The sequence below is a fragment of the Chiloscyllium punctatum genome, chromosome 28 (assembly GCF_047496795.1).
Source record: "Chiloscyllium punctatum isolate Juve2018m chromosome 28, sChiPun1.3, whole genome shotgun sequence".
In the NCBI taxonomy this organism is placed as follows: Eukaryota; Metazoa; Chordata; class Chondrichthyes; order Orectolobiformes; family Hemiscylliidae; genus Chiloscyllium; species Chiloscyllium punctatum.
Window position 1 is genome coordinate 6260935 of NC_092766.1, and position 53779 is coordinate 6314713.

The window sequence follows — 53779 nt, forward strand, 5'->3', positions numbered from 1 at the left end:
TCTTCATCTTTATTGATGCAGACCTCCGTTTAAGACCATGCATTAATCCTAAAGATAACCAACTAGTAATGGCCTGCTATTTTGAAAATATCCTATTTATTTCAACTAATTTGCATTCCAAGCAAATACCCCCAATCTTGAGAGTGCTGAAGTCATCCTCATTAAATCCACTATGCACGCTGTTGGTTACAATTCTAGAACGTTTTCTCAGCAAATCCAGTTTCCCTTTAATGTAGTTATTTGTTTTAAGCACCCAGTTAAAACATCCTTGTTAATAAAATGCAAGGTCATCATAGTCTGACTAGACCTTAGAGCTGCTCTGTGGTGATCATATTCATCACACCTCAGTCAAGGGGAGAGCTCTTCATGGTAACCTCAGTGAGTGTAGGATTGAACCCACACTGTAGACATCACTCTGGAATTCAAAACTAGCTAACTAGCCCCCATCCTTGTTGATAGCAGCATTTATGCTAAGGTGAGGGTTCGTGCAACACAGTGGTAGTGTCTATTCTCTGAGCCAGGAGATCTGGGTTCAATTCCACCTGCTGAACATCCCTGATCAGGTTGATTTGAAAATACCTTTACCCTAACCGGCTCACCTCTTTACACTGTCCCACTGATGTAGAAGAGCAAGGTTACACTTGCTACAATTCAGAGGATCTAACTAGAATCCTAAAGATGTAACAGGACAAAAAAAAACACATTGGCAGCACGTCCTCAACAGAATCAGGCCTACAGGATGAAAAAAAAATGCAATCTTTGCAGAATTAAAGCTATATACTATTTGTCGATACGGAAAGAGCTGCTTCAGTACTGTAAAATCTCACCATTACCCTTCAAGCTCAAAAGGATCTGCCTCCAGCAGTGTGTTGAGAATGCATGTTGGATTTGAGTGGCTGCCTGGTCCTCGATCTTGTCACCTATTCAGTTGCAATATTCACAGTTGTAACAGATGTAAAGATCTTCCATTATCTATGATCCCAATGGACCCAATCCCTTTCCATTTACTCCCACTGTGCATAATCCTAATGGAATCCAAACCCCTTCTTTATTATTTCAAATTATACACAATCCCCGTATATTCAAACTCGTGACCGTTATAACCAAACCCCTCGCCATTCACTCCCACTGTACACAAACCGCAATGGATCAAATCCCTTCTGTTCACTTGACACGATCCGAGTGAACCAAAACTTTTTCCATTCATTCCCAATGTACATCATCCCAAAGCATCCAAACCCCTTCCCACTCACTCCCATTGTCCCATTTCCAGCTACTAGTTTCCTGGACAAGGGAGCACCTGGAACAAGGAAGGAGAGAGAGAGAGATACAGACCAAAAATATAAAAGACAAAACAGCCACAAGCCTAGTTCCTGGCTGTCTGCTGTCCCAGCCCACCATGGTCTTCCGTGTTACAAACACTGGCACAGAGAGACATCAGGCAGAAGTCCATAAACTGCAGTCATTAATAAACTGTAATTATCAGTTCAGAAAGATACACATCTTCACAAAACCAGCATACATTTTAAACAAAAAAAAAGATAAAAAGGTGCATGTGAAGATAGGGAAAAAATAAATTAAAAGTCCACATTGATACCTAGTTAGAGGTGAGGTGAGGGAAGGCCAAAAAAACTAGATGCAAAAATTGATCCAAATCTATTCAAAATCCAGTTTATATGAAGTGGATTTAAGAGTCTGCAGGAGCAGGATACCCAGTACACGGGGCCTGGCAAGAGAAAGGATTTGCAGTATTTGTCCATGTGTGTACAGATGTATACTTGTATATACAGGGTTTTATTTTATAATAAGTATATGATCCAAGGTTCCGGCTGAAGCCCATTCGTGTCTCAGGGGAAGAGGCAGCTATCGATAAGATGGAGTTTTCCCAATCGGTGCAGCTTAAGTTGGTCCTGAAGCATGTGGCACCTGGCAAGGCTAGCCATCCTCTTTGGGTGGGGTATACCAGCCTGCGGGTACAAAAGTCAGAGTGCTAGATAGTTCTGGAAGACACTGCCTTCTCTCATTCTTCATATCAAACAGTGATCATCTTCATATCAAACAGCAGCACTGCCATTGTACAAGATCCCCAAGGGTAAAGAATACATTTCTCTTCTATTGTCCATAATCTCAATGGACCCAAACCCCTTGTGGTTCATTCCCATTGTATACAACCCGAATGGATCAAACCACTTTCCATTCACCCTCTTTGTACACAATCCCAAATGGATACAAAGCTCTTCCCATTCACTCCCACAGGCATGGCTGGTGTACATTGATTGATAACGTGCAGCAGCTCTCTACAGACAAAGCAGCTGAACACCAAAGCTTAAAGCCTCCCGATGCTTTTATTTTCCAGAGCCCCAATACAAACAGAGGCTGTGCATCAAGACCAAAATACCAGCAATGAGCTAAGGTCACCCACACCGGTTTATTTTACAGCTAACAGATGAGAGATCTGGGCTGGAATCCTAGCGGGACACAGGTGAAAGTACACTGTACTAACTCAGTGTGCCACCCAGTCTCAGTAATACAAGCCATTGTGCTGTAAATCATACGAACAGCTAGCAAATAAAGTAGACATTATTGCTGTTATGAACAGTCAGATCATATAGTGACAGACCTGATTCCACAAGTACACTCAGTATTGTATAGCAATACTCCTGTCTCCACAGTGTGCCAAATACCAATATTGCAAGGCTAAAAATAGGCTCTCCTCAGACCTAATCTAGAAATGAAGCACAGTGCATTATATACACTAGAAATGGACACTTGTATAATATCTTATAACATTAACTTTGCACCTTATGTCAGCCGTGCCTCAAAGCACTTTGCACAGTTCATTGTTTGTTGGAGCACAGTGACAATGATGTGGGGAATTCCCACAACGAGAGGTGATTGACACTTGGCGAACTGTGTTTCAGCTACATGCCCCAACCCCAACCCCAACCAATTGAATTCCCACAGGACTTTGAACATCCAGAAGAGCCACTGGGAACGGTCACAGTGTCCAGCATCTCCTGTAGAAGAATGGTACACCTCTGACACTCTGCACACCTTCAGCTGTAATTTCACACCAAGACAATGAGTTCACAAGGCCCAAGTATTGGGTGAAGACAAACAGGCCTGGCAATGGTGTAGTGATATCGTTAGTGAATGAGTAATCCAAAGACCCAGGCAACGTTCTGGGGACCTGGGTTTAAAATCCCATAGTGGCAAAACAAAAGTCTGACAATGACCACAAAACTATTTTCATAAAAAACCTGCCTGGTATTAACACGCTTCAGGGAAAGCAATTTGCTGTCCTTATTTCATGACTTGTACGACCTAGCACAGGTTTGGTGGGCTGAAGGGCCTGTCCCTGTGCGGTGTTGTCCTTTGACTCCAGATGCACAGAAATGTGGATCTTCTGAAATGCAAACCGTCATCTCCCAGCCTGTACACAACCTCATCACCTCAGGGGATCTCCCACCCACAGCTTCCAACCTCAAAAATTCGAGAATCCCGCACTGCCCAGTTCTACCTCCTACCCAAGGTCCACAAGCCTAACCACCCCGGCCGACCTAATCACCTCAGCCTGCTCTTTCCCCACCGAATTCATCTCCACATACTTCGATACTGTCCTATCACCCCTGGTCCAGGAACGCCCTACACCACCTCCAAGATTTCTGTTTCCCTGGCACTCCCCCCCACCAATGCCTCATCTTCACTATGGACATCCAAATCCTATACACTTCCATCCACCTTGACCAGGGTCTCCAAGCCCTCTGTTTCTTCCTTTCTTGACATCCCTACCAGTACCCTTCCGCTGACATTTGTTTGACTGAACTGGTCCTCACCCTCAACAACTTCTCCTTCAAATCCTCCTCCAGACGAAAGGGATAGCCATGGGCACCCGCGTGGGCCCCAGTATGCCAGTCTCTTTGTCGGCTATGTGGAACAGTCTATCTTCCGCAGTTACACTAGCGCCACTCCCCAGTTTTTCCTCCGCTACATTGATAACTGCATCGGCACCACCTCACGCTCCCATGAGGAGGCTGAACAGTTCATCAATTTCACCAACACATTCCACCCCGACCACCTCTGACAGCTCTCTCCCCTTCCTGGACCTCTCCATCGCCAATGACGACCGACTCATTGACATTTTCTACAAAGCCACCGACTCCCACAGCTACTTGGATTACACCTCCTCCCACCCTGCCTCCTGCAAAATTGCTATCTCCTATTCCCGATTACTCCACCTCTGCTCCCAGGAGGACCAATTCCACTACAGAACACATCAGATAGCCTCCCTCTTTAAAGACTGCAATTTCCCCTCCCACGTGGTTGATGATGACCTTCAGCACATCTCATCCACTTCCCGCACCCCATCCCTCCAACCGCAACAAGAATAGACCCAAGTCCTCACCTTCCACCCCACCAAACTCCGCATAATCCCATCGTTCTCCACCATTTATGCCACCAGAGATACATTTCCCTCCCCAACTCTATTCGCTTTCTGTAAAAACCGTTCCCTTGCAACTAACTTGTCAACCACCCTCCCTCCCCTCCTGGCACCTTCCCCTGCCACCACAGGAATTGCAAAACCTGCACCTACACCTTCCCCCTCACCTCCATCCAAGGCCCCAAAGGAGCCTTCCACATCCAAAGTTTCACCCGCACTTCCACACATCATTTACTCTCCATTGCTCCCGATGCGGTCTCCTCTATGTTGCCTACTCGCAGAGTGCTTCAGAGAATATCTCCAGGACACCCACACCAACCAACCCCACTGCCCTGTGGCCGGACACTTCAACTCTCCCTCACGTTCTGCAGAGGACATGCAAGTTCTGGGCCTCCTCCATAGCCATTCCCTTACCACCCAACGCCTGGAGGAAGAACGCCTCATCTTCTGCCTCGGGACACTCCAACCCCATGGCATCAATGGGGACTTCATCAGTTTCCTTATTTCCCCTCCCCCACCTTATCCCAGTTCCAACCTTCCAGCTCAGCACTGTCCTCATCCATCCATCTTCCTTCCCACCTATCTGCACCCACACCTCCAACCTATCACCTTTAACCCCACCTCCATCCACCTCTTGCACTCTCAGCTAACTTCAGCCCCCCAGCCCTACCCCCCCTTGGCATTTATTGGTCCACCCAAGAGGCTCCCAGCCTCATTCCTGATGAAGGGCTTTTGCCCGAAATGTCAGTTTTCCTGCTCCTCGGATGCTGCCCTGACCTGCAGTGCTTTTCCAGCACCACTCTCTCGACTACCTTCTGAAATGGCCCAACAAGCATCAACTACTACAAAGTCAAACACAAAGGGTTGAAATTTTACAGAGCACTTGGCATTGACTGAGGCACCAATGACAACGGCCAGTTCAGCCCTTCAGGTCTTATTAACGTCCGGGAGCTGGTGCAAAACTGGAAGAACAGTCCGACACACCAATGAAACCCAACATGTCCAGTGTACACTTGATTATCAAAGTAAGGGGAGACGTCACCAGCAGTGCCATCAAGCAACACTGACTTGGCAATAACCTGCTCGTCGATTCCCAGTTTGGGTCTGTCAGGACCACTGAGCTCCTGACCTCATTACAGCCTCGGTTCAAAGATGGAGAAAAGAGTTGAATTCCAGAGGGGAGCCTGAAACCCATGGCATCAGATCTTACAACGTTCCAGCCATACTATCACTGTCCCTGGGTATCTGCTTCTTCACGTTGTTCATGTCAAATAATGCTTGGAGGAAGCATGGAGGGTCTCAAGGGCAAAGAACATACTGTGGGTGGGGGGGGGCCTCAGTGTCCACCATCAAGAGTGGCTCAGCAACAGCTGATACGCTGGGGGAACCAATAAAATGGAAAAACATTAACTGACCTCATTCTTGCTGAGCTGCTTCCTGCAGATACATCATTGGGGTGACCACTGCACGCTGCCATTGTGGAGACAAAGTTCATATTGAGAAAACCCTCCACGTGCAGCACCATCACCATCCTAAATGGCACAGATTTCCAACAGATGGAGCAGCTCCAGACTGGGATCCGCGCAGCAGTGCAGGGCCCTCAACAACTGGATTGTACTCCCAACATAATCTGCAATCTCACGACCTAGCGTATCCTCCACTCAGCCACCACCATCAAGCTGGGAAATTAACCCTGGTTCAGCGGGGAGTTCAGAGGACACATTGGGAACAGCAGCAGGCTGCGCCAAAAATGAAGTGTCAACCTGGTGGTGTTACAACACAGGGCGAAAGGCAGAAGCAGCAACTGTTAGTGAACAGAGCAATTCCACAAGCTGCAGATCAGATCCAAACTGCAGTCATTCACCAGTTGTGAATGCTGGTGAACAGTTAAACAACTCACTGCAGGAGGCAGTTCACAAGTACCTCTATGAGGGGAAGGCTAGCGCAATATTGCACAAGATAAGGCTGAAGCATTTGTACCAGTCGACAGCCAGAAGTGGCGAGTGGATGGTCCATCTCAGCCTCCTTCCAAAGTCCCTAGCATCACAGGTGCCAGCCTTCAGCCAATTGATATCAAGTAATGGCTGAAGACATCTGATAGGGCAAAGACTCTTCCAATAAGACTGAAGATTTGTGCACAAGAACTTGTCACACCCCTAGCCAAGCTGTTTCAGTACATCAACCACACTGCCATCTGCTTGAAATAGCAGATAGTTGCTTGGTATGTCCTGTACACACAAAAGGGCTTTTGCCCGAAACGTCGATTTCGAAGCTACTTGGATGCTGCCTGAACTGCTGTGCTCTTCCAGCACCACTAATCCAGAATCTGTACCCACAAAGCCAAGACAAATGCAACCTATCAATTACTGCCCCAGTCTACACTCGATTATCAAAGTCAGGGGAGGTGTCACCAGCAGTGCTATCAAACAGCATTGACTTAGCAATAGCCTGCTGATAGAATCCAAACTGGGAATCACCCAGGACCACTATTCTCCTGATTTCATGACAACCTTGGTTCAAAGATGAGGAGAGAGGAGAGTGACAGAGGTGAGGAGAGAGGAGAGTGACAGAGGTGAGGAGAGAGGAGAGTGACAGAGGTGAGGAGAGAGGAGAGTGACAGAGGTGAGGAGAGAGGAGAGTGACAGAGGTGAGGAGAGAGGAGAGTGACAGAGGTGAGGAGAGAGGAGAGTGACAGAGGTGAGGAGAGAGGAGAGTGACAGAGGTGAGGAGAGAGGAGAGTGACAGAGGTGAGGAGAGAGGAGAGTGACAGAGGTGAGGAGAGAGGAGAGTGACAGAGGTGAGGAGAGAGGAGAGTGACAGAGGTGAGGAGAGAGGAGAGTGACAGAGGTGAGGAGAGAGGAGAGTGACAGAGGTGAGGAGAGAGGAGAGTGACAGCCCTTGCATTCAACTGAGTGTGGCATCAAAGCTGCATTATCAAAACTGGGATCAATGAAAATCAGGGCATTCATTCCGAACAATAAAAGGGAGATGATTGCACTTGTTCGACATCAGTCATCTCAGCTCCAGGACATCTCTGCAAGAGTCCCTTGAAGTAGTGTCCTAAAACAAACCATCTTCACCTGTCTCAGCATCGACCTTTCCTCCTTCATAAGGTCAGGAGTGGGAGTGTTCATCATCATTCGCAACTTACTAGTTACTGAAGCAGTCCATGACCAAATGGAGCAGGAACCAGACAGTAACCAAGAAGATTCGCACCAGGGAAGTGCCAGATAATGATCAGCTCCAACAAGTGAGCACCTAACCATCACTCCTTGACAGTCACGTGAATTACCCCCTGAACCTCCCCACTATCAACATCTTGGAGATTACCATTGACTTAAACAGGACTGGCCATATAAATACAGTGGCTTCAAGAGCAGGTCAGAGATGGGAATACTGCAGCGAGTAACTCCCCTCCAGTCTCCCCAGATCCTGCCCACCTTTAACAAGGTACAATTTAAGGACAGCGGTGCCGAGCTTCAGGACAAAACAGCTTACTTGATTGGTATCCTAGTGTACCAGCTTGAACGTTCACTCCCTCCATTCAGTGCTCATTGGTAGTAGTGTGTACCATCTAAAGAGGCACTGCAGGAATTCACCATCTTCCAAACCCATGACTGCTAACCCCTAAAGGACAATGGCAGCAGATACACAGGAACATTCCCCTCGAGACTGATTACTAAACTGAGTGATCTCGGACTAAGCCCCACCCTCTGCAACTGGATCCTCAGTTTCCTGACCCACAGGCCACAATCAGTGAAGATTGGGGACAATATTTCATCCTCATTAACACACAACACTGGAACCCCCCCAGGAGTGTGTACTCAGCCCCCTACTGTACTCACTGTATACCCATGACTACGTTACCAAATACTAGACTAATGCCATTTACAAGTTCACTGATGACACCACCATTGTCAGTCGAATTTCAGATGGTGATGAAACAGACTACAGACAGGAGGTGGAAGACCTGGAAAAATGGGGTGCACTGAGAACAACCTAGCTCTCAATGCTGACAAAACCAAGGAACTCATTATTGACTTACGGCAGGATGTTACTCATGCCCCCCCTACACATTAACAGCACAGATGTGGAACGAGTGGAGAGTGTCAAGCTCCTGGGAGTGGTCATCTACAACAAGCTTTCTTGGATTCTTCATGTGGACGCACTGGTTACAACGGCCCAAAATCATCATTTCTTCCTTCGGCAGCTGAGGAAATTTGGCATGATGACGAATACCCTCGCCAACTTTTATAGGTGCGCCATTGAGAGCATTCTGTCTGGATGTATCACTACCTGGTTATGGCAACTGTCCCATTCAAGATCGGAGATGGTTACAGAGAGTGGTGAACTCGGCCCGGACAATCACAAAGGCCAACCTCCCATCTATAGAATCCATCTACTAGACCCACTGTCAAGGAAAGGCCGCCAGCATTCTCAAAGGTCCATCCCACCCTGGCAATGTTTTTCTACAACCTCTATCGTCGGGGAGAAGGTACAGAAACCTGAACACACGTACCAGCCAGTTTCGAAACAGTTTCTACCCTGCTGTTGTTAGAATACTGAATGGACTCACAAACTCTTCACATTCGCCTGTATCTGTTTTTGATTTTGCTGCTGGTGACCTATTATTTACTGTCTATGTGACTTATCTCTGTGATCTGCCTGTATTGCTCACAAGACAAAGCTTTTCACTGTGCCTCGGTACACGTTCAACTCAACTCAACAATCCTCCCCACCTCTAAAAATCCTCCTCCAAGCCAACCTTGACTTGGAAATATATTGCTGTTCCTTCCAGGTCCCAAACAGGACTGTGGGGGTGACGACAGCAGTTCAAGACAGCAGCTCACCACAACCACCTTCTCAATGGCAACTAGCAACGTGCAATAAATGCTGGCCCAGCGAGCAACACCCATATGGAGTTTTGTTTTTATTTAAGAGGTGCTGTGAAGTCTGCTCCAGTGAACTACACCCTCCCGATACAAAAGGTTTTCCTGGACTCTGAACTGTTAAGTTGGGGGAGGTATGGCCAGCTGTAGGACCAGTTATCTTTTTTTTACCCTCACTGGCTAGACCAGCATTTCCTGCTCATCCCTAATTGCCCAGAGGGCCGTTCAGAGTCAACCACGTTGCTGTGGGGCTGGAGTCACACGTAGGCCAGACCAGGTAAGGACAGCAGATTCCTTTCTCAAAAGGACATTAAGGGAACCAGGCTGGTTTTTCCGACAATCGACAATGGGTTGACGGTCATCATCAGACTCAATTCCAGATTTTTTTTTCGTTTTTCCAAAATTGAATTTAAATTCCGCCACGTACCAAGGTAAATTCAAACCCGGAACATTCTCGGGTCTCTGGATGTACAGTCTAGCGATAATACCGTCACCATCCCTTGCCGAAAAACGTACATGAGTACACAGAAACCTCAAAAAGGAAAAACAAAAATGAGGGGGGGGGTATGGAAAGGACAGAGTTTGAACTGCATAGACCTTGATTACAATTTGTCTGTAATTCATACCGTTTTTCTCGTGAATCTGAACCAGTGATTTGTAGGACTGCTGGGCCCGAGTGAGGCTATATTGCGACTAGAAAAAAAAAGCAGAGGTTATGGTTTGTTAAAAAAAAACAGACCTGCATTGCTGTAGCACCTTTCATAACCCTGGATATTCTATTGCACCCAAGAGCTAGCAAGGTTTTTTGTTTTGAAAAAAAAAGTAGTCACTGTCGAAGAGATAACTTTCACACAGCAAGATCCTGCACTGATAACGAGCTGGTAATCTGTTGGCGACATGGGGTTCAATACTGGTGCCAGGGAGAACCTAGCCTGCTCTTCAGAATATTGATGAGTGGCTCCTCAAAATCAACTCGAGGGCAGATGGTTTCAATTGTTCATCTGAAAGACCATCTTGTGCTGACATTTCGATGCCCTCTGGGTACTGCTGCCTGCTGAGTAACTTGTGGTTGCTGTAGTACTGAGACGATGATAACAGCCTGGGGTTTCCGAGGTCCCTGGCGCGAGTCCTGAAACTGGGGCCGATAGAGACTCCACGAGCAAGGAGAGCACACACATAATTAAACACACACACACACGGGGACTATGGAGGAAACATACTCCATGACACAGGAGTCTACAGCAGCTAGAAGCAGGAGTCACAGACTTGGGGCACAGTCGGCTGTTTAGGACGGAGATAAGAAAACACTTCTTCACTCATGGCGTAATTCTCTACCACAGAAGGCTGGATCATGGAGAATATTTTACAGAGTTAAAAATCACACAACCCCAGGTTTAATTGGAAGCACTAGCTTTCGGAGCGCTGCTCCTTCATTAGGTGGTTGGGATTATACCAAATAAACCTGTTGGACTAAAAACTGGTGTTGTGAGATTTTTAACTTTGTACACCCCAGTCCAACACTGGTATCTCCAAAATCAGTATTATATTAAAAAAATGATAAATCGCTTGCCTTCATTGGAAGGAGCATTGAGCATAAGGGTACACAAGTTATGCTGCAGCTTTATCGAACTTTAGATTAGATTACTTACAGTGTGGAAACAGGCCCTTCGGCCCAACAAGTCCACACCGCCCCGCTGAAGCGCAACCCACCCATACCCCTAACCTACACTACGGGCAATTTAACATGGTCAATTCACCTGACCTGCACATCTTTGGACTGTGGGAGGAAACCGGAGCACCCGGAGGAAACCCACGCAGTCACGGGGAGAACGTGCAAACTCCACACAGTCTTTAGTTAGACCACCCTTGGAATATTGCGTACAGTTCCAGAAGGAGGATGATGCTTTAGAGAGGGTACAGAAAAGGTTTACCGGGATGCTGCCTGGTAGGGGGGGGGGGGTGGATTTTAGCGATGAAGCGAGGTTGGATAGACTGGGTTTCACTGGAACACAGGAGGTTGAGGGGACGGCCTGATAGAAGTTTGAGAGATTGTGGACAGCAATGGATACAGTGGGAAGTATGAGGCTTTTCCCCATGGGTGGGGGGGTCAATGATGAGGGGAGACACAGGGTCGAGGTGCGGGGGAAGTGGTGGGAAGAGAGGGAGATGTGAGAGGCAAGTCTTTCACACAAAAGTGGGGGGGGGGGGTGAGTGCTTGGAACATGTTGCCAGAGGATGCAGACACAACAGCAGCGTTTAAAAAGGCATGAACAGGAAGGAAATAGGGGATACAGATCCTGTAGATGGAGGCAGTTTTAGTAGGGAAGAGATAAATGGGTCAGCGCAGGCTTGGAGGGCTGAAGGGCCTGTTCCTGCGTTGTATTGTTCTTATATGGGGTATGGAGGGAAAACAGGAATATGGCAGTGAGACAGAGGATCAGCCATGATCCTACTGAAGGGTAGTGGGGACTCAAAGGGCTGAATGGCCTATTCCCACTCCCCATTCCTATGGATGGTTAGCTGTTCAACTCACTTGAAGTGCCTGGATAGAGGGGGTAAATACCTTGTGATATGAAAGACATGGACTCTTAACATTCCTTATTACTGTGAAGACAGACACCCCTCCAAACACAATGGATGTCACCTGGCTTTCCCCCACCCCACTCCGAGCACAGCTCACCTTATTGGCTCCAAACTGAATTCTTGCTTTTCCTTTCACCAGCGTTGCACTAATCTGCATAATGACGGACTCGATAGAGTAAGCACTACTCCAGCCCTGGGGTGGGGAAGAGGGACCGTTGATAGGCAAAACAAAAACACAACGTAAGAGGTTAGTCTGGTGTAACTCAGACAGAGACACACGCACACACACAGTCTCTTGGAGAAGTGGGGAGGCAGAGACACAGTGGTTCCTGTGCTGTGGAACAAGATGATCACAGGACAGGGTAACTACTCTGCACGCAAGTTTGAGAGAACTGAACCTTACTCGGGATCTGGTAATAATCACGTGTGGGGCGGGGTCTCTTAGAATTCAGTTGTCCCTTGTAGAATAGGACAGGGCAGCAGATCACATCAAGCCCACATGACAGACTGAAGCTCCCAGCATAGTCCCACCCCCACCTTCAGATCAGGCAGATAAAGGATCAGGCTGAACGGTGATGCCTACCAAAGCCAAATACCCCTCAACCTGGCCAGGGCAGAGATGGTGCTGTTGGATCTAACCAGGCAGGAGCTATTGCCCTGCAGGATGCAGTACTCCGAGGTAGTAAAAAGGCAGTCGTGGTCATTCTAACTGGAGACACAACGCAGCGGGAGTTCAAATCCAAAAATGGCCAGTGGGATTGGATTTATTGATTCAAGTGAAAGTCATTAAAGAAAGCCTTTTAATTAAGGCATCGATATCCTCCAGAGCCAAATCTGCCCCTTTCAGTGCCCAAACTGCATGCTCAAGTTTCCTGCCAAAATCGCTTTGTTGGAACAAATTTACCTCTTAGTACAGGAACAGCACAGAAACTCTTATGAAGGAGTAATTGGATTGGTGGGTGGAGGTGTGCCTGATCGTACAAGATCGCAGCACTTTGTTTCAATTCAGAATGGTCACACAGGCCTGTACTGGCTCTCTGAACGAGCCCTGAGCAGGTTGAGTGGAACGGCAGAGACCTGACGGGGGCGAATTCTGAATCCCGCCAGAACCGGTTGGGACTCACAAAAGGGTTTCCCCAGTTGAACAGCCTCCATCTTGCTCACCTGTTTTGTCAGGAGCTCCATGCAAATTGCACCTCCTCCAAGGACGTAGCTGTGGAAAAAGAAAAAAAAAAGTCAGTGAGGGCTGAGATATTGTGCAGGGAAGCGCAGAATCAGAACTGGAAGGGGGGGGGTTGGTGAACCCTCAAGCCCAGCCCCTTGCTCGGCAGGATTGTGGTTGATCAGAGTGCGGCCTCTACTCCCAAGTAAGAAGATACTCATTAACCATTAACCGCCTTGAAGTTGACGTCCAAATTTAGGAGGTCAATCAGGCCCCGCCTCCTTACCTCCCCCTCTTAAAGGCTGTCCCATCACTTCCTTCAGAACTGTCTCCTGTGTACATTGTTTTTACAGAGTGTTTGGAAGCTTGCACAACAAGAATCCACAAATCTCCAAGGGTGGTCAGAGTGGGACTCATGTTCTTCTTCCTCCCTGTCTCTAACCAACACAGGATCCTCAAATCAGAGCTCCTCTCTCAACCCTTCTGTTAGGCCTGTGGGAAATTCAGTATCCATCTGAACAGGAATTTTAGTTCAACGCTTTAACTGAACATCATCCCCGACAATGCATGTGTAGCAACCAAAAAAAAACCCCAGAAATCACTAGAGAAACTCATCAGGTCTGGTAGCATCCGTGGAGAGAGAAAGCAGAGAGTCAACATTTCAAATCCAGTGATCCTTCATAAATTCCTGAGAAAACATACTGGGCTCCAAACATTAAACACTCTCTCTCTCTCCCCACAGATGCTGCCAGACCCACTGAGTTTCTCCAGCGATTTCTGGGGGTTTTCTTTTGGATTGTTTCAGATTTTCAGTATCCACAGTTCTTTGCTTGACTTTAAAGCTCTTGAATGAGTAAACTTTGGAGCAGTGGGATTGGATTTATTTACAATTCATATCAAATGATTTGGCCGATAAGATTAAATGCAATGTTTCCAAAGTTTGCAGAAGGCTCAAAGCTGGGCGGGAGTGAACTGTAAGGGGTTGCAAAGACACTGAGGAGATTTGGACAGGCTACGAGAGTAGACAAAAATTTGGCAGATGGAGCCATGGGAGACCATCCACTTTATTTGGAAAACAAAAGCATTTCTTAAGTAGAGGAAGGCTAGGAAGTACAGGACTTCAGAAGGAGCTGGGGTGCCCTTGTTCGGGAGCCACTGAAAAGGTAACTTACAGGCACAGCAAGTCACGAAGAAGGTAATAAAGGATAACATCCCATTTACAAGAGGATGTGAGGACAGGAGTGAATTAGTTAGAGCTATAGTTAGAGCCTTGGTGAGACCATACCTGGAGAACGGAGTACAGTTTTGGCTCATCGGGATATTTCCTTTGGTTTGTTTTATTTGGGGGCGGGGCGGTGCTCAGAATCAGGGACGGAGAAGAGTACGAATTTCTTCACTCAGGCCGTGGTGAGGAATTCTCTCTCCCAAGGGGCTGTGGAGGTTCAGTCAGTCATTGAAGATGATCAAAACATGGAGGTTAATGGATTTCTACATGTCAAAAATATGCAGGGATAGAGCAGGGGAACAAAAACAAAAATGTTGTTGAAATGAAAGATTGACTGGGATTTCCTCTACGGTTGTATCTCCTCTACGGTTTCGTTGGAAAGCTGCGCAGCTTGTGGTGCGTTTGAACTGGAGACTGGCAATTCCTCACAACGCAGGCCAGAGCAGCAGCAAAGTATCACGTGGCTTGTTTGCGGCCTCCATTTCCTGCTGGGACTATCGCTCATCAAAACACTCAATTTCTAACAGAGATTTACAGGAAAAACACAACAGCAACTGGCGTTACTCACCCTCCACTCAGAACTGGAGAAACGACTCTTACAAAGGGTGGGTCAAAAGGAAAATTATCCTAGGGGGCAAAAAAAAGGTAGTCGTCAGATACTGAGCCCATACTGCAATTTCAAAATAAGAATATTAAATTTCATAACTCCCAATTCCCACTCCTTCTCCCCCTTTACTGACTGTCTCCACCCACAACCCCATGTAGACCGTCTCTCACCCAACCCACAGCCCAGTGGACATTTCCCCCCCCCCACCCCTCAAAACCATGGACAAACCCACACCAATACCCTGTGTTGTCCCCCTCTCTGTGCCCTCCCCCCCACAGCACTCCCTAGTCCTGTCACAGCCTGCAAGCTCCCTCGCTAGCAGCCCCCTTCCCGGTACTCACTTTAAAAGAGAAATTTAACAAAATAAAGTCGATGCCTTCTTTCTCGTGAAGGATCTGGAGGTCATTATGCAAAGCGCTGTCTTGGTCAACTCTACGAGCAAAAACAGCAAAACGTTAGTCAAGGAGACTAGGAGGGCAACCTTTACAATCCTCAGTTGCTACCATAACGCCCATTCCCCAATACAGTTACAGCCTACCCAAGCTCACTCTGTCCTTTTGGACATACTGAGCCACTGCAGCCATCAGGGGTAGACAATTCCAAAAGATTCACCACCCTCCCAGTGAGGACATTCCTCCTTGTCTCAGTTGGGGATTACTCAGCCCCTTATCCTCCCGCAGGGAGGTGGATTGCTAACCAGCTCCTGGCTTCTGCGTCAAACACTTTCAGAATCTTGCACGTTTCCACGAGACCATCTCTCTCTTCCAAACTTAAAAAAAAGAGAATACAGGTCCACTCTAACAGGACAGCCCTCTCATTCTCGGGTGTCTCAACACAGCTTGACAAGATCTCTTTTGATCTTTACAGTGCGACCCCATACCATTTTCAGTTCACCCCCCCCGCCCCCTGTGGTCCCCAACATCCCAGCACTGGCCAATCTTGTTGAGCTTAACAATGAAGCCAACCCGAACAGAATCAGAGGTTGTCCATTGAAGACGGAGATGAAGAGGAACTCCTTCTCTCTGAGGGGAGTGGAGCCTGTGAAATTCTTCTTCATTACAGAGGGCTATCAAGGCTGGGTCATTCGGTATATTTGAGGCAGAGATGTTTTTAAATCAGTAAGCGGTGAAATTGAGGGTTATTTGGGGAGGCAAAAAAGTGAGGACTGCAGATGCTGGAAATCAAAGTCTAGATTAGAGCGGTGCTGGAAAAGCACAGCAGGTCAGGTAGCATTCAAGGTTATGGGGGGGGGGGGGGGGGGGAGGGGTAAGGCTGGAGAACGGCGCCGAGGATGATCTCAGACTTGATGGGCCGATGACTCCCACTTCTGCTCCTATGTGGGTCACGTGACCAAGATGAGGGGGACAGGAAAATGAGAGAGGGTATGATAAATGGGTGAGAGTGGGGGATCGTGGAGATACCTCAGGACGTTGCCTGGGTTGGAGTGTTTCAGCCATGACAGAGATTGCACAGTGAACACCGGGGGGGGTGGGGGACACTTGAATGAGATGTACAGGACCCTGAGGACCATAGATAGGACCTTCTCCCCCTTCAGCAGAGCGATCGGTCAGCACTGGGCATAGACTTAAGGTAAACAAAGGGGCTGAAAGTTTAAAAGAGGATGAAGAGGGCAGTGGTATCTGGGACACATGCCTGAAAAGGGTGGAAGAGGCTGGATTCATCACAATATTTAAGAATTAACTTGAAATAGCCTTGGGGCAATTGCTGAATATTGAGACAAGAATGTACAGATGCTTGACAACTGGCAGGTAGTGATACAGTGACGCAAAAGGCCTCTTTTAATGTCTCAAAGCTCAGCTATTACCACTACCCCTCTCTTCAGTGTAAACGGGACATAAATTACCTCACAATCGCAAAACAGAACCACTCACAGAGAGTCACTTACTTGAGAATCTTTACGTTCCAGTCATATAGACTGTCATTGACGAGTTCAACTGCGTAGTTTCCTATTGACCAGAGAGACAAGTCAATCAGCACACTTTCATACAATCCCTACAGTGTGGGAAGCAGGCCATTTGGCTCACTGACCCTCCGAAGAGCATCTAATGCAGACCTACTCCCAACTCAGCCTGCACAGTCCTGGGCAATTCCAGCATGGCCAATCCACCCTTGATCTGCACACCTTTGGGCTGCAGGAGGAAACCGGAGCACCCACAAGAAACCCACACAGACACGGGGTGGGGGAAAGAACGTGCAAACTCCACACAGGCAGTCACCAGAGGCTGTAACCGAACCCAGGTTTCCTGGTGCTGTAAGCCAGCAGTGATCCACTACGTCACCTCAGTGCTTGGTCAAAGGGGTGGTCTCAATGGGAAAAAGCTTTGAGTCTTCAGTGAACTGCCAGACTCTCTCACCACCCCTAAACTCTTTAATCTTCTGCGTTTATTCAGGTGCCAGTTCGAACCCTGTGACTTCACAAGTAATGGCTATTCCCCATTAGCAATGCCTGTTTAGATAGCAGCGGGGTGATTATTATATCAATCCTGTCCGCAGCTGACCCCTTCCACTTCTAATTACTTTTATCTAACCACGTGGTCAGAGTTTAGTGCCCAATCCTAAATGCTCTTTGTTACGACATGCCCTTTGCTAATTTAAACCATCAGTACCGAAAAGATTTACCCCATGGTCTAATCTGTTAAAATTACAGGAGGCAAAGAACTATCCTAGAGGTCACTACTTAAAGTAAAAATTAACAACTTTATTCTTTAAGTCCAACAGAGAATATTAAAACAAACAGCTATTTCTCTTAAACCTATCTTTTACCTCCGACTCGACAATACTAGTCCGATAAAACATCCCAATTTAAGATTTACAAGAAGAAAATCATGTTTCAAACCCAGTCAGTTTTGCAGATTCTCCTCTGTAGATTCTCTCCAGGTCAGCCTCAGTGTTCTGCTGCACACTGCCCACAGACAACTACCCTTCAGACAGTTCTTGAAGCTAACAGTCTACAGTGGTTGGTCTTTGGCAGTTCTCCCCTTAACTGTTCAAAATGTCCTGTCTTATACCCCCAAAACATTGGATCCTTTCACTGGTTTTAATATTATCGAAATACTAAATTCAAATTTGGTTGGGTTTTGGTATCTTGGGTCATAATTTAAACTGATTGGCCGAATGCGAATTTGTTTTCCTTTCATGGCAACCCAGTTGCTGCTATTTGTCTTGACCCAAGTGTTACATTGCTCCCTCATTCAGGACTCTCTGTGCTTTGTCGGTCCTTGCTAGCTTTTCAACTCTCTTAAAAAGGTACAGTACACCTTCATAACACCCTGAACGCTTGACCATTGAGACTGTGGATCTGCGGTCACAGGGTCATACAATAATACAGCACGGAAACAGACCCTTCTGACCAATCAGTCCATGATGACCCATGTGCCCAAACTAAACTGGTCTTATAGAGGTTTATAAAATCAGGAGGGGAATAGATAGCGTAAATAGGCTTTTCCCTGGGGTGGGGCAAATCCAAAACTAGAGGTCATAGGTTTAGGGTGAGAGGGGAAAGCTATAAAAAGGGACCTCAGGGGAGTGTTTTCCACACAGAGGGTGGTGCGTGTATAGAATGAGCTGGCAGAGGTAGTGGTGGGGGCTGGTACAATTACAGCATTTAAAAGGCATCAGGATGGGTATATGAATAGGAAGGGTTTAGAGGGATACGGGCCAAGTGCTGGCAAATGGGACTAGATTAGGTTAGGATGTCTGGTTGGCGTGGACAGGTCAGACCGAATGGTCTGTTTCTGTGCTGTATATCTCGATGACTCTAGTCCCACCTGCCTGCTCCTGGCCGATATCCCTCCAAACCTTTCCTATTCTAAGTGTTTTTTTTTGGAAAAAACATTGTCGCCGTGTCCTCGTCCACCATTTTCTCAGAAAGTTCATGCCACACAGGAACCATCCTCTGTGTAAAATAAATCTGCCCCTCGTGTAAAAACCTCTCTCCTCTCACATCTGCCAGAATGTTCCCAGGGGTCCAGGCTAATGCTCTGGGGGTCACCGGTTCAAATCCCAACACAGAAGACTTCATTTCAGGTGGGTGGTTTTTCTCCTCCCACACTCCTTTTATAATTCCAGTTTCTTCTCAAGAAAAAAAAATTCACTTTAAATTCCACCAGCTGCCATGACGGGGTCCCCACAGCATTAGCCTGGGCCCCTTGGGACAGTGCCATTGGTGTGACTGTTCCTAAAGCACCTCAGGGAATCTTAAAGTAGTGCCTACCAATGAAATACATTTTAAGTGTTGTCACTGTCTTGGACACAGCAAGTTCCCACTAAAAGAGACATGGTGACCAATCACGTTGATTGTGGGACACATTTTATAGAATCCCTACACAGTGTAAAAGCAGGCCATTCAGCCCATCGAGTTTGCACACCACTCCACAGCATGAGGAACTGCAATCATTCGCTTCACACCAAAAGGAGCTTGGGGGGGGTGTGGCGAATGATACTTAGCAAGTTGGAAAGGGGTGCACAGAGTCTTTTTTTTTAAAAATGCATTCAAGGATTGAGAGTATAGCTGGCTGGGTCAGTATTTATTGCCCATCTCCAATTGTCCCTGGAGAAGATAATGGAATATGAATATGAATATATTTTATATGTATATTATATATATATAATATATATAAAGTCTGCGTGGCCTTCTAGAAGATGCTGTCTGAAAGGAGTCACTGCAGTGCACCTTGTAGATATACACACTGCTGCGACTGAGTGGTGGAGGGTGTGGATGTGGTGCCAGTGATGTTGGCTGCTTTGTCCTGGATGGTGTTGAGCCTTTTGAGTATATAATCGAAAGAAAGACAAAGGCAGCACAACACATGTGGGAGAAGCAGTCCCTGCAGATTGCCCTTGATGCCACTCTTGGAAATAGATCACTGGGTCAAACTACTGGAATTTCCTCCCTAAGTTCCTACACCATAGAGACGGCAGCAGTTCACCACCACCTTCGCAAGGGACACTTAGAGGCAGGGAATAAAGACTAGCACAGGCAGTGACCCCACATCCTTTGAATAATTTTTGTTGCAAAATTCCTGTATTGCAGATGACACTTAAATTGGTGGTTATAGTGGTGGACAATGAAGGTGGTCATCTAAGACTACAAAGAGATCTTGATCAATTGGGTCAGTAGGCTGAGGAGGGGAAAAGATGGAATTTAATTTGGATAAGTGCAAGGCATTGCATTTTGATTAGATTAGATTACTTACACAGTCCACAAGTCCACACCGCCCCGCTGAAGCGCAACCCACCCATACCCCTACATCTACATTTACCCCTTACCTAACACTACGGGCAATTTAGCATGGCCAATTCACCTGACCTGCACATCTTTGGACTATGGGAGGAAACCGGAGCACCCGGAGGAAACTCACGCAGACACGAGGGGAGAACGTGCAAACTCCACACAGTCAGTCGCCTGAGGCGGGAATTGAACCCGGGTCTCTGGCGCTGGGAGGCAGCAGTGCTAACCACCGTGCCGCCCACAAAACAAACAAGGACAGATTATGCAGTTTAATGTGAAAAAGTGAGAGCTTGTTCACTTTGGAAGGAGTAACAGGAATGCAGAATACTGGGCTAATGATAAAACTCTTGCGGTGTATATGAACAGAGATCTCGGTGTCCAGGTGCATAAATCCCTGGAAGTTCCCACCCAGGTTGATGAGGTTGTTAAGGTGGCATACGGTGTGTTGGAGTTTATTGGTCGGGGCGGGGATTGGGTTTCGGAGCCACGAGGTCGGGCTTCAGCTGTACAAGACACTGGTGCGACCACACCTGGAGTAATGCATGCAGTTCTGGTCACCGCGTTATAGCAAGGGTGTGGAAGCTTTGGAAAGGGTTCAGAGGAGATTTACCGGGATGTTGCCTGGTATGGAAGGAAGGTCTTACGAGGAAAGGCTGAGGGAACGAAGGCTGTTTTCGTTGGAGAGAAGATGGTTGAGAGGTGACTTCATCGAGATGCATAAGATCATCAGAGGGTTAGATAGGGTCGATAGTAAAAGCGTCTTTCCTTGGATGATGAAAGCTAACATGAGCGGACATAGCTTTAAATTAAGGAGTGATAGATTTAAGACAGATATCAGCGGTAATATCTTCAGAGTAGTAGGGGAGTGGAATGGCCTGCCTGAAACAGTAGGAAACTCACTGACGCTAAGGGCATTGGACATACACAGATAGTAATGTACAGTGTAGGTTAGATGGGCATCAGATTAATCTCACAGGTCAGTGCAACACAGAGGGCTGATGGGCCTGTACTACTACGCTGCAATGTTCTATGTTCAAGCACTTACACAGTTAACGATAGGGCCCTGGGTAATGTTGTAGAACTGAGATACCTAGGGGTTCAGGTACATAATCCTTTAAAGTCTGCATCACAGAGAGTCAGGGTGGTTAAGGTGGCATTTAGTACGCTTATTCTAGGAGCTGGGACGTCATGTCCAGGACATTGGTGAGGCCTCTTCTGGAGTACTGTACTCTTTGGGAATACTCACTTCTGATCATCCTGCTACAAGGAGGAATGTATTAAAACTGGAGAGAGAGTTTGGAAAAGATTCACCAGGATGCTGCCAGGAATGGAGGGTTTGAGATATAAAAATAGACTGGATAGGCTGGGATTTTGTTTTCCACTCGAGTGTAGGAATCTGAGGGATGACCTCATAGAGGTTTATAAAATCATGAGGGCATGTATAAGATGAGTGACAAGGGACTTTTCCCTCAGGTGGGGGGGAAAAAAAAAGTTCAAAACTAGAGGCCATTTTGTTTAAAGAGAGAGGAGAAAGATTGGAGGACGTGAGGGAGAATATTTTTACACAAAGAGTGGTTTATGTATGAAACAAAGTTCCGACATTTAAAAAAGACATTTGGATAAATCCATGAACAGGAAAAACGTTTGGAGGGATACGGGTCGAGCGCAGGCAGGTGGGATGAGTTTAGTTTGGGAATATGATTGGTGTGGACTGGCCTGTTTCCATACCGTACGTCTCTGTAACCCTAAAGACAAAGTCCTGGGCTCACAACAAACAGTTTAGTCGATGGAAACTCCTTACCTGCTTTAAAACTCTCTGACCGATAAATATCCCGGAGCTCTTTCATTAGTCGGTCAGTGGCCTGAACAGAACCTGACACTGCCCCCTGCAAGAACAACAAGCAGTATCCAAGTCAGCAACGAAACGTTTAATTTTATCAACATGACCATGATTCAACACTTAGAGCATTCCCTCCTCCACTCCCCCCCTCTCCCTCACATTGCCATATTTCTCTTCAGTTCGGAGCTGGTTTGTTACTGCCTCCTGCTGGCCACTTCTCTCCCTCGTTGCCGACAAGAACTTGCGCTTGTGTTGCATGCTCAGTACAAGAAACCTGTAAGGGACCTTGTCAGAAGCCAAGTCAGGCTTGTTCAGTACATCACTTGAGATGTTAGGGACAGGCGTCCAAAAGCTGGGTCTGACGGACAAGGAGGGAGGGGGAAGAGAGGGGTTTAGGGAGACAATTCTGGATCATGTGATCTCCTGGAGGCAGGGCCACCATTGGGAACCAGGGGAAATGCATAAGAGGCCAGAGGTGGGAGTGCAGGGATCTGACTGTGTTAGATTAGATTCTCCTACAGTATGGAAACAGGCCCTTTGGCCCAACAAGTCCACACCAACTCTCCGAAGAGTAGCCCACCCAGACCCCATTTCCCCTCCGACTAATGCACCTAACACGATGGGCAGTTTTAGCATGGCCAATTCACCCGTGGGAATCTTTGTGACTGTGGGAGGAAACCGGAGCACCCGGAGGGAACCCACGCAGACACGGGGAAGAATGTGCAAACTCCACCCAGACAGTCGCCCCCCGAGGCTGGGACCCTGGTGCTGTGAGGCAGCAGTGCCCAACCACTGAGTCACCGTGCTGCCCCCTCATGGAATGTGTTGGAATGACGTGCACACAGTCAGAAAGCACACGACACCAGGTTATAGTCCAACAGGTTTATTTGAAATGGCAGGAGGTGCACTGAAGGGATAGAAGCTGCGTAAACACATGGGGGGGGGGGGGGAGAGAAGATAAGTGGTGGTGGAATCTAAGCCCTACCCCCCCCCCACCATCACCTCTGCCCAAAAGGGTGCCAATCGTCTCAGTGGGCAGAAGTGGTCTCCCGGCGCCCAAACCGTGCAATGCCAGCAGGAACAGGAGTTTGGCACCTTGCCACTCTGCTTTGACTCAGCACTAAACCACAGCTGCCTTTAAAGAGCTGACACACACCGGTAACCGAATGGAACAGTTACACTCGAGGGCCACACTAACTCCCGGCAGTTCAGTCGAGTCCCCTACAGACACGTACATTTAGATAATCTTGCCTCTGGTTCCTCTTGATCTTCTCCAAGATAGCCAGGTTCTCCTTCCCAATGCCTTCGTCTTCCGATTTCTTGCCCTCTGCAGGCTCTTCCTCCTTCATTTCATAATGATCCAAGTCCTCGTTGTCCTGTGGGAGCAGATGAAGAGTGGTTAGCCCGTGACAGATAGTCTCAGTACAACCACCTTCAAGTTTTCGGCCTATACCTCCCCCACCCCCACTCCCCCCAGCCACCAATATCTGTCCACTCCCTGGCAAGCATTACACCATTCGGGTAACAGGCCCCTCTGCTCCACGTCAGCCCCCAGTTCCTCTCCCCCTTGGGCATTTATGTAGCTTCTACCCCTTCAATGCACCTCTGCCAATGGCCTTGACCATTTCTGGCTCCACATTTCCCACCCAGCCAGAGCTTCCTGGAGCAGGGAAGAGGTTTCTTCTGAATTCATGGCTGGAGTTATTAGCTACTCGTCTGATGGACGCCCTCCCTGGCTCCAGTATCCCCGTACATGTGGGAACATCTGTGGATGTCCCCAGGTAAAAAAGGGCTAGACTGAAGAAACTCACCTCTGCCATCTCCTCATCCTCTTCCTCTGACGTCACGTCATCCCGGGTGCTCTGAAAGCAAAGGAGAGAGACGAGAGAGAGACGAGAGAGAGACGAGAGAGAGACGAGAGAGAGAGACGAGAGAGAGAGACGAGAGAGAGAGACGAGAGAGAGAGACGAGAGAGAGAGACGAGAGAGAGAGACGAGAGAGAGAGACGAGAGAGAGAGACGAGAGAGAGAGACGAGAGAGAGAGACGAGAGAGAGAGACGAGAGAGAGAGACGAGAGAGAGAGACGAGAGAGAGAGACGAGAGAGAGAGACGAGAGAGAGAGACGAGAGAGAGAGACGAGAGAGAGAGACGAGAGAGAGAGACGAGAGAGAGAGACGAGAGAGAGAGACGAGAGAGAGAGACGAGAGAGAGAGACGAGAGAGAGAGACGAGAGAGAGACGAGAGAGAGAGACGAGAGAGAGAGAGAGAGAGAGACGAGAGAGAGAGAGAGAGAGAGACGAGAGAGAGAGAGAGACGAGAGAGAGAGAGAGACGAGAGAGAGAGAGAGAGACGAGAGAGAGAGAGAGACGAGAGAGAGAGAGAGACGAGAGAGAGAGAGAGACGAGAGAGAGAGAGAGACGAGAGAGAGAGAGAGACGAGAGAGAGAGAGAGACGAGAGAGAGAGAGAGACGAGAGAGAGAGAGAGAGAGACGAGAGAGAGAGAGAGACGAGAGAGAGAGAGAGACGAGAGAGAGAGAGAGACGAGAGAGAGAGAGAGACGAGAGAGACGAGAGAGAGAGAGACACGAGAGAGAGAGAGAGACGAGAGAGAGAGAGAGAGACGAGAGAGAGAGAGAGAGACGAGAGAGAGAGAGAGAGACGAGAGAGAGAGAGACACAGAGAGAGAGAGAGACACGAGAGAGAGAGAGACACGAGAGAGAGAGAGACACGAGAGAGAGAGAGACACGAGAGAGAGAGAGACACGAGAGAGAGAGAGACACGAGAGAGAGAGAGACACGAGAGAGAGAGAGACACGAGAGAGAGAGAGACACGAGAGAGAGAGAGACACGAGAGAGAGAGAGACACGAGAGAGAGAGAGACACGAGAGAGAGAGAGACACGAGAGAGAGAGAGACACGAGAGAGAGAGAGACACGAGAGAGAGAGAGACACACGAGAAGAGAGAGAGAGACACGAGAGAGAGAGAGAGACACGAGAGAGAGAGAGAGACACGAGAGAGAGAGAGAGACACGAGAGAGAGAGAGAGACACGAGAGAGAGAGAGAGAGACACGAGAGAGAGAGAGAGAGACACGAGAGAGAGAGAGAGAGACACGAGAGAGAGAGAGAGAGACACGAGAGAGAGAGAGAGAGACGAGAGAGAGAGAGAGAGAGACACGAGAGAGAGAGAGAGAGACACGAGAGAGAGAGAGAGAGACGAGAGAGAGAGAGAGAGAGACGAGAGAGAGAGAGAGAGAGACGAGAGAGAGAGAGAGACGAGAGAGAGAGAGACACGAGAGAGAGAGAGAGAGACACGAGAGAGAGAGAGAGAGAGACGAGAGAGAGAGAGAGAGAGACGAGAGAGAGAGAGAGAGAGACGAGAGAGAGAGACGAGAGAGAGAGAGAGACGAGAGAGAGAGACGAGAGACGAGAGACGAGAGAGAGAGACGAGAGAGAGAGAGAGACGAGAGAGAGAGACGAGAGACGAGAGAGAGAGAGAGAGACGAGAGAGAGAGAGAGACGAGAGAGAGAGAGACACGAGAGAGAGAGAGAGAGAGAGACACGAGAGAGAGAGAGAGAGAGACGAGAGAGAGAGAGAGAGAGACGAGAGAGAGAGAGAGAGAGACGAGAGAGAGAGACGAGAGAGAGAGAGAGACGAGAGAGAGAGACGAGAGACGAGAGACGAGAGAGAGAGACGAGAGAGAGAGAGAGACGAGAGAGAGAGACGAGAGACGAGAGAGAGAGACGAGAGACGAGAGAGAGAGACGAGAGAGAGAGAGAGACGAGAGAGAGAGAGAGACGAGAGAGAGAGAGAGACGAGAGAGAGAGAGAGACGAGAGAGAGAGAGAGACGAGAGAGAGAGAGAGACGAGAGAGAGAGAGAGACGAGAGAGAGAGAGAGACGAGAGAGAGAGAGAGACGAGAGAGAGAGAGAGACGAGAGAGAGAGAGAGACGAGAGAGAGAGAGAGACGAGAGAGAGAGAGAGACGAGAGAGAGAGAGAGACGAGAGAGAGAGAGAGAGACGAGAGAGAGAGAGAGACGAGAGAGAGAGAGAGACGAGAGAGAGAGAGAGAGACGACGAGAGAGAGAGAGACACGAGAGAGAGAGAGAGACGAGAGAGAGAGAGAGACGAGAGAGAGAGAGAGACGAGAGAGAGAGAGAGACGAGAGAGAGAGAGAGAGAGACGAGAGAGAGAGAGAGACGAGAGAGAGAGACACGAGAGAGAGAGAGACACGAGAGAGAGAGAGACACGAGAGAGAGAGAGACACGAGAGAGAGAGAGACACGAGAGAGAGAGAGACACGAGAGAGAGAGAGACACGAGAGAGAGAGAGACACACGAGAGAGAGAGAGACACACGAGAGAGAGAGAGACACACGAGAGAGAGAGAGACACACGAGAGAGAGAGAGAGACACGAGAGAGAGAGAGAGACACGAGAGAGAGAGAGAGACACGAGAGAGAGAGAGAGACACGAGAGAGAGAGAGAGACACGAGAGAGAGAGAGAGACACGAGAGAGAGAGAGAGAGACACGAGAGAGAGAGAGAGAGACACGAGAGAGAGAGAGAGAGACACGAGAGAGAGAGAGAGAGAGACGAGAGAGAGAGAGAGAGAGACACGAGAGAGAGAGAGAGAGACGAGAGAGAGAGAGAGAGAGACGAGAGAGAGAGAGAGAGAGAGACGAGAGAGAGAGAGAGAGAGACGAGAGAGAGAGACGAGAGACGAGAGAGAGAGACGAGAGAGAGACAAGAGAATGTCAACTCGATACTTGGACAACAGGGCGAACACACAACCTGAACATGCAGCAGCATAGAGTCAGAGCAGGTGCGGGGGAGAGACGCACTAAAACAGAAGTCCTTCACTGATGTTCAGGGTCAACGCTCCAGTGTCAGGGGGCTGATGGGATGAGGACAACCAAGACAAACCGCTCACACTTAGAGATCCGATGTGGAGGTGCCAGTGTTGGACTGGGGTGGACAAAGTCTGAAGTCACATGACACCAGGTTGTAGCCCAATAGGTTTATGGGTAACATCAATAATCCGAATAAGATCTCTAGGTCCCAGTGCTTGGGTAAACTGTACGATCTGAACATTAGATTATCCAAACAAAGTACTCCCTGTTCACGTTGTTCGGATAATTGAGGATGCCCTGTATTTAAAACCGCAAGCTTCTAGAGGGCTAGCTCCTTCACTGGGGCGACACGGTGTCTGAGTGGTTAGCGCTGCTGCCTCACAGCACCAGGGATCCAGGTTCGATTCCCAGCCTGGGGTAACCGTTTGTGTGGAGTTCGCACATCCTCCCAGTGTCTGCGTGGGTTTCCTCCCACAGTCCGAGAGATGCGCGGGTCAGGAGAATTGGCCGTGCTAAATTGCCCGTAGTGTTAGGTGCATTAGTCAGGGGTAAATATAGGGTAGGGGAATGGGTCAGTGTGGACTTGTTGGGCCGAAGGGCCTGTTTCCGTACAGTAGGGAATCTGCATCAGCTGACCTGGGCTGTGAAGGAGGAGGCTCCACCTCAGACACTCCCCCAGGCTTCACCTCCCCCAGGCCCCATGTAACTGCACCTCACACATTAGCTTCACCAGAGGTTATGAAACGAGATCCCCTCTCCCCCCCCCACCCCCCCAAACACCACCCACCCCCCACCCTCGCAGTCTCAGGTGAACGGGCACGGTCTTGAACAGGAGCACTGGGGGGGGGGGGTGGGAATCGGTCTGTGTCCCAAAGTTAATATGTATCCCTGATCAAACATCACTACCCCGCCCCGTCACTGCTCGTGCGATCTTGGAAGTGAAGATGGGAAAAGCGCTGCGTGACGCGCTGAGGATTGACCACAGCTCTTCCCCCCACCCCCCCCTCAGTCTGTCCTTCTTGCTGACCAACCCCTACAGGACACAGCATTCCCCCCCGCCCCACCCATCCCCATTCCCTGTTACCTGTTCTGTTGGCAGAGGCTGATCCAACATTTCCACATCCGGATGCTGTGGAAGGTTGTAAAGTTTGCACAGGTCAGAGATTATTCGTTTGAAGTGTTGAAGGAGCTGCACGGGGAGACACAAGGAGACAACGGATCAATACAGGAAGGCTGCTCGGCCCATCCAGGACGTTCGAACACTGGCCATCTGCCTCACATCGAGCATTGTGGGTCAGACGTTCAAGCAGAGCTTGACGGCTATGACAGAAGGAACCAAGGGTCAGAGAACACCAAACCCACTGATCTTTAACCTTTGATCTTTTTACCCCAGCGCACCAGACTCTCTCTCTCTCTCTCTCTCGAGCAACCTGACTGAATCCTTCGGCAATTTCCACACCACCTGCGCAACCTGGCCTTGAACTTGTGGTGGTAGGATCACGCCGGAAAATCCGCTCAGCAATCCCTGAAGGAATCCAACGCGAGAATGGGGAAAATAAGACAACTCCGAAATAAGGACAGGATATCGCCGGTGGAAATCAGCAGGCCGGGCAGCATCCATGGAGAGAAAGCAGAGGTAATGCTTCAAGGCTGGTGTCTCTGCGTTGGAACGGAGAGCAGTGGGAGTTAAGCTGAAGGATGAGCTGGGTGGTTGGAGGAGGTGGGGTGGAGGAGGAGGGGGGAGTGGACAGGCGGAGGCAGAGCCTAGACACAGATATGAAGAGGTTGTGTCAGAACAGAAGGATCATAAGATCCCGTAGTGCAGAAAGAGGCCTTTCAGCCCATCAATCCTGCACCAAACCACCCAAGAGCATCCCAACCCCCACCCTATCCTTGTAAACCTGCATTTCCCATGGTCAATCCAGCCTAACCTGCACATCCCTGGGCACAATGGGACAATTTCCCATGGCCAATCCAGCCTAACCTGCACACTTGTAGATGAGAAGCTGAATAAGTGAGCACGATGAGAGCCGAGGGCTGCAGACAATGGGTAGGGCCGTGTTGGAAGTAACCCATGACAGGAACACGGTTGTCAGGGTGAACAAAAATCACCAACAGACCAGGCTCTATAGTTAGTGAAATCAATGTGGAGTTCTAGAGGTTGCAGAGTCCCCGAGTAGAAAATGAGATGAGATGAGGAGTAAGCCATTCAGCCCATTGGTGCCTGCCCCACTATTCAAGACGATCATAGCTGACAGAGTTCCTCAATGGCCTCCAGCAATTGCAGCAGCGTGCACAGATTTAAACCGATCAACAACCATCAGACCACTACCAATAGGCCCAGGTCCCAAATACACTGACGCTCTTATTACTGTGGGCCTGGAGTCACACCTACGCCCAAACCAGACCACAGCAGATTCCCTTCCCTCAAGAACATTAAGACAATCGCCACTGGACACAGGATGGGCTTTTAATTCCAGAGTTTTACTGATTTCAAGTTTAACCAGCCTCTGCAGTGGGTAACAAACCCATGTCCCCAAGACATTAGACACATGCTGTCCTTCTTCTGGAAGTGATTGATTGGGGGCAGGAAAACAGTGTAGAGGGAGCTGTACTCTGTATCTAACCCCGTGCTGTCCCTGTCCTGGGAGTGTTTGATGGGGGAACAGTGTAGAGGGAGCTTTACTCTGTATCTAACCCTGTGCTGTCCCTGTCCTGGGAGTGTTTGATGGGGGACAGTGTAGAGGGAGCTTTACTCTGTATCTAACCCCGTGCTGTCCCTGTCCCTGTCCCTGGGAGTGTTTGATGGGGGGACAGTGTAGAGGAAGCTTTACTCTCTATCTAACCCTGTGCTGTCCCTGTCCCTGGGAGTGTTTGATGGGGGACAGTGTAGAGGGAGCTTTACTCTGTATCTAACGCCGTGCTGTCCCTGTCCTGGGAGTGTTTCATGGGGATAGTGATGTGGTTACTGCCCTTTGGGCTGTTACTGCTGAACAATAAATGTTGGCATAACCAACAATGCCTCTATCCCAGGAAGGATTTTTCTTTTGTAGTAGTCGTCAGGTCCACCCCTAACGACTGCCTGTCCCTTTCTTGTCAGAATCGGTGTTGTGAAGCTAGGCTAAGGGAGGGATGTTGTGGGAGGTCTCCAGTAAACAAATAGCACGCCCCCTCTTTCCCCCGCCCCCGCAGACTCACCAGAGTGCTACTTTTCTTAATGTCAGTCAGACGCTCCAGCACTGCGGCTAGGTTTGGGTCATCTGACTCCACAAACCATATGGGAGGCACCGAGGGATAGGATTCCTGAAAAAACAGAAACACGGAACACACAGTCAGCACAATGATAAATCCTCACCTGACCAGAAACCCCCAGCCCTACCCCATTTAACTCCAGCAAGGGAAAGCAAGCAGCAGTTACTGAACAGCAGGGATTCAGGCACAGGGACGATGGGCCGAAAGGCCTCTGTCTGAACCCCGAGTATTTGGGGAAAATAAAACATGCAGAGCTGAAGATGTAATGCTCTTGGGGAGGGCGGGGGGAGGGAGATGCAAAGGCTCATGGACAGGGATTTAGAGTTGCAGGGAATGAAGGTTTGAATTCTAAGGAGACCCCGGGACATTTCCCCCACTGGAGTTTGAGGTGACCTTTATATAGAGGTTTATAAAATCATGACAGGCATGGATAGGATTAATGGCAGGTGCCTTTTCCCTAGGGTGGGGGAGTTCAAGACATCCACAGGAAGTGGTGGATGCAGGTACAATTACAATGATTAAAAGACATAAGAGCATAAGACATAGGAGTGGAAGTGAGGCCATTCGGCCCATCGAGTCCACTCCGCCATTCAATCATGACCGATGGGCATTTCAACTCCACTTACCAGCATTCTCCCCGTAGCCCTTAATTCCTCGAGACAACAAGAATCTATCAATCTCTGCCTTGAAGATATTTAGCGTCCCGGCCTCCACTGCACTCTGTGGCAATGAATTCCACAGGCCCACCACTCTCTGGCTGAAGAAATGTCTCCGCATTTCTGTTCTGAATTTACCCCCTCTAATTTTAAGGCTGTGTCCACGGATCCTAGTCTCCTCGCCTAACGTAAACAATTTCCTAGCGTCCACCCTTTCCAAGCCATGTATTATCTTGTACGTCTCTATTAAGTCTCCCCTTAATCTTCTAAACTCCAATGAATACAATCCCAGGATCCTCAGCCGTTCCTCATTCCAGGGATCATCCGTGTGAATCTCCACTGGACACGTTCCAGTGCCAGTATGTCCTTCCTGAGGTGTGGGGACCAAAACTGGACACAGTACTCCAAATGGGGCCTAACCAGAGCTTTATAAAGTCTTAGTAGTACATCTCTGCTTTTATATTCCAACCCTCTTGAGATAAGAGACAACATTGCATTTGCTTTCTTAATCACAGACTCAACCTGCATGTTGACCTTTAGAGAATCCTCGACTAGCACTCCCAGATCCCTCTGTACTTTGGCTTTATTAATTTTCTCACCGTTTAGAAAGTAGTCTGTGCTTTTATTCTTTTTGCCAAAGTGCAAGACCTCGCATTTGTTCACGTTGAATTTCATCAGCCATTTCCTGGACCACTCTCCCAAACTGTCTAGATCCTTCTGCAGCCTCCCCACTTCCTCAGTACTACCTGCCTGTCCACCTAACTTCGTATCATCGGCAAACTTCGCTAACATTTGGATAAGTTCATGGATAAGAATGGTTTGGAGAGATATAGGCAAAATGCAGGCAGGTAGGTAGGTAGGTGGGACTGGGTTAGTTTGGGATTATGGTCAGCATGGACTGGTTGGGCCGAAGGGTCTGTTTCCGTGCTTGTCACATTAAGACCATCCTTCACATATCCGCCCATGTCTTAAGACACCAAGCTCAGATCGACTGGACAGAGGGAGACAGATAGAGACAGAAGCCATTCTCTCCCCACTGGTGAAGCAAGGGTTAAAACGTGCCACATGGGAAAGTTCAATGCCCGCTCCTCACCATTGCCCAGGCCGAGCGAAGGGACTCAGCACAACGCCTCGCCTGGCTGGGATGCCACTCATGGTACAGTGCGTCCAACAAACCGCCAGCAGGTCAAGGTCCTGAGGACGAGAGAGCACCACCACCACAGGCACAAGTCTGAACCCGTCACAGGCGTTTACAAAGGGAAAACATGGCAGCTGTCACTGGGGAGCTGATGGCCAGTGCCAGACTCTTCACCCCAGAGACTCCGATAACGTTCCGGGGACCCGGATCTCAATCCTGTCACGGTGGGATTTGCATTCAAGAAATGTTAGGCATCTAATGACGACCATGAACCAATTCTCAGGAAAATGCCATCTGGCTTGATGGGGAGGCAAACGGTCATCCTTACTTGTGCTGGCAATTAGGGACGGGTAATAAATGTCAGCCTGGCCAATGAATGAATAGGTCAAGGATCTGACCTTGCCCTCACTGGCACCAAGAGTAAGGTCACAAGGTAGTAATTAGGAATGGATTCCATTGCAAACTTTACATCAGAGATGGGCTGAACAGCCTCCTGCTGTTCCCATGCAAATGCACCCCAGCACAGGGACTCCTCCCAATCCTATGTAATACGCTCAACTGGATGAATGGCATGAGATGGGGCTGGACAGTCTTCTCCTGTTCCTGTGGGAGCTGGATGGTTTCATACTATCCCTGCGTAATAAGCACAAGGCGCAGGCTGAATGGCCTCCCCTGGTCAAAGGGCTGAGGTGATAGTGGAATTACTTCTTCCAGTTCCTGCGTAATTCCAAGTGTGGACCCGGAACCAGGTATGCTCCTGACTCATCCTGTTTTCATTAGAGAGAGATTCTGAAAAAGAATATAATCCCTATTGACTAAGCGGTGACATGGGAATACAAGTTACCAGTGTTACAACTCGCAGAGCCAACAATGAGCTGTTATTTAATTGCAGGGTACAGGTGTGGTTTACATGCCAAAACCCCAGCTTCAGACAAGGCCTTGTCGTGTCATAGCGTCCTCACCCTTGACACAACCACATGAGTGTCTCTCCTCATCGCTGGGAGTCAAGGGACTGAGCATGCAATAGGCTTTGGGAATAGTTTCTGTGTGTTAGCGATGTCCCACCCGAAATCCAAACCATTAGCAACCAGGTTCGAAAAAGGAGAAAATGGTGGCATAAACACTGAGCGGCATAAACACTGGGCGGCACGGTGGCACAGTGGTTAGCACTGCTGCCTCACAGCGCCAGAGACCCGGGTTCAGTTCCCGCCTCAGGCGACTGACTGTGTGGAGTTTGCACGTTCTCCCCGTGTCTGCGTGGGTTTCCTCCGGGTGCTCTGGTTTCCTCCCACAGTCCAAAGATGTGCAGGTCAGGTGAATTGACCATCCTAAAAAATTGCCCGTAGTGTTAGGTAAGGGGTAGATGTAGGGGTATGGGTGGGTTGCGCTTCGGCGGGGCGGTGTGGACTTGTTGGGCCGAAGGGCCTGTTTCCACACTAAGTAATCTAATCTAATCTAATCTAGTTTTAAACTCCATCCCTAACCCCATGCTCACCCTGTCAGAGTTGTACAGTACAGAAACAGACCCTTCAGTCTAACTCGTACATGCTGAGCAAGTTTCCCAAATTAAATTCGTCCCATTTGCCAGTGTTTGGCCAGATGCCTCCAGAAGAGGCCTCATCGGCATCCTGTACAATCTCAACGTGACATCCCAACGTCAACACTCAGTGGTCTGAGCAATGAAGGCATATATGCCAAACGCCTTCTTAACCACCCGCAACTTGCGGCAAACAACAGATCTGAGCCTCTCTATTCCACAATATTTCCCAGGGGCCCACCGTTAAATGTGCGAGTCCTGTCCTTGTCCGTATTAATAACCCCTTGTATTTATCTAAATTAAACTCCATCCGCCATTCCTTGGCCCCATTGATCAAGATCCCTTTGCAATCTTAGATAACCTTCCTCACTGTCCCCTCGACCACCAATTTGGTGTCATCTGCAAGCTTTCTAACCATGCCTCCTGTATTCCCATCAAAATCATTTATATAAAATGACAAAACAACAGTGGACCCAGCACCCATCCCTGTAGAACACTGGTAGGCACAGGCTTTCAGACTGAAAAATCAACCCTCCATTACCACCCGCTTTCAGATCTGTGAGATGTGAAGATGGTGTAGAGGGAGCTTTACTCTGTATCATTCTGTCCCTGTCCTGGAAACGTTTGATGGGGTTGGGGGAGGGGGGGGAGGGGCGGTGGAAACAGTGTAGAGGGAGCTTGACTTTGTATTCAGCCCAGTGCTGTCCCTGTCCTGGGAGTGTTTCATGGAGTCAATACAGAAAGAGCATTACCTTCAGCTTAAAGAACACAAGGATTTCACTGGGTTTTACATCGGTTGCTAGCTTTATCAAAACCATTAGAGTGCCTTTCACTAGAGTCCTTTTCCTCCCATTTCTGCAGAATAGGGAATAGTCCGCTTGACATCTTTCAACATCATTTCAATTTTCAGGAGTAAAGCAGTCACAGGCATGATAGGGTGATTGGCTGCCTTCTGTCCTTATCTGTGTTAGGAGTGTCATCTGTGCTCCAACTAACCCTTCGATAATCTCTCTACTTTACAAATGGAGATCGGAAGCCAGATAATGGCAAGAGCACAGTCCCAGCATGCACAGGAAGAATGAAAGACCCCTATTACATTCAGGGGGTTCACTGCACTAATTACAAGCTTGCATTGTCACAACACAGGGGTTAATTTACAGAAACAAAACATTCGGCACAATCAGTTTCCATACCCGGTGTTACACAGCAACAAACCTGTCCCCCACCAGTACTGTACCCCAGTGTTACACAGTGACAGACCTGTCCCCACCCAGTACTGTACCCCAGTGTTATACAGGGAGAGACCCGTCCCCCACCCAGTACTGTACCCCAGTGTTATACAGGGACAGACCCGTCCCCCACCCAGTACTGTACCCCAGTGTTATACAGGGACAGACCCGTCCCCCACCCAGTACTGTACCCCAGTGTTATACAGGGACAGACCCGTCCCCCACCCAGTACTGTACCCCAGTGTTATACAGGGACAGACCCGTCCCCCACCCAGTACTGTACCCCAGTGTTATACAGGGACAGACCCGTCCCCCACCCAGTACTGTACCCCAGTGTTATACAGGGACAGACCCGTCCCCCACCCAGTACTGTACCCCAGTGTTATACAGGAGACACCTGTCCCCCACCAGTACAGTACGCCAGTGTTATACAGGGACAGACCTGTCCCCCCCCACTAGTACAATACCCCAGTTTTATACAGGGACAGACCTGTCCCCACCCAGTACTGTACCCCAGTGTTATACAGGGACAGACCTGTCCCCACCCAGTACTGTACCCCAGTGTTATACAGGGACAGACCTGTCCCCCCCCACCAGTACTGTACCCCAGTGTTATACAGGGACAGACCTGTCCCCCCCCACCAGTACTGTACCCCAGTGTTATACAGGGACAGACCTGTCCCCACCCAGTACTGTACCCCAGTGTTATACAGGGACAGACCTGTCCCCACCAGTACTGTACCCCAGTGTTATACAGACCTGTCCCCACCCAGTACTGTACCCCAGTGTTATACAGGGACAGACCTGTCCCCACCAGTACTGTACCCCAGTGTTATACAGGAGACACCTGTCCCCCACCAGTACTGTACGCCAGTGTTATACAGGGACAGACCTGTCCCCACCCACTAGTACAATACCCCAGTTTTATACAGGGACAGACCTGTCCCCACCAGTACTGTACCCCAGTGTTATACAGGAGACACCTGTCCCCACCCAGTACTGTACCCCAGTGTTATACAGGGACAGACCTGTCCCCACCCCATACTGTACCCCAGTGTTATACAGGGACAGACCCGTCCCCCACCCAGTACTGTACCCCAGTGTTATACAGGGACAGACCTGTCCCCACCCAGTACTGTACCCCAGTGTTATACAGGGACAGACCTGTCCCCCCCCACTAGTACAATACCCCAGTGTTATACAGGGACAGACCTGTCCCACCCAGTACTGTACCCCAGTGTTATACAGAGACAGACCTGTCCCCACCAGTACTGTACCCCAGTGTTATACAGTGACAGACCTGTCCCCACCCAGTACTGTACCCCAGTGTTATACAGGGACAGACCTGTCCCCACCAGTACTGTACCCCAGTGTTATACAGGGACAGACCTGTCCCCACCCAGTACTGTACCCCAGTGTTATACAGGAGACACCTGTCCCCACCCAGTACTGTACCCCAGTGTTATACAGGGACAGACCTGTCCCCCACCTAGTACGACACCCCCACTATTCCCTGGGAATCCAGCAGCTGACAGACCCTGCTTCTGAACGGGTACCTCTCACAGATCACAGGATACATCCACCTGACTTTACCCACAGCAGAGACAGGCTGCAACGCCAGGCCACAGGTTGGCAGGGACAGCAGGGCAGATACCCTCATGATAGACAGACCCAACCACCCCCTAAAAGACACAGACTGGGCCCAGTACCAGAGCCAAGGCCGGCCCTGTAACCAACTGTTCAGCGTGACTGATTATTTGCGAGCTCATTGGATTGATTGATCCAATGATCCTGAACACAACAGCCTGTTGAACGCAGACTGTCAGCAGTACAACTGAGTAACGGTGTGAACATCACAGGAAGAAACCATTCTGCCCTTTACCACTATCAGGGCATTTTTGTCACCCCCCCCCCCCCCAAAAGCATGGTCATCAAAATCTGCCCCGCCTCGGGGTTTCGGACATACTCAACAACTGAGTGGGCACAGCTCCCTGGCTGTAAGAATTCTCAAGTTTCCCAACCCTGGGAGCGTGGAAATTTTTCGTCATCACCGTGCAGAGTGGCCAACCCCTTTATCACAGACTGTGACCACCCTGCTCTCCGGTGAACACCCTGTCAAGTCTGTTCGGAGGGTGCAACCTCGTCACGTTTAAACTCTGGGGAATGTAAAGTTGAGAGTGCGGGAGCTGGAAAAAGGGATAGTGTCTGAAATGCCGACTCTCCTGCTGTTCGGATGCTGCCTGACCTGCTGTGCTTTTCCAACACCACACACTCAAGTCTAACCTCCAGCAGCTGTAGTCCTCACTTTCTCCTCTGGGGAATATAAACCCAATCCTTTTGATTTATGATGGTCACGTGTACCTGGGTACAGTGAAAAGTTTTGTTTGGTGCACAGTACAGGCAATTACAGTACAGACCATAAGGGCAACAGGACAGAGTGAGGAATACAATGCTGCAGCTGCTGAGAAGTCCGTTCAGAAGTCTCGTAAGAGTGGGATAGACACTGTTCTTAAATTGGTGCGTGTACACAAACGTTTATATCTTCTGCCTGACGGCGAGTGTGGAAAAGTGTACAACAAGGGTCTTTGGTGGACAAGGGCTGCTTTCCCTAGGCAGGAAGTATAGATGGAGATAATGGAAGGAAGGCTGGTTTGTGTAATGGACTGGGCTGCATTCACAATTCTCTGGGGGAAAACAGGTGGGGCAGTGCCTTCAGCACCAGAGAGAGAGAGAGAGAGAGAGAGAGAAAACAAAAGGTGGGGTAGGCCATTCAGCCCTTCCAACCTGCTGCACCAGCCAACACGAATTGAGGGGGTTGGTGCGTTGGGGGGAATCTTTGTTACCTGCCCAGACCAGAACTCCGTGTCCTCAGGTTTAGACAAGACATGACAGTTACCCTGCTGACTCCTAAACCAACGTAACTCCAAGCAACAGACAGACGCCCGACTGAAGGTCGAAATTGGGTTCTGCAAAAACCTGGAACTCAAGTTGTCGTGCACAAGATCAGATTCTCGGCTGGGCCCCACAAGTTTGTGGGGTTTTTTTGTTGAAAACACACTCCATCGGCAATCAGCATTAGCTCAGAGTCTGGCCGATTGACGGCCTGACAAATTGATTTTGTGCCTTATAACTGGGCCTAAGTAAATCCTGCTCCCATTCCACACCGCACACAAAAGGCGAAGATATGTGCCTGTATTGGCCAATTAAAAACTTTTACGTTCAGTAACAGCCTTCTGTTAGGTGAAGGGCTGTAACTAACAGAACTTGCTACTCTACACTACACAGGAGATTTACAACAACAGCCTGCATTTTATACAGCACCTTTAGTCTCATTTACAAAAAAAGGGAAGGAGTGGGTTCAATCAACAACATTTGATGCTGAGCTACATTAAAATAATTACATGGAGCAAGAAGCCTACTCGAAGCAGTAGAAATGAAGGAACATCTTAAAGGAGGGCAATTTGGATAAATAATACCCAGCCAGATCACAGCAACATGGATTCGCGATTGGGGAAATCGCATTTGACAAACATGCTGGGAGCTTTTGTTTTGAAGACGTGACTAACAAGATTTGATAGGGGGAAGCCAGTGGACATGGTATATTTGGATTTTCAGAAAGATTTTGGTAAAGTCCAAATTTGACAGATTGAATACAATGTGGAAATCTGTGAGGTTATTCAATTGGGCAGAATACTTTTTAAATGGCAAGATGCTGGAAAGTGTAAATGTACAAAAGAGACTCAGGCGTCCTTGTCGATAAGTCAGTGAAGGCCAACGTGCAGGTGCAGCAAACTATCAGGAAGCCTGTTGGAACATGAGCCTTTATTTTGAGAGGGTTCCAGTACAGGAGGAGTGTGGTCTTGCTTCGATTGTCTGGGAGCTTGGTTCGATCACACCTGGAGTACTGTGCGCACAGTTCTGGTCTCCTTATCTCAGGAAGGGTATTATTGTCATAGAGGGAGAGCAGTGAGGGCTCACCAGACATATCCCCAGGATACTGAGACCGTCCTATGGAGAGAGAGCGGGCGATTGGAGCCTGAATCTCTGGAGTTTAAGAATGAGAGGTGATCGCAGTGAAACTTGACAGGGTCAATCCCCTGGTTAGTATTTGGGGGGGGGGGGGGGGGGGGGGGGAGAGGAGGAGGGGGGGTCGGTCTTACAGCCAGGGAACCAAGCCTGTGGTTGTCGTTGTTCAAAGAGGAAATTCCTAAAACTTGTTTAAACTCCACCCTCCCCCTTTCAACGCGCCCCCCCCCCCCCCCAATCCCCACACACACACACACACACCTGAAGGGGCATGGAGATCGCAAAGGTAGCAGGGATCAGAGGGAGTGACAGAGATAGGGAGGGGGTGTAGGGGGCTGGAAGGAGTGACAGAGATAGGGAGGGGGTGTAGGGGGCTGGAGGGAGTGACAGAGATAGGGAGGGGGTGTAGGGGGCTGGAGGGGGTGACAGAGATAGGGAGGGGGTGACAGAGATAGGGGGGTGGGTTGTAGGAGACAGTTAGAAGGCAAGGCTTTTGGTGATTGAAAACAGGGTTGTGAATTTTTAAAATAGAGGTGCTGCCTAACTCAGTGTCTTCACAGAGGTAATGGTTAGATAGCTCTGGGTGAAAGTTAAAACAGCTGAGGTCTGGAGGTCGGAGTGTGAAAACCAAGCCCGGGCTGTGCTGAAATCATCAATTCTTTCTGCAACAAAGGCATAGGTGAGGGCTTCAGTAGTGGATAAGCAGGAGCCCAATCTCTCAGCAGACAGCAAGGTGCAGTTGAGATCACAACCTGATCAGCAATTATCTTACTGAACGATAGAGCAGCCTAATAAGGCAGAACAGTCTATTCTGGATCCTAAGTTACACCCAGCAAGTGGAACGGTGTTATGGCCAGTCTCCTTCCTATCGGAAAGACGCTGTGAAACTTGGAAGGGTTCAGAAAAGATTTACAAGGATGTTGCCAGGGTTGGAGAATTTGAGCTATAGGGAGAAGCTGAGGCTGTTTTCCCTGGAGCGTCGGAGGCTGAGGGGTGACCTTACAGAGGTTTATAAAAATCATGAGGGGCATCGATAGGGTAAATAGACAAAGTTTCTTCCCTGGGGTGGGGGAGGGCTTAGATTTATGATGAGAGGGGAAAGATATAAAAGAGACCCAAGGGGCAACTGTTTCACACAGAGGGTGGTACGTGTATGGAATGAGCTGCCAGAGGATGTGGTGGAGGCTGGTACAATTGTAACATTTAAAAGGCATCTGGATGGGTGTATGACTAGGAAGAGTTTGGAGGGATATGGGCCAGGTGCTGGCAGGTGGGACTAGATTGGGTTGGGATATCTGGTCGGCGTGGACCGAAGGGTCTGTGTCAGTGCTGCATATCTCTATGACTCCAAAATATAGGGAATCAGATCATTTGAATACATTTGCAACACATATAAACACACCAAGTTAGCGTTATTGCAAACTAATGCCATCCTAATAACAGTGTTATGTAATAGTCTTATACCCAGTGATGGGGAGTTCCTTTATAATATATACAGGAATAGTCCATTCAGTAACTGTCATATAACAGTGTGACACCCAGAGAGTTATGATGTGATAATATACAGTATTCCACACAATAACTGCATTATTATAGTGTTACAGACAAGAACAGTGAGTTATTATATAACACAGTTACTGTGCTATTCTATAACAGTGTTGCTGTGTTCTTATATAGAAGACAGAATCCCTACAGTTTGGAAACAGGCCATTTGGCCCATCAAGCCCACACCTACCCTTGAAAAGATCCCACTCAGAAAGACCCACCCTACCTACCCCTGTAACTCTGCATTCCTCATGGCTAACCCACTTATGCCACACATCCCTGGACACTATGGGGCAATTTCCCATGGCCAATCCACCCTAACCTCAATATCCCGAGACAGTATGGGGCAATTACCCACGGCCAATCCACCCTGACCTGCACATCTTTGGACTGTGGGAGGAAACTGGAGCACCCGGAGGAAACCCACACAGACACGGGGAGAATGTGCAAACTCCACACAGACAATTGCCCGAGGCTGGAATCGAACCCGGGACCCTGGCGTTGCGAGGCAGCGGTGCTAACCACTGAGCCACCCTGCTGCCCAAAATGTAATAGCGTTACACTCAGGGAGTGAGTTATGATGTGATATGCACAGCATTCCACACAGTAACTGCATTATTATAGTGTTACAGACAGTGAGTTATTATGCAAGTACTCCACTCAGTTTCTGAGTTATTATTTAACATAGTACTACATCCAGTGACTGTGCATGAGAACACAGAACAGTACAGGCCCTTCGGCCCTCGATGTTGTGCCAATCTTTTATCCAACTCTAAGATCAAACTAACCTACATACCCTTCATTGTATTATCATCCATGTGCCAATCCAAGAGTCACTTCCATATCCCTAATGTATCTGACTCTACCATGACCACTAGCAGTGTACTCCAAGCACCTGTGTAAAGAACTAACCTCTGACATCTCCCCTAAATCTTCTTCCAATCACCTTAAAATTATGCCTCTCATGATAGCCATTCCGCCCTGGGGAAAAGTCTGACTATTTATCTGTGCCTCTCATCACCTTGTACACCTCTATCAAGTCACCTCTCATCCTCCTTTACTCCAATGAGAAAAGCCCTAGCTCCTTTGACCTTTCTTCATGAGACATGCCCTCCAGTCCAGGCAGCATCCTGGTAAATCTCCTCTGCACCCTCTTCCACATCCTTCCTATAATGAGGCAAACAGAACTGAACACAATATTCCAAGTGTGGTCTAACCAGGGCTCTAGAGAGCTGCAGCATAACCTCGCGGCTCTTAAACTCAATCCCCCTGCAAATGAAAGCTAACACACCATATGCCTTCTTAACAACCCTATCAACTTGGGTGGCAACTTTGAGGGATCTATGAACACGGACCTCAAGATCCCTCTGTACCTCCACATCGTCAAGAATCCTGCCTTTAACCCTGTAATCTGCATTCAAATTTGACCTTCCAAAATGAATCACTTCACACTTTTCCAGGTTGAACTCCATCTGCCAGTTATCAGCCCAGCTCTGCATCCTGTCAACGTCCTGTTGCAACCTACAACAGCCCTCCACACTATCCACCACTCCTCCAACCTTCGTGTCATCAGCAAATTTACTAGCCTACTCAAAGTTTGGTAGAAGATTTGTAGCTCGGGTGCTCGTTGTTGTGGTTCTGTTCGCCGAGCTGGGAATTTGTCTTGCAAACGTTTCGTCCCCTGTCTAGGTGACATCCTCAGTGCTTGGGAGCCTCCTGTGAAGCGCTTCTGTGCTGTTTCCTCCGGCATTTATAGGGGCCTGTCTCTGCCGCTTCCGGTTGTCAGTTCGAGCTGTCCACTGTAGTGGCCGGTATATAGGGTCCAGGTCGATGTGTTTGTTGATAGAGTCTAGATACTAGCCTACTCTTCCACTTCCTCATCCAAGTCATTTTTAAAAAAAAATCACAAAGTTGAGAGGTCCTAGAACCGATCCCTGTGGAACACCATTGGTCGCCAAGCTCCAGGCTGAATACTTTCTATCTATTACCACTCTCTGTCTTCTATGGGCCAGCCAATTCTGTATTCCAACAACCAGATTTGCCTGTATCCCATGCTTCCTTACTTTCTGAATGGGTCTACTGTGGGGAATCTTATCAAACACCTTGTTAAAATCCATGTACATCACATTCACTGCTCTACCTTCATCAATGTGTTTTGTCACATCCCCAAAGAATACAGTAAGGTTTGAGAGGCATGACCGGCCCCTCACAAAGCCATGCTGACTATCTCTAAGCAAACTGTGGTTTTCCAAGTAATCATCAATCCTGTCTCTCAGAATCCTCTGCAATATTCTACCCACCACAGACGAGAGACTGACTGGTCTGTAGTTCCCAAAATTATTCCTATTCCCCTTCTTGAACAAGGGAATAACATTTGCCACCCTCCAGTCATTTGGTACTACACCAGTGAACAGTGTGGATGCAAAGATCATCACCAAAAGCACAACAATCTTTTCCCTCGCTTCCTGTAGTAACCTAGGATATATCCCGTCTGGCCCAGAGGACTTATCTAACCTCACGTTTTTCAAACATTTCACTACATCCTCCTTCTTATCATCAACCTGTTTGAGTGTATCAGCGTGTTTCACGCTGTCCTCACAAATGATAAGGTCCCAGTCAGTAGAGTCATAGAGACGTACAGCACGGAAACAGACCCTTCAGTCCAACCCGTCCATGCTGACCAACAGTGAATACCGAAGCAAAATATTCATTAAGGACCTCCCCTACCGCCGCCAACTCCAGTCGTAGGTTCCCTCCACTATCCCTGATCGGCCCTACCCTCACTCTGGTTCCTCATTAAGTGTAGAACGCCTTGGGGTTTTCCTTAATCCCACCTGCTAAAGCATTTTCATGCCCCCTTCTCTCTCTCTCCTAAGTCCATTCTTCAGTTCCTTCCAGCTACCTTGTATCCCTCTAGAGCCCTGTCTGATCCTTGCCTCCTCGGCCTTAAGTAAGCTTCCTTCTTCCTCTTGACTAGATGCTCCCTAAACAACCTCCACGTTTCTGTCGCGCATTTTCCTGAGAATATCTGTTACCAATTTAGGTGCCCCAGTTCCTGCCTAATACCATTGTAACTCCTCCTCCCCCAATTACATACTTTCCCATACAGTCTGCTCCTATCCCTCTCCATGACTATAGTCAAGGTCAGGGACTTGTGATCACTATCACCGAAATGCTCTCCCACCGAAAGATCAGACACTTGGCATGGTTTGTTGCCAAGCACCAAATCCAATATGGCCTCCCCTTCCCGAGTCAGGAATCCTTCCTGGTCACACCTGACGAAAACTGCTCCATCCAAACTGTTTTAACTAAAGGAGATTCCAATCAATATTAGGGAAGTTAAAGTCACCCATGACAACAATCCTGTTCCTTCTGCACTTTTCCAAACTCTTCCTCCCAATCCGCTCCTCAGTGAGTCTGTTGCCACTCGGGGGCTGGGGGCATCTATACAAAACTCCCAGTAAAATGGCTGCTCCCTTCCTGTTTCTGACTTTCCAATTCTAACCCCCCCACCTTTCCTTCTGAGCCACGGCATTAGTAATCTGTTGTGGTCGTGAGTAAGTTCTCCGAGCTGGGAAGTTGATTTGCAGTCATTTCGTTCCCCCGTCTAGGTGTTTTGGAACCTCTCGTGAAGCACTGCTCGATTGTGTCTTCTGGAATGGATTGGGTTACATTTCTGCAGCTTCCCACTGTTCACTGTAGCGTCCGGTATACTGGGTCTAGGTCAATCAGCTGATGGCTGAGTGCCATGCTTAGACTCCAAGAAGGTCGCGCATGTTGACACAGACCAGCATCTCCAACACCATAAATCCCAGAAGACACAGTACAGCAGCACTTCACAAGAGGGTCCAAAGCACTGAAGGTGTCACCTAGACAGGGGGACAAAACATCTGCCAATCAACTTGCCAGCTCAGCGAACACATCCACAACCACGACAACCCAAGCTACAAATCTCTACACAAACATTAATAATCTTATCTCCCTCAACAAAGTGTATTAACACATAATAGAAACATGGTGCGTTATGTAATTGGGTGCCATCCACCTTTGTAACACAGTGTGAAGTGTTAGACCAGTGAGTATGTTACTCAGTATATTAATACTGTTGTAAGCAGTGACAGAGTTATAATATATACAGGAGTGTTCCAATCAAGTTGGATAATATTACCATATACTGTTATACTCAGTGAGAGTGGTTGTAGACTATATAAAAGGACTGTTCTCACCAGTTTCTGCATGGTGTTATGACAATCTGTGTCAGACTCCATGCGACATCAGGTTACAGTCCAACAGGTATATTTGAGTTAAAAATCACAACACCAGGTTATAGTTCATGATGAAGGAGCAGCGCTCCGAAAGCTAGTGCTTCCAAATAAACCTGTTGGACCATAACCTGGTGTTGCGCGATTTTTAACTTTGTACACCCCAGTCCAACACCGGTATCTCCAAATCAGGTTTACTTAAAATTTGCAAGCTTTCAGAGCGCTGTCCCGTCAGCTGACAAAGCAGCAGTGCTCTGAAAGCTTGTGATTTCCAATACACCTGTTGGACTCTAACTTGGTGTTGTGTGACTGCTGACCATACACTCGGAGAGTCATTATAACATACTGGAGTGTTTCATTATTACATACAGAATCCATGCCATGTTATACCCAGCGACAGCTATTGTGTAACAAATACAAGTTTTACTACTCTGTACCCTTTCTGTAATATATACCCAGCGTCATACCTCGTGACAGTTATAGACACAAGAGTGTAACAGTTCATGACACTGCGCCATACCTAATATATACTGTGATACCCACAGTTTTGAGTCTAACCTGTGGCAATTTTAGAATTATTTCGCCCAGTAACAGTATCATTTTATAACCTGACACTGTTAGACCCAGAAATGATTATATTTTATCTAGGCACGTTTTGTAACAGTAATAAATGCAGAAATGTTACAGTCAATATGTTTATGCTTTATAACAGTCACTGGGTATCTAATGAAGGAATGTGCACCTAGAACATTAATACTTTCTTAATGTTAGTCATGAAATAATATTATTTTATCTACGGGCATCAATTTGGATAAGGTGTAGGGTGAAATAAAACAAAACTAACCCCAGCACAGGCACGTCCATAAATCTGACAAGCACCCTACCTCCCACTTTTTTAAAAAAATTGGTGTAGTATTTTGATTTACTGACAATGTTCAGGGTCAAACCTTCAGGACCCAGATAGGAACCAGAAAAGGCATTTGTATTTTTGTGGCATGTTAACATCCAGCATTGCTACAACCTTTGAAAAATACTGTTGCTCTCCCAGCACAGAGTCCTGCCCCCACTGTCCCATCCCCATCTTCCCCCCCCCACCACCACCGAACCCCATTATCTCAGGAACGATGTGCTGGCTCTGGAGTGGGTCACGAGAGTGATCCCAGGAATGAAAGGCTTGACATATGAGGAACGTTTGAGGACTCTGGATCTATACTCAATGGGAGTTTAGAAGGTGGGGGGGGGGGGAAATCTAATTGAAAATCCTAGATTACTGAATGGCCTGGACAGAGTGGATGTTGGGAAGATTTTTCTATTGGGAGGAGAGACTAGGACCCGAGGGCACAGCCTCAGAGTAAAGGGAAGACCCATTAGAACAGAGATAAGGAGAAACTTCTTCAGCCAGAGAGTGGGTAATCTGTGGAGGCCAGGTCACTGAGGATATTTAAGACCAAGATAGACAGGTTCTCGATTGTCAAGAAGATCAAAGGTTACAGGGAGAGGGCGGGAGAATGGGGTTGAGAAACTTTCAGCCACGATCGACTGGTGGAGCGGACTCGATGGGCCGAATGGCCACATTTCTACTCCTGGGTCTCAAAACCCACACCCAAGTTCTCCCCCCTTTACCTCTCATCCCACCTCTGCCTTTGGCCAGCCAAGCAAGCAAGTAAGTGAGGAATCGGCTCCTTGAGCCTGTGCTGCCATTCAGTAAGATCATGGCTGGTCTGATTATTCCTCTATAACTTTTCACCACCCCCCCGGGGAATCTATCCACCTTAAAAATATTCAAAGACCACTCTTTGAGGAAAATTTTGAGACTCATTTCCCTCTAAATAAAATCCCATCCATCTTAAACAGGTCACCCCTGATCCAGACTCTCCCACAGGTGGGGATGGTCTCCACACCAATTCTTCCAGAACCCTCAGGATACTGCGCATTGCAAATTATTCACTGCTTACCCTTCTAAACCCCAGCCAATATACGCCTAGCCTGTCCGACCTCTCCCTGCAGGTATAGTCTGGCAAACGCTCTCCTGCCAACACATTTACGTCCCTCCCAAAAAACAAAAGGTGTGGAGGTGGAGGTGCCGGCGTTGGTCTGGGGTGGACAAAGTCAGAAGTCATCGGGTTAAGACAGTCGGAGCACTGCTACTTTGCCACGAACTGAATCCACAGCCGTTCTCCCCTCTGTCCCCAAAACTCATTACACGCCGAGCAATTGGGCCACTCAGCCTTTGGACCTGGCTCACCATTCTGTCAGATCGTGGCTCATCAATAGTTGCAGTTGCACAGCACCTTTGACATCCCTCCACCCACCTCCCCCCCCCAACTTTAAAGCACTTATTAGGACTGACTGTAAGACAGAACTGGACTTCAAGGCACAGGTGGTGGTATTATGGTGAGGTGACCATATATCCAGTCAATGAGGTGCATGTTATACAATGAGAGGGAATTCTGAAGGAGCTGGGAGGCATGGTCATTAATGAAGAGTGAGACAGGGGGGAGGAAAAGGCAGGTGGTGGAGGCCGAAATCGAAAGGTGAACGTTTTGGTGAGTGACAGGAGAGGTTTGCAGAGATCAGAGCAGTTGGGGGAAGGGGGGGGATTTAGAAACAGGACCTTTAAGAATCGAGGTAAAGCAGAATGGAGAGTAGTGGGTGAGCAGGACTCGGGAGGAAGGGATCGGCAGCAGCAGAGATTTTGGAGAGTTGACAGGGACAGCGCTATCGAAGGTCCCACCAAGACGCCATTATTCACGGATAACCCAATGCACCCTTTGGGACAGGGGTAGATCACAACACCATCTCCCCACCGCACCATCTCCCCACCGCACCATCCCCCCCCAAACACCAACAACTGTCACAAGAAGCAGGACTGTCTCCCGACTTACCCCAGACATCAGTAAACACAGGAGAACCTGGGGAGGCTTCCTGGCCTGTTCACCTTTGTACCAGAGTGGCTGCTGCAACCCAGTCTCGTTAATAACACTACCAAGTATTCTAACACCACATCACTGTAGGCCTAAATGGAGTCCCTGCCTCAGTGCTCAGATCAACAGTGACAAGCAGAGAAATCTCTCTGTCAATGTGGCCTTTTATTTTAAGGAAAACAAGCAACCACCAGGAACTGGGCCTACACAAACTCAGAGGCCTTGTCCTGGCTAATTGCTTTTAGTAGTTCTCATTTTAAAGCTCTCTCAGCTATGAAAATGTGTGTGCAAACGACTCTATGCCCACAACATGAATAAACATAGCAACTCAGCCCGCACTAGTTCCCACACCCAACACATTTCGCTCACCCCCCCTCTCTCTCTCTCTCTCTCTCTCTCCCTCCCTCCCATCCCTGTGCTGCTCCAAATTCTGCACAGAAACTTTCAGGCCAGGCCTCATTGGATTTTTTTTCTTTGATGAAAAATAGCTTGCTTTACAACACTGCAACGCCAGTCAGTCACAAAATGCCTCTTCCCCCACCCACCTTGGGCGTGTGGGAAACACATTGTTGGGGGCTGGGGGCTAATGTCAGTCTTGCTTTCCAAAACAAAGATTGAAAAACAGAACATTGCACAAGCAATCAATCTGACTTGAAGACTCTGGGGGCTGAAGAGGTATGGGAGCCCGAATTTGGGTTCAATTTTGATAAAAAGGAGGGAGAGGGGGAAGAGTTGGGAAATCTGGAGATATTGGGGGTGATTGTTCTAAGGAAGCAACAATGGTGTGTGTTGCACAGTGTGGGATACAATGTTACCAACCACTTCTGGGGAGGGGGAAACCCTTTCTTGGTTACAATGTTGCATTTCCCCAAAGTTATATTGTTTCCTCCACACTACCCCAGACACAATGTTGCGATTTTGACCCCCAACATTGTAACTTGGGGGGGTGTGCGGAAATGTTGCCATTTCAGCCTGGGTTACAAAGTTGGCCTTTTTTTCCCTGATTACAATGTAGCACCTTCCACTGTTCTTGGTTACTTTCTGGGAATGTGTTAAACACTCCCAGCCTCTGTCTAGTTTTCATACCATTCGGTTTTGGTGGGGAGGGAAGGGGAGACGAGGGGGAGAGAAGGGGAGATGGGGGGGGGGAAAAGGGAGAAGAGAGGGGGTGAAGAGAAGGGAAGGGGAGACGAGGGGGGGGGGGGAGAGGAAGGGGAGACGGGGGGGGGAAGAAGGGGAGACGACGGGAGAGGGAGAAGAGGAAGGGGAGACGGGGGGGTGGGGGAGAAGAGGAAGGGGAGACGTGGGGGGAGAAGAGGAAGGGGAGTCGGGGGGGGGGGGAGAAGAGGAAGGGGAGTCGGGGGGGGAGAAGAGGAAGGGGAGTCGGGAGGGGGGGGAGAGAAGAGGAAGGGGAGTCGGGGGGGGGAGAGAAGAGGAAGGGGAGTCGGGGGGGGGGTGCGGGGAGACGGGAGACGGGAGAAGAGGAAGGGGAGACCGGGGGGCGGGGAGAAGAGGAAGGGGAGACCGGGGGCCGGGGAGGAGAGGAAGGGGAGACCAGTGGGGGAGGGGAGGGAAGAGAGAGGAAGGGGAGACGGGGGGGGAGGGAAGTGGGGGGGGGAGGGGAAGGGGGGAGGGAAGTGGGGGAGGGGGGAGGGAAGTGGGGGAGGGGGAGGGAAGGAAGTGGGGGGGGAGGGAAGTGGGTGGGGGGGGGGGAGGGAAGTGGGTGGGGGGGGGGAGGGAAGTGGGTGGGGGGGGGAGGGAAGTGGGTGGGGGGGGGGAGGGAGGGAAGTGGGTGGGGGGGGGGAGGGAGGGAAGTGGGTGGGGGGGGGGAGGGAGGGAAGTGGGTGGGGGGGGGGGGAGGGAGGGAAGTGGGGGAAGGTGTGTGGGGTTGGAGGTGGAGGTGGTGGTGGCTGAAGCCCCCTTTCTCTCTCTCCAATCTCCCCACAAACATATTAATCCCCAAACCCAGGCCAAGTTCTTCACCCCCCTCCTTCTCTTTCCCCACACAGTCACCCCCAAACCAGACCCCCCCCCAACTCCCTCCATCTCTCGGGCTATCTCCTCTGAAAGGGGGGGGGGGGGGGAGAGAGAAGGTGGAAGCTCTCCTTCTCTGGTCTCGGAGGCCCCTGGCACTCACATTACTCACCGTGATGTTACAGTGAATGAGCAGGATCTGTTCCTGGGTGACAAACTGGCAGCTGATCTCGTCCAGGGACCCGGAGACGATGCGGAACCTCTCGTGTCTCTGGTGAAAGATTGACTCTAAGAGTTTGAGCTCTTGTTTCAGCGCAGAGCCCGACATTTTCTCACCATTTCCGACGACGGATTTTTTTTTTCCCTTCTTTATTTCGGGTCCGGGGGGGGGGGGGGGGTTGGGGAGGTTGTTTGTTTTATTTTTTTTAAAACACAACCAACAAAAATTTCCAAAAAGAGGGGGGGGGAAAAATCAGGAGACCTCCCCCCAAATGTCTTTTTTTTTTTAAAAACGACTTGCTTTTCTTTTCCCTCCCCCTTTCAGAAATGATTCGTCAGGCACAAAGCACGTAATGGAGACCAGGAAGGAGTGAAAGGTAACTCTGACTGAGGAGGGGCAGAGAGAGAGAGAGGGGGGGGGTAATTACAGACAGAGGGGGGGAGAGAGACGGGGGAGAGAGAGAGAGAGAGAGAGACGGGTAATTAGAGAGGAGGGTAGCTACAGAGAGGGGAGAGAGAGAGAGAGAGAGAGAGAGGGGAGAGAGAGGAGAGAGAGAGAGAGAGGGGAGAGAGAGGGGGGTAATTAGAGAGGAGGGTAGCTACAGAGAGGGGAGAGAGAGAGAGAGAGAGGGGAGAGAGAGAGGAGAGAGAGAGAGAGAGAGAGAGGGGGGTAATTAGAGAGGAGGGTAGCTACAGAGAGGGGAGAGAGAGAGAGAGAGAGAGGGGTAATTAGAGAGGAGGGTAGCTACAGAGAGGGGAGAGAGAGAGAGGAGAGAGGAGAGAGAGAGGGGTAATTAGAGAGGAGGGTAGCTACAGAGAGGGGAGAGAGAGAGAGAGAGAGGGGAGAGAGAGAGAGAGGGAGGGGGTAATTACAGACAGAGGGGGGAGAGAGAGAAAGAGACGGGGGTAATTACAGAGAGGAGGGTAGCTAGAGAGAGGGGAGAGAGAGGGGGGGTAATTACAGAGAGGAGGGTAACTACAGGGGGGGGAAGAGGGGGGAAGAGGGGGGAAGAGGGGGGCGAGAGAAAGGGAGGGGTAATTACAGACAGAGGAGGGAGAGACAGGGGGGAGACACAGGGGTAATTACAGAGAGGGGAGAGAGGTGGGTAATTGGAGAGGGGGAGAGGGGGAGAGGGGGGTAATTACAGAGAGGGGAGAGAGGGGGGTAATTAGAGAGAGGGGTAATTACAGAGAGGGATAATTTCAGGGGGGAAGAGAGAGGGGTAATTTCAGGGGGGAAGAGAGAGGGAAGAGTAATTACAAAGAGAGGGGGGAGAGAGTAATTACAGTGAGAGGGGAGAGAGGGGGTTATTGGGACACGGAGAGAGGGAGGATTAGGGGGAGAGAAGGAAGATTGGGGGATACAGGGGAAGGGGGTATTAGAGGAACAGAGAGAGGGGTATGAGGGCGACAGATGGGGTTTTGTTTGGTGGGACAGAGGGAGAGAGGATCTTTATTTAGGTGTGACAGAGGTGTAGGCGGGGGCTTTATTTAGTTGGGGACAGAGAAAGAGGGGTATTAAGGAGACTGCTTCATAGGAGGGGAGAGAGGAGAGGGGGGAGAGAGGAGAGGGGGGAGAGAGGAGAGGGGGGAGAGAGGAGAGGGGGGAGAGAGGAGAGGGGAGATTGAGAGGGAGGAGAGGGGAGATTGAAGGAGGGGAGGGTAGGAAAGAGAGGAGGAGGGTGAAGGATAGGGAGGGGAGGGACACCTTCTACAGGAGGGTAGCCAGAGGCAAGCTCAGCTGCACAGTCTGTTTCCCCCCCAAAACAAGGTTCAATTCCTCCCCCCCTCCCCGCCCCAAAACACAAACAAAAAATTATATTAAAAAACTTCTTCAAAACCCCCAAAATGGCGACGGCGACGAGCTCAGGGTCCCAGCATCCATCCTGATCGCGACCAAAAACCCGTGAGATCCCAGTTTTAAAAAAAAAGGCCAAAAAAAAGAGAGAGAGACAGAGAGAGAAAGAGGAACCACGGCCCCTTAAAGCGACACCCACTCTTAAAGCAGCACCTCTCCCGGAAGTGATTCCAATCCACGGACCGAAATTGTGGCACCTTCTTCTCCCCAGAACAGGCGACGACGGGCCGAACGGCCTAACTGAGGCTCCCACTTCTCAGAGCCGTTGGGGGAGACCTTTTCATTCCTCTAATTCCCACCCCCCCTCCCCCAACTTGCCACTTTCCTTCCCCCACCCCACCCCCCCAAAAAAAAAGGATATTAAATAAGCCCAAGTGGTGTCTAGAAAAAACAAAAGCAAATGATACAAGGTGTTGGTGAGAAAATACTTTTTCGGTTGGGGGGGGGGGGGGTCTGGAACGCACCGCCTGGAAACCTGGTGGAGGCCGGTTGAGTTGAGGTATTCGAGAGGGTCAGAAACGGTGTGCGGGGTATTGAGGGAAAGGGCTGGTATAGGCATGTTGGGCCAAATGGCCTCCTGCCACACCACGAAGGGGCAGGAGTTTGGTAGGGGAAGGGGCGTGAATTCCAACTTGTCAGAGCCACCCTGAATTTCATTACCCCCCCACCCCCCAGCCGGCACAGTAGCTCAGTGGTTAGCACTGCTGCCTCACAGCACCATGGTCCCAGGTTCGATTCCAGCCTCGGGCGACTGTCTGTGTGGAGTTTGCACATTCTCCCTGTGTCTGCGTGGGTTCCCTCTGGGTGCTCTGGTTTCCTCCCACAGTCCAAAGATGTGCAGGTCAGGGTGAATTGGCCACGCTCAATTGCCCGTAGTGTGAGGTGCACTAGTCACAGGGAAATGGGTCTGGGTGGGTTACTCTTCAGAGGGTCGGTCTGGACTTATTGGGCCGAAGGGCCTGTTTCCAGGCTGTAGGGAATCTAATCTAATCTCCAGGGAACCAGCAGCTGCCTTCTTATTGGACATTGGCTAGGGGTGGGGGTGAGGGCAGGCTATCAGTACCACAGATATAAAACTATCTCCCACTGGAAGGGCTCTGCACAAGATATTGAACAGGGGGATTCACAATGGAGGGTGAGGCTGGGAGACGGAAGTCAAGGGGAATACACTTTGAGGCACATTATTCATGTATTGAGACTCTGATGGGCTGAACGGCCTCCTCCTGCACATGAACAAACTTGGAGCGCTGTGTTCGCACAGGTTCATAGAATCCCTACAGTGTGGAAACAGGCCACTTGGTCCATCGAATCCACACCAACCCTCCAAAGAGCACCCCCATCCAGACCTACCCCCATTTCCTATCCCTGTAACCCTACATTTGCCAAACACCTTCATGACCTGGCCACCTTCCTTCCCACCTCTCCGCTCCACCCTCTTCTCTGAGCTATCACCTTTACCCCCACCTCCATCGACCCATCTCCGCTACCTTCCTCTCAGCCCCACCCCACACCCCATACCCCCTCATTTATCTCTCCACCCTGTCGGCTCACAGCATCATTCCTGATGAAAAGCTTTGCCCGAAATGTCAATTCTTCTGCTCCTCGAATGCTGCCTGACCTGCTGTGCTTTTCCAGCACCACTCTCACGACTCTAGTGTCCAGCATCTGCACTCCTCACTTTTGCATGCATTTCCCATACTAACCCATGCAACGTTGGACACTACAGGACAATTTCCCATGGCCAACCCAGCCTAACCTGCACATCCCTGGACACGACAGGACAATTTCCCATGGCCAATCCACCCTAACCTGCACGTCCCTGGGCACTATGGGACAATTTCCCATGGCCAATCCACCCTAACATGCACATCCCTGGCACTATGGGACAATTTCCCATGGCCAATCCACCCTAACCTGCACATCCCTGGACACTGTGGGACAATTTCCCATGGCCAATCCACCCTAACCTGCACATCCCTGGGCACTATGGGACAATTTCCCATGGCCAATCCACCCTAACCTGCACATCCCTGGGCACTATGGGACAATTTCCCATGGCCAATCCACCTTAACCTGCACATCCCTGGACACTATGGGACAATTTCCCATGGCCAATCCACCCTAACCTGCACGTCCCTGGACACTAAGGGACAATTTCCCATGGCCAATCCACCCTAACCTGCACATCCTTGGGCACTATGGGACAATTTCCCATGGCCAATCCACCCTAACCTGCATATCCCAGGCCACTATGGGACAATTTCCCATGGCCAATCCACCCTAACCTGCATATCCCAGGGCACTATGGGACAATTTC

General features: G+C 49.2%; 1 protein-coding gene across 2 annotated transcripts; it reads right to left on the bottom strand.

Annotated features, from left to right (window-relative positions):
• Nucleotides 1-1457: 1457 nt before the first annotated feature.
• On the bottom strand, nt 1458-51408 carry LOC140453936 (ubiquitin-conjugating enzyme E2 Q1). Of its 2 annotated transcripts, XM_072548796.1 has the most exons (14): nt 49558-51408; nt 30041-30145; nt 27927-28031; nt 23810-23860; nt 23234-23374; nt 21960-22044; nt 16814-16874; nt 15249-15339; nt 14869-14927; nt 13078-13126; nt 12011-12106; nt 9957-10023; nt 9758-9862; nt 1458-1967 (listed from the first exon to the last, which is right to left on the bottom strand). In XM_072548796.1, the coding sequence occupies exons 1-13, from the start codon at nt 49711-49713 to the stop codon at nt 9768-9770; spliced, it is 1161 nt and encodes a 386-aa protein (XP_072404897.1). In that variant the 5' UTR covers nt 49714-51408; the 3' UTR covers nt 1458-1967; nt 9758-9767. The 2 variants fall into 2 exon arrangements, with proteins under 2 accessions (XP_072404897.1, XP_072404898.1); XM_072548797.1 differs by lacking the exon at nt 9758-9862 and having other exon boundaries at nt 49558-51397.
• Nucleotides 51409-53779: the final 2371 nt, after the last annotated feature.

Coding starts and splice junctions, on each gene's coding strand:
- LOC140453936 (XM_072548796.1), bottom strand. CDS start 49,713: ATGTCGGGCTCTGCGCTGAAACAAGAGCTCAAACTCTTAGAGTCAATC. Junction 23,375..23,809: donor AGGATGAGGAGATGGCAGAG/GTGAGTTTCTTC, acceptor CTGCTCCCACAG/GACAACGAGGACTTGGATCA. Junction 15,340..16,813: donor TGGAACGTAAAGATTCTCAA/GTAAGTGACTCT, acceptor TTTTGCTCGTAG/AGTTGACCAAGACAGCGCTT.